Genomic DNA, 55,007 nt, shown 5'->3' with positions numbered 1-55,007 from the left:
TCTATGACAACAGCTTCCCTGCAGGTTTTTCTAAGGTAAAGGGGACAGCAATAGTCGTCATGGTGACAGCAGCAGGTGACCACATCCATGCTGAGTGCCCTCCCTTGTGACAAGGAATGCCAGAAGGTAAGCAGCCAAGTGATGAAATAGGCAGGGTAGGAGGACGGGACGTATGCCGTAACAGACAGGAAGGGACACAAGGGGCGATGGACTTGGGCAGCAGTTTCTGTTGGGGAAGTCACTCAGAGAAACTGAGCCTTTAGCTGGATGTTAATGAATGACCAGGTTCATAAGGAGGTAGGGATGGATGGATGGATGGACGGATGGACAAATGGAGACCTAGCTTTTCACTTCAGGACCTTGCTTATTTTTGACAGCTTTGGAGGAAACATATGCCCCTTCCTGGGGCTTGGAGCAAATCTTCAACCCACCCTGGGAACTGTGAAGGCCTATGCCCTGGTCAATGAGAATAAGGTAAGATAAGATGTGGTCTTGTCCAGGGTCCAGGGACCCACCCACTTTGCTCAGGATTTCTTTCCAAGTATCCTTCTAGAGACTGTCTCTCTACTGGCCTGGCTCCCCAGGTGCCTGGGTGTCAGGCGCCTTACCTGGCACCCAGAACAGCAGAGCCCAGAACATCAAAAGCTGTGGGGTGGGGCATCTCAGCTGACTTTGCCTACGCCTGCTGGTGCCTGGGTATATAGGGTGAGAAATGGACAGTGAGCCAGTCCCCACCCTGAGATTATAGGATACGTACGGAGAGTAATCTGAAGTGGACTACAGCCCTGTGTAACTCACATGGTGTGTACCCTGCTCCCCTTCCTCTTCAGATATCTGAGGGTGCCTCCTGATCCGTAGTGTAAGTTCTGGAAGGTAGCGGTGTGGCAGTCCCCGATGGCTGACTAGGACGAGGGAGCTCTTGTGTCCCAAGGTAGGAGAGACAAGACTAGAGGGTCCCTTAGCTGAACAGATTTAGTTCCAGGAATGGCAGGTAAGGCTCATGAGCAAACTGGCTTTGGCTTTTTTTCTTTTTAAAGACTATGTAGCCCTGGCTGACCTAGAACTTGCTATGTAGATCAGGCTGGCCTTGAACTCAAGAGATCTGTATGTCTCTGTCTACCAAGCATGGGAACTAAGGGTGTGGCCACCATGCCCTGCCTGGAGGAGCTACACACTTCCTACCCTGTCTACTTCCTAGGTTGGGGCAGAGAGGGCATCAGTACCAGCCCTCCACCTGCTGTTTGCTGAAGGCAGAACATTCAGAGGCTAGGGCCACCTCCCCACTTCTCTCCCCAAAACTCACCTGTCACCTGTCAATCTCCGCCCTCCTCTGTGCTAAGACTCAGCACACTTTCCACTGTCACTGAGCTGCTGACTGTCTGACGGCCTCTGCCCCATGGTCAGAGGGTGGTGCCCTGGGATCCGAGGCCACACGGGATCAGCCTGTAACCAGCACAAAATGCTGATGTCTTTGTTGAGCGCCTTGTTCAAACAGTGGGCCCCAAGGGGTGGAGCTGGGGTTACCTCACCTGAAGAGAAGTTTCCAAGGGAAGGAGGCCAGTGTATTATTTCATCCCATAGGTCCAAAGACCAGAGTACAAGTTGTGAGGATCCAGTTTCCTCAGCCTGGGGACGACAACGGGAGTGCTTGGCACTGGCCCTCACTCCCCACTGGCCCAGTTTGCTGAATTGTAAACAGGGTGTGCAGACTTGGGGACAAGCTGGGGACAGGCACAGGGTTTGGTTTGCTGCAGGAGACACTCTCTGTTCCTTGTGGAGATAGTAAGAGCTGAGTAAGGCGGGGGGCGGGGGGGTACCTCGGGGAGAGAAGCTAAGGAGGAAGACTGTACACTACAGAACACAGTTGTAAACCAGGGCACCTCCACCCACCTCCCAGGCAGTGGCAAGGCCTGGGGAAGCTGTGAGAGTCAGGGGTGCTCTGTGTGTATATGGCACAGCATGAAAGGGGCTGCACTGGATTGGAGACCCAGTTCATGCTGGCTGAGGCACACTGAGAAGAGCTAACTAGGCCTGAGTGGGGTTTTCCCAAGCCTCACCCTCTGGGGCCTCGGCTCCCTACCCTAGCCACTAGATGCCTGGACATCTGGAAAATCTCACAATCAGCCAGATAGTAGAAAAAATACCTTTTTATTAATTATTAGGAATAAATCATCCATTTAATGCAGGTGTGTATTGGGGTGAGCTAAGCGTTTCCGCGTGGACAAAGGGAAACGTGCAGGACAATGGTCAGAGGGCACATCCCCTGCCCAGACCGTAAACAGCAAACACGGACAGAAAGTCACAAAAATGCCCCCCTCACATCTCCTCCCATCTTGTCCTTCCACAAGAGTCTAAACATGGTGCCTAGAGGTGCCAGGGCATCTGGAAGTGCTGGGCTGGGAGTGGGGTGCAGTGTGTGGCTTCAAAGTTGTGTAGATGCTTCCGGGCCTGAGGAGAGAAGGCAGAGCGTGGGGGCAGGTACCCCCCTGAACCCACCACCCTGTAGGACCCCAGGCCTGAGGCCTGCATGGGCCCTCCATTCAGGACCCTCCTCCACCCACTCCTGGGCTCACCAGAAACAGCGCCAGCTGCCTCCGTCCATCTGCGCTCATGTCCTCCCCTGCGGAGAAAAGGCCTCAAATCCATCCTCGGGATCTGCCCTTCCCACTCTCCACACCCCACCATGCCGAGGCCCTCCTTACCCACACTCCAGGGGAAATCGGGCCCGTGCTCTGCCTGGTAGGAGCGAAGTACAGACACACACCAGTCCTCCTCCACCTCCCATCGACTATAAACCGAAGCTGGTCAGGGCGGAACAGCAGTGTCTGTCAACAGGCCTCCTCACCACCACCTCTGCCCGCCCGCCCGCCTGCCCGCCGACCTCAGAGGCCTCCTCACCTTCCTCTAGCTGGGAGGAGGCCTCCAGCCACTGCCTCACGGCCCTGAGTCCCTCCTCTGCCATCACTCGAGGGTACCTTGGGAGCAGCATGGGGACAGACAGAACAGACCCACTTCACTCCTCAGCCCTCACCTCACTCCTCCCCGGTGCTGAGCAGCACTGAGTTGTCCACCCCCAGCTCTCACCGGAACTGCAGGAGCTTCAGCAGGAGGTCATTGCCTCTGTTGGACATGATGTCCTCAGGAACCCTGGGGGCAACAAGAGTTACCCTGCTTAGGGGAGCTGGGGAACATGAGTCTGGGGACCTAGGGACATGGTGGGCATAGGCGGGGTGGAGAAGGAGCCCAGGCACTCACGTGGTGGTGATGATCTCATCCTTGGTTCTCCGGATCAGCAGCACAGGGCCCTGGAACCTTCAGAACAGAGCAGCAGGAAAAGGAGAGCTCAGAGACAGCCAGGCCACCACTGAGGCAGGAGTAACAGATTGAAGAAGGGCGCAGGCTCAGACTGGCCCTGGGGGAGCCCCCTGCTGAGCCAGGCTTAACCGGGAAGGGTTGGACCAGCTAAGGTGGTGGCAGAGTGACTTGGGACATGGGTCGGTGGCCACTCCTACCTCTCCCCTTAGCCCATCTGAACCCCCAGGCGGCTGTGGCCCACCCTCACCTGCACAGCTGCCCTTAGCCCATCTGAACCCCCGGGCGGCTGTGGCCCGCCCTCACCTGCCACAGCTGCCCTTAGCCCATCTGAACCCCCGGGCGGCTGTGGCCCACCCTCACCTGCACAGCTGCTCTGAGTTGTTGAGATTGAGGTGCTGTCTCACGGTCCTGGTCACCAGGACCCCTGGAGTGGGACAAGTGAGGGTGGCAGAGATGAAGACCCCACCTAACACAAAGGCTGGCCCCTGTCCCCTGGGCTGGCCACCTCTTCCCTGGAAGGACAGACATGGGCACTGCACTCACTCCAGCTGTCTGGCATGACCTTCAAGGCCAAGGGCACCAAGTCATCAAAGGAGGCGTCCAGGATGACAGCACTGATGTCTGGGTAGGACATGGCTGCCCACGTGGCTGGTAGAACAGGAAGGGACGAGGGACACTCAGGAGTGCAGACGGTGCCTTTCACTTAGGTCCCTCTTACCCACTCAGCCTCCTTCTGTGGAAGCCTCCCCCCAACTGCCTGTGCCCACATCTCCAAGGCAGGGACAAGAGCCCGTGCAAGGGGACTAGCAGGGGCGGCAGGTACCAGTGAAACCTCCGATGGACCAGGCATAGATGACAATATCCTGGGGCTGGAAGCCCAGGCGGTGGATGGCAAACTGAACTACCACATCCATGGCATTGGCCTCGTTTTGTGGGAACGGTACCCCCTGCAGGAAGACGGGCAGATGCAGGACGGGGTCAGCCAGAGGACAGCTCACCTGTCAGGCAGCCACCCTGTAACACAGAGATTTGTGACGCACTGTGTCCCTCTGCCTGTCATGGGAAGAGGGCTGCAGCCCCCACAGGGCTCCCCAGAACCCAGGTCACGGGCATGTGGAAGGCCCTGCACAAAGACACCAGTTCCCTTCTTCCCATGACTGACCAGAGAAGACACCGACTCTGGAAAAGGACGGGTCTCCAGAGGGTCTCACCGTGCTCCCAGCAAAGCCTGGATGATTCCAGCCCAGGACGGAGTAGCCAGCTGTAACACAGGGGGGTGGAGAGCTGTGTGACTGGGGGTGCAGCAGGGGGAGCTGGGACTGGAGGGCAAGTATGATAAAGCCACAGGCAGTCCAGGGGAGGGATGTATGGTTAGCAGAGCCGGAATGGACTTTTCCTCAGACCTTACCCTGGTGAACTGGAGGTCAGGCAGGGTGGGGTGTGGGGTGTGGGGGGTCACAGCAGTGCGGGAGTGGACATAGTCAGGTCCAAAGGGTAGAGATAAGAGGTGTGAGTCATGGGCCTACCTTCCAGGGGTGTGGAGACACAGCCCACCTCATAGAATCCCGCATTTCCCTCACAGCAGATCACCTGGGGAGGAGACAGGAGGGCTGGGAGGGTGTTGGGGACAGTGGTCTACACAACAGAGGCAAAGTGACTGCAGGTGCTATGACAGCCCCGCAGAAGACCTTGGAGGCTGAGCTCAAGTCACCTGCAGGGACCCCTTCCCCTGGGACGCCACCAGGGAGACCTCCAACAGGATGGGAGGAGGGGGCCTGGAGACAGCTGGGATGGGACCCATGCCCTTGGGCCTATGACCCTCCTAGGTGCACAGACACCTATTCTTCTCGCTGCACTCCATGTGCCCAAGCTGAAGCTCGGAGACGGTGACAGATGGCAGGGCCAGCACTAGAAACCACCCCCTAGAGTGACGCGCAGCGCTTCCCTGGGCCACCCTAAGGACAGACCACTGGGGTCTGGCTACCCAGTTCAGGTCCCGGCACGGCTGCCCTCTAGCTGTAAGAGTGCTGGCGGCTGGCTGCTCTGCAGACAACTCATCGTCCACAGGACAGACAGTCCCGCCTCACAGACGGTAAGGACTAAATGTGTCTGGCACGTGGCAAATGTTATCTTTGTTTTCTTGAGACGAGGTCTACGTAGGTAATTCAGGCTGGCCTGGAACTCAAAATCCTGCCTCCACCTCCTGAGACCCAGGCCTGCACCACCATCCCATCTACTGTTGTTGGGGGCAGGGTCTTGTGTATCCCAGTCAGGCCTTGAATTAGGTGGGCAGCAGATTGCCTTAAACTGCAGATCCTCCGCCTCCTCCGCAGTGCTGGGATGAGTGTCGCCTTGCCAGGCTTTATGACGTGTGCTTCCTGCACACTAGGCCGGCTCTCTACATCTCTGGCTCACACAGCCAATCCTTTCCTTTTACCCTTTCTGGCGCTGGTGACTGAACTCAGGTATGTGTGGGGGGTGCACATACTGCAGCGCTTCGTCCCCAGCCTGCTGCCTGTGGCGGTACTGCACAGGCCAGGCTGGCAGGCAGCTCCCCCAAGGAGTCTCCATCTTCCCTCCCACAGGAGTGCTGGGATTACAGCATCTTACACGCCAGGCTTTACACACATTGTGCAAGTCAGAACTCACATCCTCACACTTATATGGCAAAACCTCACCCACTGAACCATCAGCCCAGCCCTGGCCTTGAACTCCTGGCCCCTTACAGACATGCACCCTGATTCTCAGTCTATGTGGGGCTGGGGATGAAACCTAGGATCTCATGTATGCTAAGCAAGTGCTCTACCAACTGAGAGACAGCCCCATCACCGTGGACTCCACATGCTTCCCTCTCAGAGCTTTCCCGTGAAGAGGTCCTTGGGTGCAGCTGGAAGACGGCATTATTTTATTCTTGCTTTTTTTTCCTTCGAGACAGGGTTTCTCTGTGTAACAGCCTCAGCTATCTTAGAGCTCACTCTGTAGCCCGGGCTGGTCTTGAACTCACAGAGATCTGCCTGCCTCTGTCTCCTGAGTGCTGAGATTAAAGGCGTCCAACACTACCACCCAGCTGCTTTTTTTGTTTTGTTTTGTTTTGTTTATGTGCATTGGTGTTTTACCTACATGTATGCCTATGTGAGAGTACAGGGTCACCTGGAACTGGAATTATAGCAGTTGTGAATGCCGGGTCCTCTGGCAGAACAGTCAGTACTCTTAACCACTGAGCCATCTCTCCAGTCCTGGATGGCATTATTCTTAATCACGGTCCCTCAGCAAGGGCTCTGTAGCACTGGGGACCGCAGAGTCTCTACTGTCCCCTACCACCCGCTTTGGCTCCCTGCCCCTTCTCACCAGCTTCTGCCCCTGGGGCTCAGCTGTCCCCCGCCGGTCCACAAACATGGTGTCAATCTCGTTACCATCACAGGCCAGTAGTTTTGCCCGGCGCCCATCACACTGAGCAAGGGAGATGCAGGGACCAGGTCATGAGGGCAGGAGGCCACACCCCCAGGAGGACAGGGCAAGCAGCAGGGAGGAGCCTCACCTCTTCCACCAGTCGGGCCTGGCCCTGCAGCAGCATGGGCATGAGGGCCTTCTGGAGCAGGTACACAGAGCCTGGGTACAGCATCCGGCGCCCCAGGGTGTGTGCCACCAGGTAGCTGTGGGGACATGGGTTAGGGAACCCCAGCCCCGGCAGGGCCCAGGGACTGATCTCAGCACTTGTGGTCCGATTCCAGGGCATGTTAACCTTTTCCTCTGTCAACCCCTGGTGAAACCGTGAGAGCCCGGTTTTCTCCAACCTGTTCTATAAGATGTCCATTTAGGGTTTTAGGAACGGGGACCATAGCTTAGCGGCAGAGTGCTTGCCTAGCACGTGTGAGCCCTGGGTTTGAGCCCCAGCACTATGAAAACAAACCAAAAATACTTTCTGTTGTGTCCCAGGACAATACAGGTACATAGATCCCTCTAGACTTACAAAGGGTTAGGTCCCCAGAAAGCCATCACAAGTTGAAAATAACCCACTTGACCCCATAACCCACTAAACATGATGGTGAAGATGCCACAGCCCTGAGGAGCACTCCTGGCTGACGAGGGCTGTGGCTCATAGCCCTCCCCGGTCCCACAGAACATGCTGCCTATCGCTAGGCCAGAGAAAAAATCCAAAACTCAGAAGTTAAACTATAGCAAATTAGGGACTCCTTGGATATAATTCTGCATTTTACAAGAAAATTTCTAAGTACAATAATAAATGCAGTTACTAAATATAATTCTGTTAATGCATTAAAAAAACATTTATTAAAAGTTCTCAAGGGCCAGCAGGATGGCTCACTTGGTAAAGGGATTTGCTTCCAGGCCTGACAACCTGAGTCCATTCCACCCTCGGGTCCCATACGGTAGGAGGCACCACCAGGCAAATGCCAAGGCCTGAGGCCACACACATGTACATAAGTACGTGAATTTAAGAGTTTAAGTCTTCAAAGAGGACCAGGTGATTACTGGTCAGTGGTGGAACATTTGCCTAGCATGCCCAAGCCCTGGGTCCTAACCTCAGCACCATTCAAAAACAACAAAAAAATGATGGTTTGTAACTCACTACAGTGATTTCCAGACTGACTAATAGAGCCAGGCATGGCAACACACACCTGCACTCCCAGCACTTGGGAGGATCAGGAACCCAAGGCCAGCCTTAGCTACACCACCAATTTGAGACCAGCCTGGGCTGCATGAGGCCATATCTCAAAAAATAAAATTAAGACTCATAAATAGGTCAAGATCTGTATCCTGAAAGACACCAAACTGGATCACATTCCTGTCAGGGCAAAGACCTGGCTGTTATGTTCCCAGTGACAATACCCACCACATAGGAGCTCCACAAATATTTACTGAGTGTGTGGACTCATGCAGACAGGTAAGATGTGGTGGGTACTGTGCAGAACAGCCACACAGCCACTTCCAGCTAAGCCTCAAACAGGATGTGTCCTGAGCATATCACTGCGCCACCTGGCCAACATCCCTCAGAAATTTTCCTCAAGTCAGGTTTCTCTTTGGACCAGTGCAGGAGCCGACAGCCAAAGTGAAGTCCACCCTTTCCTTGGTGTCTAGAGCCTGATGCTCTCTCCCGCGCCCTGCTGCAATGTAAGACTGAGCACACTCAGGGCAGGCGGGTCTCTGTGAGTCCTGCCCATGACCAGTGCCCACCACTGAGATCTCTGGCTTTACTCTACCCTCGGGTAGGCAGGGAAGGTGGCTACCATTCCCAGTGTTACCAGTTCATCTCAACAATTCCAGTGAGGCAGGCTATTCAGATGGAGAAACTGAGGCACAGCGGGGGCCAAGGTGGGGAATGAAGGAGCAGATGGGCCAGGACAACTGCACAGCATCACACTAGAACCTGTGCCCGAAACAACAAGGGTCCTCTCTTCTCTTCACTGCAATGCCTGCTGGTCCCTCCAGCTGCCAAGAGCTTTGTATCCGCAGACCCACTGGCATTCTGGGTCTCCGTGTGCTCCCCTGAAGCCTGGACCTCACAGAGCCTTTCCCCACGAGACACACAGCGCACACAGCCCTGGGCCCTAGAGATGGCAGCTACTCTATAACCAAGTTCACGGTCAGAGGCCTTGGCCTACATCCCCTCTCCCCAGCAGACCTCCCCCCATTTCCAACCTGGTGATCTGACAAGGCAGCTTCTTGACCCTGTTGAGGAATGTGTCTGCTGTTCCCCGGTGCAGAGGCTCTGGGCGGAGCAGGGCCACACCCCTGCGGGAAGGGCCACCTCGGGACCCCTTCCTGAGGAAGAGAAGAAAAGAAAGGGAACAGGGTGAGGAGCAGCAGGCTAGACTGAAGACACCTGGAAGATGCACTATTCCTGGAAGCAGGCCCCAGGACCTCAGAGGGATGAGGCGGGGTAGGGGGGGGTGGGGGGGGGGGGTGCGCCAGGCAGTGCCAACCAAGGGAAAAGCCAGGTAACGGTGCCTCACCGGCTGCTGGGTTCCTCCCAGTGGAAGTCGACTGGCCAGCTTCTGAAGTCGAAGTTATAGTTGGCCAGCTGCCTCTGTGGTGGGTACAGAAAGGACAGAAGGAACAGAGAACTGAGGACTGGGGAGGCCCAGCTATCTACCCTCAACACTGTCATCATGCAGGGGCCTGCCCCCATACTACAGGGAGACCAGTGGGGGTCTGTGCTCTCTCACTTCTGGATGGAAAGATCTAATACGACCACAGTATCGGGACAAGGCAGCTGCCTCCCCCGACCAGCTCATCTGTCCATCTCTAAAACTCTTAACTCTGCCTTCCTGAAAACCTAAAGCTGGGTAGGGTGCTTGCTTAGCACGCATGATGTCCTGTTAAGAAGCCAGGAATGGTGGCCTATGCCTACAGTCCAGCACTCAGAAGCTGAGGAAGGGGTGAAGCTGGTGGCCAGCCTAGAATACAAAGTGAGTTCAGAGCTAGCCTGGCATGTGGAGTGAGATCGTATTTCAAGGATAGGTCATGGTAGCATATGCTGTGACCTCACCCAGAAGGCAAGAGGATCACCGGAAATACCAGCTCAGCCTGGGCTACACAGCATGACCCTGTCTTTTTTTTTTTTTTTTTAATTTATTTATGCCGGGCGCCAGATCTCATTACAGGTGGTTGTGAGCCACCATGTGGTTGCTGGGAATTGAACTTAGGACCTCTGGAAGAGCAGTCGGTGCTCTTAACCTCTGAGCCATCTCTCCAGCCCATGACCCTATCTTAAAAAGAACAAAAACACACACAGAGAAGTATCTAAGGCTGATCCACCCCCAGGGGGATGCTTCTGTGCAAAGACGGGGTGAGGGCTGCTGGCCGATGGCCTGATGGTCCCATGACCGAGAGGACAGTCGTACCCACAGTGAGCTATGCACCAGGCTCTTCTCCTCTCTTGGGCCCCGTGCGCACAGCCACCTCCATGCCCACGTCGTGGCACCCAGAGGCCAGTGCTAAACCATCTGTGCCTATGTCTTCTTCCTGCTGCACTGGGCCACATGCTGTGGGCAGTGGGGCTGCATCTTCGTAATCCACAATCCTCCCCCACACCCAGAGATCCAGGGTCTCTATTTTGAGGATTATTTTCTATTTTTCGCTACAGAAATGTTTTTGACATTTTCAAAAATAACTGGACTAAGCAAGAGCAACAGGAAAAAAATGTACAAAAATGTGGACGACAAAACCAGCAGGAGGGCAGAGCGCATGGCGGCGGCCTGGCTCACACCCAGGCCCGCACTCAGCCACCTCCGCACGCCCGCACCGGGCACTTAGCCTCTTTTTGCCTCTCCTTCCTCAGATGTGAAACTGAGGGTCATTACTTCCTCTCCTGTGGCAGCGAGATGGCTGGAAAGGGGGTGCTCAGCATGGCCTCATGCCCTGTGGAGCGTGATGACCCAGCCTATAAACGGTGGTGTGACTTGACCATCAGCGAAGCGACGGTGGTCATGGCTGTTTGATCCCTTCATACTAGGAATCACTGCACTCCAGTAACAGCAGGCCTGGCACACGGTGCCCTGCTGGCAACACTCTGCTGCTGGGCACAGGAGTAGACGCACCTGCCCAATTGGTTCTATCCCCAAACAAAGCCAGCGTGGTGTTCAAGGCACACAACAAAGTAAACACGGAACTGAGCCTCTGAGACAGAAGGCTCTTCTTCCCGAGACACTGCGGATGCTTCTGTTTAGACAGTTCTTGAGCATGGAAATGGAGGAGTGGAATGTTTTAGCAGAATAACCATTAGACACTTAGAAAGCGTATGGCAGTGTGCAGCAGAGACCCAGCAGAAGCCAGTGCCACGAGCTGGGTTGAGGGAAGCAGGACACACTGTCACCCTTCAGAGGACCCCTCACCTTGTTTTCTGCAGACTGGTTCCGATGTGTGGCTTCCAAGATAGTGATGAACTGTCGGTACTGGGGGTTGGTCCAGCGGCCAATGCCTGGAGAGAGGATAGAAAATTATAGGTAAACTGGGAAACCAGATACCAAGGAATTAAAAGAAGAACTGGAAATGGACAAGAAGGCCCTGGAAGAAAAGGAGAAGAAATTTAGGACTTCTCATATTGGGAAACAGAACTTCCTCCACACAGCCACTGGCTGCAGGATCCTTCTCCTGAGAGTCTTCGGGTTTTATTATTTTAATTAGCATTATTATTATTATCATTATCTTATATTGTGTGTATGTGTATATGTGTTTGAGTGTGGGCGTATAAGTGCCACAGCAGGAATATGGAAAGCCCAGGACAACTTCAGGAGTCAGCTCTCTACCTCCACTGCGGGCTCTGGAGACTGAACTCAAGTCACCAGGTCACCAGGTCTGCACAGTGAGCACTTTTACCAGCCCTTTTGGTTCTTTGTTTGTCTGGGTCTTTTCTTTTTCTGAGACATGATCTCACGTTGTAGCTGTCCTGGAACTCACTATGTCATAAAGGCTGGCCTGAGAGACCCACCTGCTCTCAGTCTCCTGGGCCCTGAGATCCCAGGCTTGCATCACACGTCACACCTGACCCTTCGGTTTCTTTCTTTTGTTTTGTTTTTGAAACAGGGCTGTGCTCTGTGCCCCAGGCTGGCCTCAATTCATCATACAGGCTAGGATGGCCCAGGGCTCTCAGCAATCTTCCTGCTTCAGCCTCCCAGGGGCTGGGGGCCTGGCAGTTTCTTTCTCTGCCTTGCAGAACGCTCACCCTACCAATGTGAGGAGTCCCCCTGTAACAGTGGCTTCCCGCCTGTCCTCTTCAGTGTTTCCTGAGCTTGCCCTCTGCATGCTCCTAAATCCCGGCCCTGCTCCCCGCTGCTCCCCACCTTCATTCACTCCCTGCATCTGCCCCACTGACTCTCGCTGCCTCCTGGCCCATCTTGTCCCACTCTGCTAGCTTCCTTACTCTCTGCGGTGATGCCTCTCTTCACTCCCCCCCAGGAGGAGGCACGAGCTCTAGTTTCCCCTCCCTGACCCAGCAGGTGCTGTGTGCCAGGGACATGCTACCTACAGAGACAGGCAGGCAGGCAGGCAGACACAGCTCCTGGCCCCGAAGGCTGGCACTGTGCCGGAGGTGGGTGGGACTGGGAAAGGCCAGCAGCCAGCCAACAGGAGATGGAAGAGGGCCAGTGGCACCATGAAAACAAACTGGACTCCGCAGTATCGACCCGATACCGAGGGAGGGAATTGAGCTGAATTAGCTCCTGTGGAGTGGTACTTAGCTACACTAGGCAGATGCAGCAGGGTGGCCGTGGTGGGGTCCATCTGTAATGCTGGGCTAGCCACGGACAACACACAGTTCTGTGTTCTTGTTGTCGTTTGTGTGTTGAGACAGGGTTTTCTGAGCAGCCCTGGCTGTCCTAGAACTCACTCTGTAGACCAGGCTGGCCTCAACTCAAGAGATCCACCTGCCTCTGCTTTCTGAGTGCTGGGATTAAAGCATACACCACCACCACCACCACCTGGAAAAATACAGTTAAAAATACACATAAGAGGCTATAGAGACGGCTTGGTGGTTAAAAGCACTTGTTGCCCTTCCAAAGGACACAGGTTCAGTTCCCAGCACCTACATCAGGTGGCTCACAGATGCCTGTAACTCCAGTTCCAGGCTATCTGAAGTCTGCTGGCCTCCAAGAGAATCTGAACACGTGATACACAAAGACAAATTCAGGCACACATGCTCACAATAATAAAAAGTGAATAGGGGCTGGGGATTTAGCTCAGTGGTAGAGCGCTTGCCTAGCAAGCACAAGACCCTGGGTTCGGTCCTCTGCTCCGGCGGCGGGGGCGGGGGTGGGGGGTGGGGGTGGGGGGGGGGGGGGGGGTCGGTAAAAAGTGAATAAAAATCTTTTTTTTTTTTTTAATGCAAAGTATTGAGCTAGAAAGATGGCTCAGTGATTAAAAGCACATACTGCTCTGGGCGCCTTTAATCCCAGCACTCGGGAGGCAGAGGCAGGCGGATCTCTGTGAGTTCGAGGACAACCTGGTCTACAGAGAGAGATCCAGGATAGCTAGCACTGTTACACAGGGAAACTCTGTCTTGAAAAACCAAAGGAGTTGGGGCTGGAGAGATGGCTCAGAGGTTAAGAGCACCGACTGCTCTTCCAGAGGTCCTGAGTTCAATTCTCAGCACCCACGTGGTGGCTCACAAGCATCTGTAATGAGATCTGGTGACCTCTTCTGCATACGTAATAAATAAATAAATATTTTTTAAAAAGGGGGGGTGGAAAAGAAAGGAAGGAAGAGGAAAAAAAAAGCACATACTGCTTACTGCTCTCCCTGAGGACCCAAGTTTGGCTCCCAGCACCCACATCAGGTGGCTTACAACTAAGTGCCTGTGACTCCAGCTCCAGGGTCCCTTGACTCCTCTAGCCCCTTCTGGCACCCGCACTCATGCATACAGACACCACATACATTAGTGATATTTTTTAGAGCAAAGTAAGCATGTAGCTATCACCCAGGTCAAGAAAGAGAACACTGGGCTCATGAGATGGCTCAGTGGTTAAAAGCACTTGCGTCCCTTGCAAAAGCCCAGAGTTCAGTTCCCAGCACCCACATCAAGTGGCTCATAACCAACTGGGATTCTAGCTCCAAGGGATCTAGCGACCTCATCTGGCATTCACAGGCATCCACACACACATGCTTAACCCCCACCCCACCAACACTCCTCCCCACACACAGGCAAAATTTAAAAAATGGGTATAAAATCAAAATGGAGCCATCTCCCACCAGGGGTCTCCCCAGTCTGTACTGCCCCCAGCAGACTTTGGAGAGAACCACACCCTATGTCTTTTGGGTCTCATCAACACATACGCTTACACACTTATTCACTTACTGAGAGTCTCACCATGTAGCCCAGGCTGGCCTGGGATTCATCAACTTCCTACCTCACTCTTACCCAAGCACTGGGCTTAGAGGACAGATGCTCAAGCTTCTTCTGAACCTTTTATAAGTGAAAACTTAGTATCATCCGTCTAACAACGTATCTGTGGCCCGCACTGTGTCTATGTGTGGCTACACCACCAGATGACTTCGTGCACCTTCAAGTCTGCGGCCCTGGTGCTTTCTCCAGCTAAGAATTATTCAACTGGTATAAGCTGTATTCTTGTTCATACATTGCTTATGCACATGTGGGATGTATGATATAAGCCACCTGAAGAAAAGCTCAAAACCTTAGACCATTCTCTGTTATTCCCTGAAGGGCCCAGCCCCAACCTATGTTTGCAAAAAGTACTTAATATTTACCTAGTGACAGATCCAAAGCAGGCTCCTCTCCACCTACCTCTGAGGCAAGCCACGCCTGCCAGCAGTAGCAGCAATGTCCCAGCATAGTGAGAAAACGGCACCACTTTGGACAAACTCAAGTAACCTGGGAGGAAGAGAGACAATATGAGAAGCTCTCACGGGGCCACTCAGCAATTCTTCCCAGTTTGCCCACAACCTCTATCCCAGACCCTCTCTTTGGGTTAGCCATTTTCTTAGAGCAGTGGTTCTCAACCTATGGGTTGTGAACCCTTTGACAAACCTCTGTCTCCAAAAATATTTACATCACGATTAGTTATGAAGTAGCAACAAAAATAATTTTATGATTGTGGGTCGCCACCACATGAAGAACTGTATTAAAGGGTCTCAGCATTAGGAAGGTTGAGAACCACTGTCTTGGGGGAAAAGACTCCTGGTTTAAGAGGGAAGTCAGGCCATCCTCAGAGGACCCTTCCTCTTTGGGGAGTTGATTCATCTGCCAGTGAACTGCCCATTTCCTCCCCCCACTTTTGAAAGAACACTGACCTTTCCTGTACAAGTAGAAGCAGGCGAAGGGAGAGGAGTAATAAGAGATGGACCAGAAGACTGAGGCCTGCAGCAGAGACGGAGACAGGCGATCAATACGCCTGTGCGCACACTGTCCTGCCTTTCCGGGCTCTGAGGGGGGCCTGGGGTCCACACACTAAGCAACTGCTCTGTTCATGACATCATGCACACAGTAGGGACGTAAACATCTGTTGCCAGGTAGTGTGTCAGAGCACAATGGAGGCTGACATAATTCCGTCACACTAAACACCACCCTGTCTACTCAAGTTAATCAAGCCTTCATAGTCGGCCCCACTCAAGAGAGCCCTAGACGTCACCATAGGAACTCTGCCAGAGAGAACAGCTGTCTCTGCAGCCAGAGAGGTTAGTTGCCAGGGAGGACAGGTCACCAGGGACTGCAGGCTTGGAGACCTGCAGATGATCCCAAGGGTAAACATGTTCTCCTCAGGGATCAAACTGCTCCAGAAAAAGCTTATGGTACATAAAGGGGGAGCTTCTGTATGCTGGTGTGTATGTGTTCACAAGTTCTTCTGCACAGAGCTCAGAGGACCCCCCACCTCCTGGGGTGCTGCCTTCTCCCAGGCTGCAGAGGAGTAGCGACCCGAGAGCAGCTGGGTCTGACAAGAATCACTGAATCGCAGATGTAGGGCAGGCTTACCAGTGCCAGGATCCTGTCAGCATGCTTCTCCAGGGCATGGGGCTGATAATATGTATCCTGCCAAAACAGATGGCCTGTTAAGGACCCTGCCAGCTGACAGGCCCTCCCTTCCTTCCAGAAGCCCCAATGTGTGCCACCTTGTTCTGCCTCCCTGGCCATTTCTCTTGGAATACTCCTGTCCTCTACTGACACTGAGCCTGACTTCTCACCTCTGACCATGAAAAACAATCGCAGGGTGCTGGACTTGGAAGCAAAAGGGAAAGCAGCATTTGGGAGACCGACTCGTTTTTCCAAAACCCCGATATCAATTCGATTGTGTGTGTATGTGGGAGAGGGGTAAGGGTAGAAACCAAAGACTCCCTGACAATCCTAAGAGGGAAGAAATAGCATCTGACAGAAGTCGATTCTGGAAGAATGTGGCTAGGTAGGTGTGGGCACTTTGCAAGGCTCCTAGACATAATTTGCAACCAATAAAAAGGGAAGAGAACGTTTGGAGGGCGGACCACCACCACCTGCAGCTGTCGTGAACGCAACGACCCTGGTCTTCAGGCTAGGTTTGTGGGTTCGAGCTGCACAGGTGGATACATGACATGTAGAAGTCATTTTGAAAATGAAAAGTCAGATTAAAGAGAAAGCCAACAGAGCCTAGGGGAGGAAGAAATTGGGAGTATATGGGCAAAAGCCGTCAGTGCGCGCAGGCGACTGCAGACTCAACTGGGACCAGCCATGAACCCGACAGGCGGGGTCGGAGGACGCGGAGGGGGAAGCAAGTGGTGAGAGTAAGCAAGGGTTGCTCCAAAGCGGCGAGGAGGGGCGACGGCCGGCCCAGCGTGACTGCCAGCGGGGAAGCGCGCACAGGCGGACTGCGCGACCCGCCTGACAAGCGGCCTCCCCCGTTCCGACAGTGGACGCGTCCGGGCCGCGGAGGACCCGCGCGGGTTGGACCGCACCACGTTCTCAGGCGGGGGGACTCGACTCACCCAGGAGCTGGAGGAGGGGGCGGGGACGGCAGTGGGAGCCTCAGAGACGCTGGACGCGGCCCGATCCGTCTCCCTCTCCCGGTAGATCTTGTAGAGCCGGGGGCCGAGGACGCAGCTTAGCAGCTTCGCCATGGCCCGGGCTCGGGCCGCTGTGCCTCGGCCTCAGGTCCCCGCCCGCCCACCCTCGGCCTCCGAGGCGCTGCGCGTGTGACGTCAGCACGTACCGGCTCTGCCTCGTGGCCGGTCCGGCTGGACGTTCGCTCCGCGAGAAGAGGGTTCCTCCGCGCAGTTGGACCTAAGGTGCTGCGACGTGTATGAGGATTAGCCAGAGGCATTCTGAGTTTAAAAACGTACGCCTTTAATCCCAGCACTCGGGAGGCAGAGCCAGGCGGACCTCTGTGAGTTCGAGGACAGCCTGGTCTACAGCGCGAGTTCCAGGAAAGGCGCAAAGCTACACAGAGAAACCCTGTCTCGGAAAAAAAAACAAACAAACAAAAAACAAAAACAACAACAACAAAAAAACATCCTGGCATGATTAAATCTTTTTCTCCTCACCTAACTCTTAATGTCAGCATGCTCTAGAGTCTAGCGACTGGAGATGTAGCTCAATGGTAGAGTACTTGCCTACCATGCTGAAAGCTGGGATTACACACACACACACACACACACACACACACACACACAGAGACAGAGACAGAGACAGAGACAGAGAGAGACAGAGACAGAGAGAGAGAGCACGAGCCAGACACAGGGATTATCTGTTAGAAGAAATACCAGGATTATTATGAAAAATTTATAATAACTTGAAAAGTTATTTAAAGAGGTAATCCCCCAGGTGTAAAGGCACACTTCTTTTATCCCAGCACTCGAGAGGCAGAGACAGATGGTTCTCTGAGTTCCAGGCCACCGTGGTCTACATAGTGAGTTCCAGGCCAGTCAGGGGTACATAGAGAGACCCTGTCTCAAAGTGCTAGGATTAAATGCGTGTTTCATCACCACACCAGCTCTTTTTCAAATTAAAAAAAAAAAAATTTGTACGTGTGTGTCCACATGTACACACAGTCTGCACGTCCTAGAGTTTTGGATTAATGGCATTGGCAAAAGAGATTTCAAGACAGCCTGGTATTGACTCTGCCATGTGGTTGTTAGTGGTCACTCTTGTGCAGATGGATGTATAATGAAAAGGAGCAAGCCAGTAAGCAGCACCCCTCCTTGGCCTCTACATCAGCTCCTGCCTCCAGGTTCCTGCCCTGCTTGGGTTCCTGTCCTGACTCCTTTGATGATGAGCAGTGATGTGGAAGTATGAGCCAAATAAACCCTTTCCTCCCCAACTTGCTTTGGTCATGGTGTTTCTTCACAGAAATAGAAACCCTAAGACACTTTGTCAGGGCTCCCCTGCCCTACCCTCACCCCCACTTTGTTTTGTTTGTTCTTGAGACAGGGTCTCGCTATGTAGATCTGGCTGGCCTGTACCAAGCTGGCTTCTAACTCACAGAGACCTGCCGGCCTCTGCCTCTTGAGTGTTGGGATTAAAGGTGAATACCACCATACCTGGCTTAGTTAGGGTTTCTATTGCTTTGATGAACACGATGACCAGAAGTAGCTTGAGGAAAGGGTTTATTTCATCTTCTATTTCCACATCCCTTCTACTTCCATCACTGAAGGAAGAAATTCAAGAAGCAAGCCGGGTGGAGGCAAACACACTTAATCCCAGCACTCGGGAGGCAGAGGCAGGTGGAGCTCTGAGTTCGAGGCTAGCCTGGTCTACAGAGCAAGTTCTAGGACAGCCAGGGCTACACAGAGAAACCCTGTCTCGAAAAAAAATAATCATTCTTCCCTCAGGGCCCTAGGGTGTATAGTCGACATTAAAAACTAGCCAGTGAAGTGGAGGAGTAGCAGGCAGGGATGAGAGAAAAAGAGGGAGGTGAAACTGTGTTTGGGATGTAAAATAAAGATAAATAAATAGCAAAAAACTAGTCGGCACATTGTATGTGAAAGTCAGAGGACAGTTCTGGGGACAGTTCTCTCTGTCCCCCGTGTGGATCCTGAGGACTGAGCTCAGGTTGTTTGGCTCCTTGGCGAAGGCCTTTATCCATTGAACCACCTCACCAGCCCAAAAGAAAATAACTTAATGGCTGGCAATATCCCCAGTGACAAGGAACTTGCCCTATGTTTGAAATAAGCAACTAGCTGTTCATAATGATGCATGCCTGTCCCCTCTTCTCACCTTGGGAGGTAGAAGTAGGGGGTCCAGAGTTCAAGGTCATCCCTAACTCCAAAGTGGTTTTGAAGCCAACCTGGATGACTTGAAACCGGGGCTAAAATCAAAACAAACAAACAAAGTAACTAACATGTAAACAATCAGATGTGTATAAAAGGTCTGCTTATGAATCTAGGCACCCATGAATTATCCAGATCCCTGCTGTATTTCTCCTTGAGTAACAGCTAAAGACACTCCTCGGGGGTCCTGGAACAGTCAATGGATGCCAGGTAACCCCAGGAAAGGTCATTTGGATCACTTATGGAGCACTGCCTGGATGTACAGTTTTGTGCTGGGTTCCAAGGAGAGAACAGACAGTCATTTGGCTCATGGGCGATATCTCGGGGATAGACGAGAAGCCACAGAAGGCTTCTAGGCTGAGAAGAGGTAGACATCTGGGATTCCTTACACAGGAGCAGCTAGCGCCAGGACCTGACTCCAAGAACTGAAAGATAAAGGGTCCTTTTCCCCCAGAAGACATGCAACTGAGTTTTATCTCCCCCACATTCTCATTGCCCCAGAGGCCCAGTGGAGTGTGGGTCTTTATCTGTGCTCTGCTTCCTCCCTGGAGACACCAGGTCTTTGGAGCAGGGGACTTGGCAGGCTCTCCCATGGCGGTCACAGTCTCCCTCTTCCTCCTCCTCCTGTGCTTGTGTGGGCACCCCCAGGCTGCTGCAGGTAAGGGGCAGGAGGTGGGGGATTCTGCAGCTATTTGAAGAGTTGGGAGGGACTGCTATTTTGTTTTCCTCTGTAGCACTTCTGAAAATGCGCGTGACCCAAGAAGACAGACTTACCTTGTTTGAATTCTCTTTGCTTTTAGTCCTGGAGAGACCCAGAGGCACCATGAGCCTAGTTATATACAGTTCCCTGTATTTTGAAAAATATAAGTATTAGGTCTGGGGGTGCAGCTCAGAGAGTTCTTGCCTAGCGCTCACAGAGCTCTCGGTTCATCTCCAGCCAAGAGTTTGATCCCTATCACCACATAAATGGGGTGCTATGCCCATCACCCCAGAATTTGAGAGGAGACAGCAAGACCAGGAGATCCAGATGTAATTCTCAGCTACATAGTCGATTTGAGGATACACGATGAGGGTCTTGCTATGTGATTGTGGTGGTGAATCTCCCAGCACACATATCTTTAGGCAGGTCTGTGAGGGCATTTCCAGGGAGTTTTAACTGAGGCAGAAGAGCTACCTAAAATGTCTGTGGCACCGTCAAGTGGGCTGGGGTCCCAGAGTCAATAAAACCAGGGAAAGGACAAAGCCAGTCAGACACAGGCGTTCCCCTCTTGCTGCTCCTAAGTCCATCCAGATGTAAGCATGTTTCTACCACCATAAATTTCCCACTACGATCGACTGTGTTCCTTAAACCATGAGCCAAGATAATCTAAGTGGTGGCGATACACACCTTAATCCCCACACTCGGGAGGCAGAGGCAGGCAGAGCTCTGAGTTCAAGGACAGCCTGGTCTACAGAGTGAGTTCCAGGACAGCCAGGCTGTTACACAGAGAAACCCTGTCTCATACAAACCTAATAATAATAATAATAATAATAATAATAATAATAATAATAATAGGAAGGAGAAGGAGAAGAAGAAGAAGAAGAAGTAAAAATAAATAAATCTTATTCTCTTAAATTCCTTTAGCCAACTATCTTGTCAAATCAGTAAGAAAAGTCCCAGCAGTCCAGGCTGGTGTGTGCCACCACACCCATCTTACAGTTTCCCTTATTTTTTTTTTTATTATCTGTTTGTTTTGAGACAGGGAATTGCTTAATAATTGCCTTGGCTGGCCTGGTACTTCTTATATGTTGCAACCCTTCTTCCTCAGCCTCCCGAGTGCTAGTATTACAGGCATGGGCTATCATACCTGGTTTAGTTCCCTGCAGAAAATAAAAGATGAGTAGATGTTTAAAGAGATAAAGGCCTTCACCAACCATTGCAGCCTATTTCTGTCCTGACTCAGAGCCTCTCATTAGCAAGAAAAAAATGGAAACCCTTTACATTCTTTACTCCACCATCCCCTTCCTCACTCTTCCTGGGACTCAAGTATTCCAGGGTAGCCTTGAACTCCTTAAGCAGCTAAGGATGACATCGAACTTCTGATCTTCCTGTCTCTGGATGGCTGGATCCCAGCCATGCACTAGCATGCTCAGTTAATGGGTTTATGCAGTGCTGGGAACCAGGGTCTGCGTTTCATGAATACTAGGCAAGCATTCTCGAGCTGAGCCCTGAGCCACATTCCCAGTTTGTGAGAGACTTTTGTTTTCTTTCAGTGCTGGGTATGGAACCCAAGACCTCAGGCAAGCACTTAGCCAGCTAAGCTATACCCCCAGCCCGCCTCCCTTTCGTCTTAGCGGTCACTTGAGAAATGTGTTCACCAGCTAAACCAGTGCTTGGAGACCCCAGAAGGAAAGGAAGGCAGGGTCAGAGGTAAAGAGGGGCCTTGCTGAAGGCATGGACAGCTCTAGTGACATCACCATTTCTCCACAGACAGCATCCAGACCGTCTATGTGGTCTCAGGGGAGTCAGTGGAGCTGCCTTGTCCTTCACCACCCTCCCTACGTGGGGGCCAGCTCCTAACCTGGTTCCGCAGCCCCGCAGAAGGCTCCTCCACCATCTTGGTGACACAGATCCAAGTAGACAGGCCAGTCTCAGATCTGGGGAAACCTGAAAATGATTCAAGGTTCAAACCTCTTGGGAACTATTCCTTATTGCTGGAGGGGTCCAGGGATGAAGACGCCGGGCGGTACTGGTGCACTGTGATGGATCAGAACCACAAGTACCAGAACTGGAGGGTGTACGATGTCTCTGTGCTCAAAGGTGAGTTGGGGTGCGGAAGCCTCTCTGGACTCTGGAGACTAGGGAAGACCGCACAAGAAACTGAGTGTCTCCGTCTCTTGCCAGGATCCCAGTTCTCTGTGAAGTCTCCAGATGGCCCCTCTTGCTCTGCTCTCCTGTGCTCTGTGGTCCCCGCCAGGCGTCTGGACTCTGTGACCTGGCTAGAGGGGAGGAATCCCGTGAGAGGACACGCTCAGTACTTTTGGGGAGATGGGGCTGCCCTGCTATTGGTGTGTCCTGGAGAGGGGCTCTCTGAGACCAGGGGCCGCAGGCCAAGGAACATCCGATGCCTTATGCCTCAGAACAAAAGATTCAGCTTCAGTCTGGCAGGTAAAATGAGGGGAGGGGGATAAAGAAAGGGAAAGGTTCTCTCTGACACATCTCTCAAGGTTGGGAAAGGAGGCAAATCAGGGCAGGCTGAGAGTCACTCCCTGTTTTTCCCACTTCATTGACCAAATCTACCATAAAGAAGGGGTGATTATCCAGACAGTGGTGGCGCATGCCTTTAATCCCAGCACTGTCAGTTCGAGGCCAGCCTGGTCTACAGAGTGAGATCCAGGACAGGCACCAAAGCTACACAGGGAAACCCTGTCTCGAATGATGTAACACAAACATTAAAATCCAAGTTTGAACTCAGAAGTCACATAAAAAAAAAAAAAAATGCCATTCATGGTAACGTGTGCTTGTAATCCCAACACTAGGGAGACAGACAGACAGATGGACCCCTGGACTCTCAGGCCAGATAGCCTGGACTGCATTGTGAAAGACCTTGTTTCACAAATAAGGCGGACATCTCCTAAAGAATAACACCTGAGGTTGACCTTTAGCCTCCACACACGTGCACACACATGTGTGCACGCACACACACACATGCACACACACACACACACGCACACATGCACACACACACATGCACACACACACACATGCACACACACACATGCACACACACACACATGCACACACACACATGCACACACACACATGCACACACACACACACATGCACACACACACACACGCACACACACGCACACACACACACACACAAGAAGAAATAGGCTGATCTGAGCAGGGCATGGTGTCACACGCCTCCTAGCACTTGAGAGGTAGAAGGAGTATCAGAAGTTTGAGGACAGCCTTGGCCCTATAGTGAGTTCAAAGCCGGTCTGCATTGCATGTGACCCTGCTTCTTTAAAAAAAAAGAAAAAGGCATAAAAATAAAAGACATAGGCCTGTGCCTTTAATCCTAGCTCTCAGGAGGCAGAGGCTATCAATATCTGAGTTTAAGGCCAGCCTGGTCTACATAGCAAATTTCAGGCCAACCAGCATTATATAGAGGTGGTCCTGCCCCGCCCCTCTCCACACCGCCCCAAAAAGAAAGACAAGAAATAGGCCAGTGTATGAGCCAAGCATGGTGGTACACACCTGCAGTCCCAGGACTCGGGAGGCTGAGGCAGGGGTTCAAGGCCAGTCTAGACTGCATGAGACCCTGTCTCAAAAACAAACGAAAGAAATAGACTAACCTATACTTCTGTGGACTCTTTCCATGGCAGAGAGGAAATGATAGGGGTTTTGGGGACACTGACTTCTGAAGAAGGGGCCCCATATATGGTCATACAATGGCCTATTGACTGGGAAGACAGAAGCAGAAAGTGTATAATTGTTATACAAAATAGAAGGCCATTATACAGAGAATGGATGTTACTAGATGTAGAATAACCCATTTGTAAGTCAGAGAGAGGAGCAAAAGGCTGTTGTTCCAAGAGAGAAAGATCTTGGTGAGGCCTAGAAGAATGAGTGAATGGGTGGATAAGGGGCTGAAGAGATGGAAACTGTAAAGCGTTCTTCTTGTTTTCCTTTTTCCATTTTTCATGTGTGTAAGATGCATGCCTGTGTGCATCTTCGCATATGTGTGGGTACACATACATGTGTGTACTCATGTACATGGGTGTGCAGGCATGCAGAGCCTGAGGTCGATGTCTGGAATCTGTTGCTCTTCCATCTTATTCAATGAAGCAGTGTCTCTCAATCAAACCCAGAGCTGGTTGATAAGGCTAGTCTCACTAGCCAGCTTGCTTCGGAGACCCCACCCCCACCCCACCCCCATCTCTGCCTTCAGAGGCTGGAATTACAGGTGGGCTACCATGCCCACCCAGTATTTACATGGGTTCTGGGGATTCAAACTCCCATCTTCACACTTGTGTGACAAGCATGCTAACCACTGAGCCATCTCTCCAGCCCATCTTTTTGTTTTTTATTTTTATGGTAGTATCTCACCTTGGAGACCCGGTTGGCCTGAAATTCACTACGTAGACCAGGTTGGCCTTGGACTTTCCCGTTTCTTTTGCTTTGAGACAGGCTTTCATGTAGCCCGTGCAGATAGATGACCTCAACCCCTTATCCTTTCATATCCACCTCCCAGGTACAGGCATTACAGGCATGCATCACGGTGCCCAGCTGCAACGCTTTACTTTTTCTTGAAAATGTAAATTTTTGTGAGGGAAGTTAAGGCTAGGATGTGCCCCGGAACCAGCTGTCCCTGTGTGACGGGAACTGGGGCCCGCTCTCTCTGATGTTGGCCCCTGGAGTCCACAAGCAAAGTCACAGGGCAGTGGATGCTGGAGGTAGGGGCCTCCTGAGTATTTTCTGTAGTAAAATCCCACTAGACTGTAGGGGGAGCCACGTCCCACTCAGGGCTGCCTCTCCACTGGCTGCTCAAGGCAGGAGACCAAGTGACACCACAGGAAGATTCTCCTTCCTTCCAGCATCGACAGCCCCTCATTCTTGTCTTTTGCAGTGGCAGCTTCCACAGAACCTTCCCCCACAGTTTGTGCCTCTGTCCCGAGCTGGGATGTGCCCCGGGTACTGATGCTGCTGCTCACGGCAGGCCAAGGAGTCGCCATCATAGCCCTCAGCATCGTGCTCTGGAGACGGAGGGCCCAGAGGTCTCCGGACAAAGGTGAGTCTTTCCCCAGAAATGCCACTGGGTATGAGGCAGAGGGCTGGGCTCTGGCCTGTCTGCTCTAGGGGAGGGATGGCAAGGAACACATCCCTGAATTATCTGGTGACGTCTACACATCCTACGGCTTCTTTTCCCCAGAACCCTCAATTCCTCACTTCAAACCTGAAGTCCAGGTCTATGAGAACATCCACTTGGCCCGCCTTGGGTAAGAGACAATAGAGGCTTAAATCCCAGAGGGCCTGAGCATGGGAAATGGTTGCCTGGAGACTGGGGTTGGATTGCAGATGGGGGACCTTGTTCCTGAGAAAGTGCAATAGCTTTAACATGGCTTTTTGCTTTGTAAACTCTACAGCCCGCCCACCCACAAGACCAGGTGATCTTGGTGACGTCTGCTTCAGAAAGCTTGGCCTGCTGTCCTGTGTCTCTGGCATCTGAAGGATTCCCTGACAACCTTGGAGAGAGGGTGGGGCTGAGGGTGTGACTCTACTTCCTCTTGGCTTCCAACAGCCACTAAGCTGGAGGGGCCAGGCACAGCATAAGGAAGGGAGTAACATCATTCTGTGACATCACCTACAAAAGGTGTGGTCTCCTGTCTTGCAGCAGCTGGTAGAGGAGAGACCCAGAGTAAGATGTATTGTGGGGTTTGGAGTCTGTTGCGGGCAAGAGGAACAGGGAAGCCCAGAGACTTGAGAAGTGGTGGGGAAGCTATGAAGTTAAGTTGAGGGTGGGGGAGGGAGAGGAGGGAGCTATCGTAGGAGAAGTGGTGAAGATGGGGGGGGGGGCAAGGAAGAGAGGGTTTGAGAGACTCAGATGCAAAGTGGGAGATTTGGGGGACCGAGAAAACAGAAGATTTAACAAGCCTCCAACGTAAACCAGACCTCCCTTCCCGGTGTTGTCCTCACAAAGAGACGTTGAGAGGGAGGGAACAAGACCTTTAATCAGGCCCCAGACTTCCTCAGATGGAACAGCGGGGACTCAAGACCAAAGTGGGATGCTGGTCCTCAGCCCTAGCAGGGCGCTCTCCTTATCCCAGGAGCACACACGCTCCTCTGTGGGGCTCCTCTGTGGGTCTCTATCCGGCATGAGCAGCTTATCACTTCTGACTCCCTGGAGCCCTGCCCCCTTGCACCCCGGTTCCGTGCTATCTCTGGGGCAGGGGAAGCATATTCAAGGGCTGGCAGACAGATCCCTAGTGGAGCGAGTACTTCCAGGCTTTCTGGACAGAGGACAGCTCTGGGCCGGTGAAGTGGAAGAGGCCATCCCTGCTTCAAAGCAGTCAGTCCCCAGCCTCCAGGAACGAGGCCACACCCTCTCTGCAGCTCTGCCAGGCGCCCTTTTGGACTCTTGTCCTGAGGTTGGCTCTCAATGGAGAGAGCAGCTGTCCTGGAATCCTAACTTGCAGCCTTCACACTGCGGCAGCGTAGGCTCAGACGTTGGCAGGAAAGAGGATGACAGCCACACAGATGGGAACTGGGTACGGGGTGCCAGTCCGACCCACAAGGCAGCTACAGTTCGTTCTTGTGTGTGTGAGTGTTGTATATGTATGGGTGCAAATGTGTGCACACCAGTGCATGCCTGGAAGACACCAAATGTCCTATTCTTTCCTCTCTCTCTTGCTACTTTGAGGTAGGGTCTCTCACTAAACTTGGAGCAAGGCTGATGGTCAGCAAGCCCCACCGATCTTCCCATCTCTGCCCCTCATTGGCACTGGGGTTACAAGCACTCCTGTGTTGCTATACCTGGCTTTTCATTTTATTTATTTTTTCTTACTTTATGTGTACTGGTGTTTTGCCTGCATGTATGTCTGTGCACCACACTGTGTGCAGTACCTGAAAGGAGTGTGGGATTTCCTGGGACTAGAGTTACAGATGGCTGTGAGCCACCATGTGGTTGCTGGGAATTGAACCCCAGGTCCTCTGCAAAAACAGCAGTGCTCTTAACTGCTGAGCCATCTCTCCAGCCCAAAGGCCAGGTTTTTAAGTGGGCGCTGGCATCCAAATCCAGGTTCTTATGCTCATACATGTGCTGCTACCCAAGGAGACGTCGATTCTGCCCCGTCTAGTTTATTCTTAAAGGGTATCCTCGTGTGTTTCACCACCAGTACACACGACTGAAGCATTAGTGGGCTCAAAGACAGCCCTATTTTTACATTTTATTTATTTGTTTGTTTTGGTGGTGTAGGGGATTGAGCCCAGGGCCTTGTGCATGGTAGGCAAGCACTCTATCATTGAGCTACATCTCCACCCAATAGCCCCATGACTAACTGTACTCTTTATGGTTCCCCAAGGTAGCTTTCCTTCCTTGAGACCCTCAGATACCAAGTTACGTCTTTCCTAGCAGCACTCTGCCCCTCACCAGTCCCAGGCCACTTCTGTCCCTTTACCTGGGGCCCACGGCTCCTTCAGGGTGGCTGACCTGGGACACCTAGAGAAGAGACAGCCGGGAGTTTCTTATGAGGCGAGGTTCTGGACACATGCATGCTGGGATTGGAAACTCCAACTGCAGGAATCAGGTCTTAGCAGGGGAGGGGGTCTGCAGGGGAGGGAGTCTGCAGGGGAGGAGGTCTGCAGAGGAGGGGGTCTGCAGAGGAGGGGGTCTGCAGGGGAGGGGGTCTGCAGAGGCGTTGGTATAAAAACCCTCAAGGGCCAGGGCTTTTTATACAAAGTCACATTCGTGAGCATGTCTCAAAAACATCTGTGCAGATGTTTCCAGGTCCACGATAACGTCGGAGTGCTAGGTTGACCTGGACTCACAGGCTAGAGGAGGACATGGACTCCCCAGGCAAAGAGGGTTACAAGAAGTAACAGGGCGGTGAGGGGAAGGCGTGCGAGTGGCGGCAGGGAGGCGGCAGTGTTGCAGAGGTCCTGCTCACAGCACTGGTGCCGAAGAGCGTAGGGCTGTGACCAGTAGGTGGCACGGCCCAGCAGAGCGCAGTGGGCCCGAGGGAGGCAGCCTTTCCGCTCGATGACCTCTTCCTTCTGGTCTGTGGGACAAAGGAGGAACACTGAGGCTGGGTGGCAGAAAAGAGAGGGTGAGGAGCCACCCCAAGAAGGGCCGTTGGACCAGACCTTACCTGAGGTGCCAACACTGACGCCACACACCTCATCTTCCTGGCACTCTGTGAGAACAGGGTAGCAGGGCTTAGCAAAGCTGCAAGTGTAACAGTGGAGCCGTCCCCTGGTTGGGGAAGTGGTGAGACCTGTTGGGTCAGCGGAGATCATTTCGGGGAGGAGAAGGTAAGAGGTAAAACCAGACCTCTGGGACACAGAGGAGGGAGAAGCAAGTCATAAAACCGAAGCAGACAGGAATACAAAACAGCCAAGGAAGGAGAGAGCGTGCAGGCAAAGAACCAGGGAGAAGAAAGGGATAGGGTGTTCAGGAGAGACGGAGAACAAGCCCGCAGAGTGATGTTAAAAGCCAGACCCAGGCGCAGGAAGGCGAGATGAGAAAGTTAAGCGAGAGACAAAGGACTAGAGACGGTCAGAGACTCCAAGAGATAGTCACTCACATGCTCCCTCCCCCGGGCCTTTGGAGACAGTTTTACACAGCCTAGCCCCTCCCGACTCAGCCTTCCAGGGTCCTAATAACTCCCCATGTCTCTTCGCCTCTGTCAGCTCCCTCTCCATTCTCCACTCCAGCCCCGGCCCCGTGTGGATTCCCCAGTCCGCCCTTACCCAGTGCCCCAGAGAAGAACAGGATGCCGAGAAAGGCGCTGGAGGGGCCCATGGCAGAACCAGCTCGGCAGTCTGGGAGAATGTGATCTGCACCCCGAGTCAGAGCACACCTGGCCAAAGACAGGGAGGAACTCTTAAACAAACAGAGCCAGTGAGATAATCTGGGGTGTGGAAAAGTGAGAGATTCGCCTGCCTGGTGCAGCAGCTCTCCATCCCTGCCCTTGCTTGCCCTGAGGGTCTTCTGTTTTCTCAGTGTTTGCTAACTCAGCCTAGCTGTCTGCCCGTCTAGAGTGGTGTCTGTCGCCTCCTGCTCTCTCCCCCCCAGCTCAAGCTGTTCTCAGTTCTCCTTGTTTTTTGTCTATCCCCTCAGAGCTTGTCCTCCTCCCAAGGTCACACTCTGAACCCTCCCTGCCCCAGATGTTAGAGTCCCGTTTGAATGTGGAATCAACAAAGCCCACCCACCCATTCCCACACCCTACCCCACCCACAAAGCCCAGCTGAGAGGGGCCCTGCCCCACCTAGCTCACAGCCCTTTGATTCACATCCCCCCACACACACACACCAAGCTTCAACATTGCTACCCCATAATTATCCCTCCTGGCTTTACTACGTTGCAGAAAAGAACTAATCAGGAGCCAGACTAGAAGGATGTATGTCTTTCCTCTGAGAAGGAATTGGAAAAGGTAGGACAGGTTCCGGGAAAGGAGAACTGGCAGTGAGGAACATTAGGGATGAAGAGACTGGGTGGGCACAGGGAGTGTATCGCTTGCAGCCTCAGCGGGCTTATCCAACACCTGGGCATCCCTGGGTTCCATTCCGAGTACCAAAAAGAGAAACACTTCACCAGAAGGGTTACAGCGAGGAAGAGGGTGGTGGGCATCTCAGCATCTCCTTATACCCTGAAAATGACTGAAGACCTCAGAGATCTTTTCTTCACATGGATTCTATCAACATTTGCCTTATCAGAAGTTAAAATGGGCTGGTTGACGTAGCTGAGTGGGTAGAGGTGCTGTGTAAGCCGAAGGGCCTGGGTGTGAGGCCTGGAACCACGAGAATGTGGAAAGGGAGAGGCAAGCGCACAAAGTCATCCTCTGACCCCACCAGTGCGTGACGGCCTGCATTCACCTGCACCGAGAGGGACACACGATAATAAATTTTATTAACTTGTTTTTTTGGCTGGCCTGAAACTTGATATGTAAACCAGGTTGGCCTTAAACTCACAGAGGTCCATCTGTCTCTAGGCCTGCACTACCACATCTGGCTATTTTTTAAGACTTTTTATTTATTTATTTTTGTTTTGTTTTTCGATACAGGGTTTCTCTGTAGCTTTGGAGGCTGTCCTGGAACTCACAGAGATCCACCTGCCTCTGCCTCCTGAGTGCTGGGATTACAGGCGTGTGCCACCACTACCCTGCCTAAGACTTTTTATTTTTAACTATGTATACATGTATGTGTCTGTGTATGGATATATGTGTGCAAGCACAGAAGCCCCGGGACCGTGAGGACACGGGGTCCCCTGGAGCTGTGCTGTTCGCCGTGGGTGCTGGGAAAAGAAACTGCAGAAAGAACAGCCGGCACTCTGGTCCACGGATTTCTCATCACTCCATCACTCTCTGGTCCACGGATCTCTCATCACTCAATCACTCTCTCATCCACTGATCGCTCATCACTCATCTCTCCACCCCTAAGTAAAAATCTTTTAAAAAGAGATGAAGAGGGCTGGAGAGACAGCTCAACAGTTTAGAGCACTTGTTGCTCTTGCAGAAGGACTCAAGTTCTGTTCCCAGCACCCACAGGGTGGCTCACAACTGGCTGTAACTCCAGGTCCAGGGATTTGATGCATTCTGGGCTCCATTGGTACCAGGCGTACACGTGGGGCACATAGCTACATGTCAGCAAAACATTCATTCACATAAAATAAATCTTAAAAAGAAAAAAAAGGAATTAAAGTAAGAAGCCACCAGTGATGGCACATGCCTGCAATCCCAGCACACAGGAGGCTGAGACAGGATTGCTGTAAGTTTGAGGCCAGCCTGGACTACATGCTGAGCTCCAGACCAGCCTAGGTTATGTGGAAGACCTCTTCAGCGCACGCGCGTGCGCGCACACACACACACACACACACACACACACACACACACACAGTAAATATATATAATTTTAAACAACAAAATAAATAGGACATTTAAAATTGGTATTGAAGCCAGGCGTGGTGATCCACGCCTGTAATCCCAGCACTTGAGATGCTGAGGCAGGAGAATCAGAAGTTCAAAGCCAGCCCTGCCTCAAACAACAATCAGCTAGCTAAATAAATAATTAGGTATAGTTGGATTCATTTAACAAATAAAAACCAAGTGTATTATATGTTAGGAAGACATAGTTTTGTGAAAAATAATAATTAGCCTCCGGCGGCACAGGGAGAATGGCATTGTTTTACATTTTTGAGAATCTATTTAACGCTGGTTATAATCAGAGGTGTCTGGGTTTTCATAACCTACTTCTGCATTCCATCTGGAATGTGGATGAACAAAATCAAACCCTTAGATACGGAACTGAAAAGGGAAGACCCTTGGGGGGTTTATGAAAGGGCCTTAGGGACCCCCAGGTGTTCTTCGGTTGGAACTGTTGCTGAGCATGGAGGCGTTTGGGGCTTCAGAGGACGCTCAGAGCCATCCATGGGGCCCCTCCCTGTTCCCCATTGGGGCCCTGGAGCAGCTGGGGGAGACTCTTTCCTTGCTTTTTATTGCCCTATAAAGCTCAAGGCAAGGGGGATATAAGGCTGGCAGAGCAGAGCCTGAGAGGGGGTGGGCGGGAGGGAGAGGCGCTACTGGTGTAAGCGGACATGATGAACCCCCGGTTGGTCGGGGTCCTTCTCTGCGCCCTGGTAGGCGCTGCCTTGGGTAAGGAGGAAGCTCATATGCCTTTGGCACAGGCCTGTCCTTCCCTCGGCCAGGGCTCCTCTAAGAGCCGTCCGGTGCCTCTTTTTTCCTGCCAGGACACCGAATGCGGTGCTATGACTGTGATGGGGGCCCCAGCAACTCCTGCAAGCAGACCGTGATCACCTGTGGTGAGGGTGAGCGCTGTGGCTTCCTGGACCGCAAACCCAACCCAGGACAAGCTAAGCAACGTGAGTCCTTTGTCGTTCCTACCCCACCCCCACTTCCCACTGCTTCCAACAAGCCCCCTCTTCAATCCTGCTACCACTCTTCCAACTTCAGTCTGGCTCTGGGCAGATGGTGCCACTGTTAGGGCGGTCTAGCCCTACTGGCTCCTGGCACACGCCTCAGGCTCTCCCCTCACTCTATGAAGAACCTCATCGGCCCTTACTAGGGAAGAAACTGTCTCTAAAACCAGAGTCAAATGTTAAGCCAAACTCCAACTGTCAGGGACTAGGTAAGAGCTGGAGAGAGGTGTGTGAGTGTGTGTGTGTGTGTGTGTGTGTGTGTGTGTGTGTGTGTGTGTTCTCAGAGGCCAGCAGAGTGTATCAGATTCTCTGGAGTTACAGCTGGTTATAGGCGTTACAGGCGGTTGTGAGCCTGATGTGAGAACTCGGTCTTCTGGAAAGGCGACAAGCACTCTTAGCCATTAAGCTATCTCTCAAGTTCTACATTTTTTTACTTATTTTTAGGACAGGGTCTCACATGTCCCAGGGTGGCTGCAAACGTGATATGACTCCTAGGATGACCTTGAACTTCTGATCCTCCTTTCTCCACATGGCACGTGCCGTCATGTCCTGTTTATTTTAGTACTGCAGGTCAAGTCCAGGACTTTTGGGTCCTAGGCAAGCATTCTACTAAGTGAGCTACATTCCCAGCTCTACTTGCTATTTTGGGGTGGGGGGGACATGGTCTCGATTTTATAGCCCAGGGTTACCTTTAAGTCAACGTGTTGATCAGACTGGCCTTGAACTCCTGGCAATCCTCCTGCCTCAGCCTACTGAGTGTTACAGGCATGCACCACTATGCCCAACTTTATCCGTATTAACTTCACAATGATACCTTATTTTGCAGATTGTCCCTTTTGAATTTGGCTGCAATTTTCCCATGTTGAGGCTGAGGCAGGAATGGTCCTAGGTTCTTGGAACACCTTAGCATCACTGCCCTTGGTGGACTTGTTGGCTCCAATGCCTTGGTTTCTGAGAGGTGTTTTTTGAGGGGACAGAGTGTCCCTTTAAGCCCTGGGAACTTGCGTCTTCCACGGCAGGCAAGTCCTGAAGTCAGGAGTTCAACATCCTGTGTCGTTCCTTCTCTCAGCCTCCGTGACCTTGGGTCAGCACCACCCCGCCTGTGTGGCCACCCATCATTGCAATCAAGTGGACATAGAGTCAGTGGGAGGTGTGACTTTCACAACCCAAAAAAACTGCTGCTTCGGAGACCTGTGCAACGGCGCCGTGGTGAGCTCCGTGACCCCTTCCTGTATCTTGGCTGCAGCTGTTGCCACCCTGGCCTGGCTCTTGCCATGACTATAGAGCGAGCGAATAGTGGGATTGAGGGTAGGGAAGGGACCGAGGGAGCTGAACATCCAAGGTGAGAAATAGGCACTCCTTTGTGTGCCATTAAAATGTATGGACTATTCTAGAGCTGACTATTAAATTCTATCCACGTTTGTTTGTTTGTTTGTTTGTTTGTTTGTTTGTTTGTTTGAGACAAGGTTTCTCCGTGTAGCCCTGGCTGTTCTGGAACTTGCTAGCCTCGAACTCACAGAGGTCTGCCTGCCTCTGCCTCTCCAGTGCTGAGATCAAAGCTGTGAGTCTCTCTTCCCAGCATCTATGACTCCTCTGTTGAAAATAAGGGCCAGCTAGGCTTGCAAATCCCTGCCTGTCCAGCAGGGCGGGCCACGCTAGCAGGGTGTGTGTGTGTGTGTGTGTGTGTGTGTGTGTGTGTGTGTGCGCGCGCGCATGCGCAGCACAGGCCTCTGGGGCCATAGCTAGAAAAAAAGACTGCTGGAGGGATACTATGTGGGTTATCTGACCACTTATTCAGTTAACAGTCGGTCAGTAGACCTATCAGCCGTCCTTATCCAATGACACCCCTCAGAACAAGAGAGTCTGTCCTCAGTGGCTCCTGGAACCTGCTGCTAGGGAGACTCTTCCTTCACAGTGGGGGGCACTGAGTAGAAGGGCCCTGGGCTGAGTGGGGTGGGGGGTTACCAGGACTCCGTGATCCTGGCTGTCTGGGTTTGTTTTCCCTTCTGTACTTCATAACTCAGCTCCCAATAGACTGTTTTGAACTGAGAAAAGAAAGCTAGAGTAGCCCAGTTAGAAAGCCACCCAAGAGGTGGACATGAGAGCCAGCTCTCTGTCTGAACACCTTTCCTACCCTTTCTGGGGCACCCTCAAGCGAGGCTGCACCTGCTCCTTGGCAGGGTGTAGTCTAAATTTAGGATAAGGGCTGTTTCTCCAAACACTAGTGCCAGTGTGTCACACTCAGGTATTGGAAAGGAGAAAGGCTTGAAAAACCTGCTCTTCCATTTGGTCAGCCCAGCCTTGAAGGGAAACTCCCTGGAGAACTCTTAGGTAGGAAGAAGGGTGGGGTTGGGAGTGAAATTTCCATGGAGAGAGGCCCTACACCACCACCACCACCTCCTCCATCTCTCACACCTCCTCCTCCTCTTCCTCCTCATTCTCTCTCTCTCTCTCTCTCTCTCTCTTTCCCTCTCTCTCTCTCTCTCTTATCCTTGCTGTCCTGGCTGACTTGGAACTTGCTAGGTAGAAGCCAGACTGGCCTCAAACTCAGATCTGTCTTTGCCTCTTAAGTGCTGGGATGAAAAGGGTACAGAGCCACGCCTGCCTCTCTTTTTGAGACAGGAGCATATTCGGCTCATGCTGGCCTTGAACTTCCTATGTAACCAAGGATGGTCTTGAACACCTGATTCTTCTGCCTCTACTGCCTAGCTGTTGAGATCACAAAGGAAAACCACCACGCCCAGATTTGCATGTATATCCCCTGACAATAAACACACCGTTTATCAGACGCCAACGTTTATTTCTCACGATGGAAAGAGATGAGCAGAGGGTTTAGCGAATCAACCCCATGCAGTGAGGTTAGCGGGTCATTTTGGAGACAAGACAGTGGCCCTTCCAGATCCACATCCCAGGGTCACATCAGTGTGCATCCAAGTAGGGAGCCCTTGCAGTGGCCAGTGAAGGAGGTATTTTGTTCCCCAGGGAAATGGGAAAGGACTTGGCGGAAAATGGAGTGGGAAGTGCCAGCTGAGAGAGGAGGCTAGAAAGACCACTCTAGGCACTGTCCCACGAAACAAGGGGGACAAGAACAGGGAAATGATCTTCAGAAGAAGAGGAGCCAGGGGTGAAGGGAGAACATTCTGGAAAGCTGGAGTTCTAAGGACATGGGGAGAAAGGCTCAGGCTACAGCAAATGGCAAGAACGCAGCCATGGAGTGAATCTCAGTGCAATAACCAAAGGCCAAGGCCAGCCAAGGAGGTGAGAGAGACAAGAGCCAGGGCAGGCGTGGGCCTCGGAGCTGGGCTATTGCAGTTGTCCTTGTCACAGCAGGTAGTGTTGTAGTTCAGGCCCAGCCTGTGGTTGGTTTGGTTGAAAGCCTCCACACAAGGCTCCTCTGGTGTGCCACAGCGCAGGTTAGAGAAGACCCACATCTTCCCTAAAGAGCCAACAGAGAAGCGATCAGGAGCAGGCACTGGCTTGTCTGTGTCCATTGGCTACCCTCCCTTCCCAAGCCGCTTGGCTCCACCCTTCTTGCTTTTCAGTCTAATCTCCCGAGTGTAAGCCACATCCCCGAGTCCAGCACCAGCACCCATTTCATAGGGTCGTCACAAGCATTCACAAACACAATGGAGAGACACAGGTCAGCTCCTGGCACACAATCATCTTTGGCCACATGCTGTCCCCACTGTTAACTCTCTGTCCTAGAGATGGGCTTCAGTCCCAGATAGCATCTCCCACCTGGCCCCTCCCTCCTAGAAAAGGGGATGTTACCAAGGTACACATTTGTTGTCAAGCATTTGTGGCCTGGCTCCAGGCGACAGGACTGGCGGTCCACACAGCCCAGCACAGGGACCTTGTAGCAGGAATGACATCTAGTGTCAGCTGGGGAGATAAGAAGTCAGGCTGAGGTGATGGGATGTCTCAGTCACCTGAGGATGAGTTGAGTTAGGGGAAGGGCGGAGAACTGCCCACTAAGCAGCCAGTGTCTGTGACCTGCTTTGTTCACAGGGACAGAGTAGGTGAATGTACAGTAGGCGTTGTGTGGAGGCATTTGTTCTGTGTGGAAACTACACACCCTAAATTCCTTCCTCCACCTAGCCTGTTTGGGATGAGTCAAGCATTGTACTAACAAAAACTTGGAGCTAGGGATGGCTGGGATATGGAGAAAGCTTGGAGACAGAGAGAGTAGAGGTTAGGAAAGAGGATGAGACTTGAGACAGAAAGAGAGAGAGAGGGAGAGAGAAATTATAAAGTGTAGAAGTTAGCAGTGCCTTCAGAGATGGCATGGAATTGAGGCTGTAAGAAGCCACCTGTGACCAGCTTTAGAAGTTGACTAGACCTCTGCCAAGATCTTGGGAAGAATCAGTCCTGAATAAATCCTTTCTATGACTGTTCTGGCTCTCACTCTGGAAGAAGGGATAATACCTGTGAGGCATATCACTGGATTGTCTTATCACCTTACAAAAATGGAGAGTGGGTGCAGAAGTGGCATGCCAGGATTCCTGTGTTGGCCAACTTCAGGTTTGAGCATGCAAAGTTCCATGAAAGAATGGTTAGCTCAAGGTGGAGGAGCTTAGTGTGCCTCCAGGAAACCCATCTCACATTGGGGTAAGTGCTCTGGCATCTTCTCTCTAGAAGGCTCAGGGAGAGTTTCTGATTCCTGGGAAGGCTGTATGCAGTCAATGGAACCACCCAGAAGGCTTTGCATCCCTGGTGGGGGTATAGGAACAAGCTAAGAAGGGCTATTGCTGAGCACCTCAGTGAGGGGTGGAGTGGGGTCCTGGGGTTTCTGTGAGAGAACTCTGCTCAGTGCCGAAGGTGAGCGAAGGCTGGTATGCTAGATCCTGGAGAACTGCATGTTGGAATGGGGCTGTCCAGAGAGTTAGAGTGTCCAGGAAGGGAGCACACCAGGTCGGAGATAAGAGACCTGGAGCTGTAGCAGGTAAGAAGAGTGGGCCAGGAGAAAATGGGGGCTGGAGAAGATGGCAGTGGAGACCTGGTCCTTAATAATGGACCAAAGAGCCAGGTGTGATACTTGTGTAAATCCCAGCATTTAGGAGATAGAGACAGGATGATCAGGAGTTCAAGGCCAGCTTTGGGTCTGAGACTAATCTACCACAAAGACAGGGTTCAAGCAAGCCAAAAATTAAAAAACAAAACCCTGATATATCAGGGAAGCCCCAGGTTTTGAGATCCAGACCACACCTCTGAGGCAGGAGCAGCAGTCAGTTTTAAAGGGAAAAGCCACAAAGAGTCCCATCCAATCATAATGAAACAGGGGGAGAAGTGGAGAAGTGGCTGGGGACTTTCCATGGTGGAACACTTTCAGCTGTGAGGGAGTTCTGTGGTCTGGCGGCTGGCTCAGGGCCAGCAGCCAGTCAGAAGGGGGTGGGATGTTTGTGGTACAGCCTCATTCTAGACATCTGCGGGAGGGGGCCTGGGGTTACAGTTAAGCCTCAGGAAATTGTGGGTAGCAGCTCAGGGCAGAGTGGAGTTCCTTCTGCTAACTAGGATCTAACACGTGAATTTGCCCCCCCCCCCCCCGCAAAAAAAAAAAAAAAAGGACAAGTAAAGAAATGAAGGGAGGAAAAGGAGGAAAGGAAAGAGAGGGCGGGAGAAAGAAAGAAAGAAAAAATGGAGCAAGGCGCCCCCATCCTCCTCAGACATCTGATCCTAGAGGCATTGGGGAGACTAAGCCAGCTAGGGTTGGAGCTTCTTGGGGTCCTGAGTAGAGGGAAATATAGAGTACTGGGTAGGGTTGGGGTGGGGCCTGGGGATCCCTGGCACTCACCTGAGACCCAGCAGCAGAGCAGGGCAGACAGGGTGAGCAGCAGCAGGTGTTTCATGGCGAGGGTGTTGAAAATGTCCGCAGCCTCAGAAGCTGGCAGTAGATTCTCAGGGAGCCAGGTCTGAGAGTTGAGTGTCCTTTTTGGAATTTATAATCCCAGAGGTCCCTCCCTTCCAGGCTCTGCCCTCTGTGGTACCTCCCTCCCAATTTAGACCTAGCTAACCAGAAAGAAAGGCCAGAGGTGGGGAGGGTCCAGGCAGGCCTGGGTAGGGAAGGGGGACAAGAAGGGAGGATGGGAGAGGACAAGTGTCACCAGTGGCCAGCTCCATTTTGGATCTTGGTTTTAGGACCCCCAACTGAGGGCCCCACTGCTCTGAAGGAGCATCAGAAAAGCCTCTGTGACTTAAACAGCCACAGTGCCAGCTCCTGCTAGGAAGTGAGCAGTGGGTTGTAGCCTGAGTTGATCATCAACTTTGGGTCCCTGGGGGGTAGGGAGACATTGATCAGGGACATGCAGGCAGAAATTGATGAAACAGACTGAATTAATGTAGATTCATTCCCCCACTCTGTCTTCCAACTGATGCTCAGCCACAGGAAAAGGTTTGTGACATCATGGAGGGGTTCTGTCATAGAAGGGGGACTGAGGCTGTGCATCCTGCAGGACCACACCAAATAGCTAAGGATGCGCTCATACCACTGGGCTTGGGCTTGGGCTTGGGAGGAGCATCACGGGCACCCAGAGGTGAGATAGGAACTAAGATAAGAGCAGAGATAATAACCGTGTCATGCACTGAGCATTCCTGTATGTCATCTGTTATTTTAGGCACCCTCGGTGTATTTATTTGGTCCTCACATGCTTTAATCTCCATTTTCCTGATGAAGGAACAGCCAGAAGTGACTTGCTCACATTACCCAGCTACTGTGTGGCAAAATCAGGATTTGAACTCAGGAAGCTGAGCTTCAGAGTTTGTCGTACTTGGGGGTCATGCTAGTTTGCAAAAAAAAAAAAAAAAAAAGTGTAGAGCCTTTGCAAAATATCTTGAGCACAAATTTTAAACAGTTTTAAAAGATTTGAAGACTGCTCGTTAGTTTGTGAGGATTCCTAGAGGGACCCAGGAACCGGCGGCCGCTCTCTGGCTCTTATCTGAGCCCCCAGTCCCTGTAGTATCCCCATCTCTGGCCCTCCGCTTCCCTCTCCGGTCTCAATGCTGATTCACTCCGGCCTCTGCCTACCACATCCCAGCCATGGTCCTGGTTCTGCCGCTGCTGCCTCTGTTGCTCTCAAGGGTCCAGGGGGACCCCGAGGGTAGGCCATCCCTGGGAAGTTGTGATGGGCCAAGGCAGACAGGCTAGGGTCGCCTGTGGAGGGGGCTTTATATAAGATCCAGAATGTAGAAGGGCAGAGTAGAGGAAAGTGCGTGTGTGTGTGTGTGTGTGTGTGTGTGTGTGTGTGTGTGTGAGAGAGAGAGAGAGAGAGAGAGAGAGAGAGAGAGAGAGAGCGCTAGCCTGGCAAAGTGTGTCCCTAACCACCCAACTGCCTTCGCCTTCTTCCTCCACCTCTCCTAGGTTCTCTGAGGGGCAGCCCTGGGGACCGGGTGAACCTTTCCTGCAAAGAGGTCTTAGACCCCGCCCGCTGGGCTTGGGCGCCTAGCTTCCCGGCGTGCAAGGGCCTGTCCAAAGGCCGCCGTAAGATCGTGTGGTTCTCGTCGAGCGGGAGCCCGGTTGTGCTTGAGCTCTTCTCTGGCCGCCTGCGTTCCCTGGACACTAGCATCAAGCATCTAGAGCTGCTGCTGAGCGCCGGCGATTCTGGCACCTTTTTCTGCAAAGGACACCAAGACAACGAGAGCCGCACAGTGCTTCAGGTGTTGGGGGACAAGGCAGACTGCAGGGCTCCGGGATCTACCCACGGTAGGTCGAGGCCCGGATGCAGACGGGCACTTGGTTTGGACACACACACTGGACAAAATGCGGGGCGGGGTCTTGTAGAGCGGGAGAGCTCGTAGGACCCTGGTGGTCGTACCCCTGACCTCGGTATCCCTCCCTGCCCCGCGCATCTCCCCAGGTTCCGAGTATTCCAAGGTCCTGATTCCTCTGCTGGGCATTGGGCTGGTGCTGGGACTGGGTGCCTCGGGCTTGGTCTGGTGGCGGCGCAGGTGAGCACTGGAGGCGGAGCCTGGTTTAATATAGGGTGTAACCAGTCGTGGCGGGGGGGGGCGGAAAGAGGTGGGGCAGAGCCCTAACTTTAGCAAAGAACCAGAAGCATCTGAAGGCTTGGGGGTGGTTTAAAGAAGGCGAGAGGTCAGCCCTTAGGTGCCAGGCTACAGGCTGGAGTAGGAAGCCCAGAGTGGGCGGGCCTGGTTCCGGAGGAGTTGTTTTGCTGGTCGGAGACTGCAGTTTGCATAGTTCTCATTGGCGCCGCCTGTGGGCCGAGAACCAGTGGGACGAGTTGGATGACTCTCCAAGGACTTCCTTACAGGCACCCGCCCCCGCCCCCGCCCCCGCCTGGACCACTCCCCGCATTTGGTGAGATTAACTGCACCCCATTTCCCCTCTCCTACCCGAACAACCCCTAACCCTGATTTCTGGAGTCTGAGTCCTTGCCGGTAGCAGACAAAGTTGGTCATTTTCTCTCCATCCTTCAGCTCTGTCCCTCCCTCCCGCTTAGCTCCAGTCATAAATGCTGAGCCGCAGCAGCTTTTAGAACAGGAGTCCAAGACCTCAGGCCACCTGGACCAAGAGCCGGTAAGGGCCTGGAGAGAGGAAGGAGGCAGGCCAGAATCCCGCAGGAAAGGGGGGCCAAAAAAGAAGCCTCGCTAGGTTGTTGTGGAGCAGCCATGTAATCTCAGCACTCTGGAGGGTTAAGCAGGGGGTTGGAGCTCAGACTTGGCTACATAGTCTCCTCTGACCACCGGGCTAAGGGGTCAGATTGCTGAGACCATCTGCCTTCCCCCTCTACCTCCTTCAGAGCCTGCACTATGCTGATCTGGACCACTCTGTCCTCGGGAGGCACCGCCGGATGTCCACAGTGGTTCCTGGTGATGCCTCCACTGTCTATGAGGTTGTAGTTTAAAGGGAAGCTCTTGCTCTCCAAACCTTCCAATCTGGGGCTTCCCTCCCTATATAACCTCCTCAACTGGAGGGGGAAGGCACCATGGACAGAGGCACTCGTCTAGGCGGCTGGATACCTGGGTTGTCTCTGCAATTATTCGGCTTTTTTCAGCCACTCCCCTCTCTCCTGTAAGTTTTCCTTCACCACTGATGCCCTCTCTAAAGATGACCAAGCTGTCTGTCTTAAGTTTTAACTCCCAAATAGATATCCCCTCTGTTCACTCTCCTTTTCCAAACAAGCATTTTGATCTTAAGGCATACACCGGACCTCATTTTCCTGCTTCACACCCACTCCTATGCTCATTGGCTGTGGCTGCTCATCTACCGTCTAAGGTTGCCAGTGATGTCCTAGTCCACAAGATAACATTCACTGACTTGGCCCTAGATCAACCCTCTTTAAACCCTGATTTACTTTGTTGTGAAATCTCCCTTCTAGACCTGTTTGCCTCTTCCTCCTCCTTGCTCCTCTTCTGGGAAGCTAGCCAATCCTCAGCCCCCTTCCCTCCAACCCAGATCTCAGTCCTAGTACACCCTGTCCAGCTAGCCTTGGGCACTTTACACAAGGCATATCAAACCTGACCCAGTCATCTCCCAAGCTCTTCCCTGGGCCCTCCTCTGCATTCTCATGACCAACCCAAGTTGTCCAAGCCAGAAACTGGGAGTCAGAACACACCAGCTCCTTCTCTCCCACACAGGGACTTATAAAGCGCCCACCCCCATCTTTACTTTAAAGACAGGTTCTCCTATAGCTGAGGCTGGCTTTGAACCCCTGATCGCCTTGCCTCCACCTTCAGTGCTGGGTCACAGAGATTACAGGCATGCACCACCACACAAAGCCTTGTCTTAGTGCCACTGTCCAATCTGTGCCTGTCTCCGCATCCAGAGCTGCCCCCAGAATGTTCTTCATCCTTTGCTTCAGGGGTGACCCACACTCCCGCCCGACCCTCCCGCCCTCCCAAGCGTCCACCACTGGTCCTCTCCCGAGGCTTCAGCTTTGGGTACGGGTGCTGCAGCACTTTGGGAACTCATAGGCTTCTCTGTCATTTCCTGAGTACACATGCCCACCTTAGATTACCCCGTTTTCTCCCTGCAATATTCATTGGTCTGGTGAAATAAATTCCATCTTCTGGATTCCTTTTCTCTCTTCCTTACTTCCTGCCTGGATTCCACTCAAATGTAGCCTTTCCTGGGATATCGATCCTCATCCCAAATGCTTGCCCACTCCTGAACAAAATTTGATGCTGTAGAAACCCCTTGATTTTTTTCTCATAGAAACAGACTCCTGAAAACCATCCCATTCTAACCTGTCTGCCAATTTACAAGGAAATGTCAGGAACTACGAGTTTCCTGACATCAGGGGACTAACCTTTTGACTCACTGTTAAGCCTCAATACATGAATAAGTGTCTTGGAAAACATTGCTCTTCTTTATCAAATAAAGGTGGACAGGTAATCCACCAGTGTCTGAATCATCTGACATTTAGGTGAATTCAGAAAGTGATCCACCCATGCATGCAATCCCTTTTCTGCCCTGGATATACTTCCCACAACAGTCTCTTGTTCCTCTTTGTGCCTGAGCCCTATGACAGAGCCGGGAGTGAGCCAGGGAGCACACAAAGAGGAGGGTTTTTAAATTAAAGAGTCCTGCCGGGGCGGTGGTGGCGCACACCTTTAATCCCTGTACTGGGAGGCAGAGCCAGGTGGATCTCTGTGAGTTCGAGGCCAGCCTGGGCTACAGAGTGAGTTCCAGGAAAGGCTCCAAAGCTACACAGAGAAACCCTGTCTCGAAAAAACCATAAAATGAATTAATTAATTAAGAGTCCTCCTCCTAGCATTGAACCTAACTTCAGGTTTCAGCCCCAACCCATCCCTTTGTCCCAATGAGACATCAGCCACAACCCTACCTAAAAGGCCAATTTTATTTTATTGGTTTTGACAGAGGACTCACCCAATGGCTCCTATCCTTTGTTCCACACTAACTCCTCTTTTGTCCTGGAGCATCTCCCCACTACTACCTACTTCCCATCCTCTATTACCTGATTCTACCCCCTATACGGCTCTATTCCTGACCAGCTGGAGCCCCAAGCCCAGGCCCTCAGCAGTGGGGGCGTGTGCTGAGCACCAGGCAAAGGGAGCTGAGGCCAGCGCCAGCCTTCTCCAGTTCTGAGCAGGATACGGGTACCAGGGTGACGTCTGAGAGCTTCTGCAGAGCCTGTGGGGAGGATACCAGAGTCATGGTCCCCTCCAGCCAGTTCCTAGTGGCCCCACCCAGACTTCTGGAGAAAGGCTCCGTCCTTTCTCCCACCGAGAAAGACAGACTTCTTTCTCTGGTTGGTGGAGTTTGCCCCTCCCTCACCTCCTGGCTGTTGGGCAGGTCCCCAGCTCCACGGTGCAGGAGGAAAGGAGTGGTACCAGGCAACCCAGGACGCAGAAAAAGACAGTCAGCAGCTGCGTCATCTGGGAGGGTCAGCGAGGCGTAGGGGTGATCTGTCAACACTGCCATTGCCTGGAGAGAGAAAGAGGGAGGGCGTCGAGTTCTGAGTCCACAGCTGAGTCGGCCTGACCTACCTCAGAGTAAAGGCTTGGGACAAGGGTTACATGTGTGAGATAATGACACAGTTGGTCTCAAGGTCTCAGGCACTTTAGCCGCCGTTTACTTCTGCAAGCCCTCCCCAACTCCTGTTTCTTCTGTACCCCTTGTTTACTAGGGTGTCCTTCTGTGTTAGAAAGGAACGTATTAGTAAGGGCCAGGGCTGAGGGCGATTCCCAGAGCTAGCCAGATTCCCGGCCGCCCCTGCCTGAGCCCCGCCCTCGCTGGCCCCGCCTTCTCCACCAGTGCTGCCCCGCCTCACCCTGACAGCCTTTTGGGCAGCCTCGCTGCTTCCAGCCACCACGGTGCGGGGTCCCCCCATGCCGCAGAGGCCGCGCAGGTGCGAGGCTCCCGAGACCGGCACCGTGGAGACGGCGAAGTCCTGGAGAGAGCAAAGGGATTCGGGGGTACGTAAGGAGCCCCGATCAAGCCCTCCGGCACACTGGCGGCGCCCCCTCCCCAGGCTACTCAGGTTCCTCACCCGGAACGTGTCTGCCACGATCTCAGCTCCTCGGTGATTGGTCCACTTGGAGAGGCCTACGAAAAACTCCCGGCCTGAACCCCGGGAGGGCACGGAGGTTTGAAGACCAGAGTGAGTTTGGAATCAAGACCTGAGGTCGCCCTAGTCTGCCAAACTCCGCTTCCCTGTGCCAAGCGCCCCTTCCCCAGGAGTGCTGACCATCCGTGGCCTCACCCGTGAAGAGGACGTCGGTGCCATCCAGCGTCGCGTTCTCGTCCCCCATCTCCACAATCCGGAGGCCCAAGTCCTGGAGGGCTTTGCGGACTCCATCAACCTGGGAGAAGAGAGAGCGGGCTGAGACATCCTCACTCCCTATTTCCTGCCAACCCCAGACATCCAGCCTCCTCCCCACGTCCGCCACCCCCACCCCGCGCAACCCTGTCTTCCAACACACCCGCACGCTGCCACTCACCTCGGGCCTACGCGCTGGGCTCCAGGGCCGCGTGATTAGGGCCGTGTCTCCTTGGATCACGGCGGTGTCACCCAGCAGCGGTCCCAGCGGCAGTGATTCCTCGGGAGGCAGTTCCAGCAGCTGCAGCCCTAGTCGCTGCCTCAGTTTACCTCCTAGGACTCCATGCTCCCTTTGAGCTTTAGCCAGGTCCAGAGATGGAAGACCAGCCCCCGCGCCCTCCCCGGATGCCAGGCTCTCGGGGACACCCCGGATCAGGGCATGGGAACAGCGACCCAGCCCCTCCCCCGGCGTCCCCATCCCATCCACACAGATGCTCCTTCCAGCCAAGCTGATTTCTGTTTTCTCTTTACTTCACTTGTCTGAGAGAAGAGACAGAAGGGGGGGGGGGGCAGAGAAAGACATGCGGAGGAGAGAAGGGGAGTGTTAAAAGCTCCTGGGTCTTCCTCCGGCCCTCTCCAGGCGCCCCTCCCACTCTGCCCCACCCCCTCCAGACCTGCCTTCCCTGTGGACCCCAATCAGCCTCCTTTCAGCAGGGATCTGCTTTAAGAGGCGCCCAAAGAAAGAGACTTGGATCCTTAATCTCCCAAACACCTGTTGCCCCTGCTCGGGGGCTCCGCTAGGTCCCTGCCCCGCGCCCCTCCTGGCAGCCGCTAGGATGCGCTCACTCCCCAAAAATGCGGCGGCCCCGCCCCCTTAACCCTCAGCTGCTCGCAGCAGGGGGGACCCGAAGTCCAGCCAGGGACCCTCAGAGGCTATGGGACAGCAAAAGAAAGCTGGGTAGTGAATCGGGGCCTGGGATGTGGCAGTCCTGAACGCTCGAAGGAGAGAGGAGGAGGAGAGGGGCAAACCGGAGAAATTAGAGGCTAAGGAGTTAAGCATCCTCCCTCTCCACCCTGGCTGGTCACGCTGCCCTTCGAGCGACCCAGTATAAACCAGACTTAGTCCCGGAGGACTGGGAGAGGTCTTAAACGAAATCCGGAAGGCGGGGAAATGGGGGGGCGTGGAACCACTCCTGGCTTCAGAACTCGGTACCCCTGTCCATCTCCCACCAAAGTCTACCCCGCCCAGCTCCTCGTCCAAGTGCAGGTTATTTGCACACTCCGTCCGGTGCACGTACCGCCCCAGCACCCCCAGACTCCAGCCTCTCCACACCGTTGGGAGACAGCCCCCTCTCCAGACTCACCAGCGGCCACCTCCACTCACGCAGCGTTGTGATTTCGGCCTTGGCCCCACCCCCGGAGGAGAGAGTTGATGGAGATGGGCGGCTGAGTCTTCGAGCTGGGGAGACTAGGAGCTTGGGCTTTTGAGGGGTTCCCTGGGTAGGCGAGCTCACATTCGGCGATGGGGCGGGGGCGCGATGGTCTGGCGGCTCCGGGGCATTGTCTAAGCGGGACGGGGCGGGACCTCCCGAGGCCACGCCCATTCCGCCCTGCTAGGCCGCGCCCATTCCTCCAGGACCGGGAGCCCCCCGCCCCCCCCAGCTCCGGCACCGCCCCGAGAGCGCTCGCTGCCCAGGCCCACTCAGATCCGGCTGGCCCTGGCTGCGGGGCTGCAAACAAGACGTGGACTACCAAACAGCCTTCTAATGGACGGATGCAAAACACGGCAGCCCCCGTACTAACACTCCCCTCCTTAATTCCCGGCAGATGCCCTGAGCTTAACCAGGATCATGGACCCTCCCCTCATTTCGTGCCCACTACTCTTTAAGCCCTCCTTGTGTAAAAAACAACACTAGATTTTCATTCTGTATTTTATTACCGAAATACGTTGTCCTACCCACCCCACCCCACAATAAAAATCTTGTCACCTGTCCTTTACCCCATTTCTCCTTCAGCCCTACACAAGTGCCCCGGATTTCCCGACCCGTGGCTATTCTGGAGTGTGTCCATTAGGTAGCCTCCCAGAGCGATGGAGAGCATAGAGTGGGTGAAAGAGACTTCAAGGCGTGTTCATTTCAGGGCCTTGGCCACTTGCTCATAGGCCAGCTCTATCTCCTCGTCATCTGGACAGGTGGAGGCGAATTCTTCCCGAGCGTAAGCATTGGTCAAGTACCGATGCACTCCACGGAATGCCTCTGGGATAGTGAAGCCTCTGTACTTTTTACACACCACCTGGAGGTAAGAGAGGTAGGCATGTTAGCCCCAGGGAAGTCGGCCTTGCCTTGGTCTGCAGCTGTTGGTTGGACTTTCTCTCCCTCCAGGGTCTTCCAGATCATCTGGCTTTGCTTTTTTTTGTTGCTGTTGTTTTGAGGCAGGGTCTCTCTATGTAACTCAGGCTGGCTTGATCTCCAGAACCTTCTGCCTCAGCCTGAGAGCTGAGATTACAGGCACACACCCCTGTGCCTAGAGTCCTTAAAAATTTTATTTTTATTTTATGTTTTGCCTCCTAGTATGACAGTGCACCATGTGTGCAGTGTCTATAAAGGCCAGAGGAGGGCGTCAGATCCTCTGGAATACATTATAGAAGGTTGCTAGCTGCCATGTGGGTGCTGGGAACTGAACCTGGGTCCTCAGGAAGAGCAGCCAGTGCTCTTAACCATTGGGTCATCATTCTAAGCCCACTAGAGGCCTCTTACTGATTCCTTCCTTATCTCTTCTTTCTTTCTTTCTTTCTTTCTTTCTTTTTTTTTTTCCCCGAGACAGGGTTTCTCTGTGTAGCATTGGCTGTCCTGAAACTCACTCTGTAGACCAGGCTGCCGTCAAACTCACAGGGATCCGTCTGCCTCCTGAGTGCTGAGATTAAAGGCGTGTGCCACCACCACCTGGCTCCTTAATGATTCTCATCTAACCTGCCATTTGAAATCTCTAATATGGTTTGCTCAATTTTTCATTTTCTGAAACCCCATTATTAATAGCCAGCTCCTTTCCAGATCAACCATTCCATGGTTCAACTTTTCTTCTCTTGATTAAAAAGAAGAGAAACCAGACATGGTGGCACACGCCTTCAATCCCAGCACTGGGAGGCAGAGGCAGGACGATCCGTGAGTTCAAGGCCAGCCTGGTCCACAGAGCGAGTTCCAGGACAGCCAGGGCTACAGAGAAAGATCCTGTCTCAAGAAACCGAAAGAAAGAAAGAAAGGAAGGAAGGAAGGAAGGAAGGAAGGAAGGAAGGAAGGAAGAAAGAAAGGAAGAAAGAAAGAAAAAAAGAAAGTGAGAGAAAGATGGGCTGAAGAAATGGCTCTGTGGTGAAGAACACCCATTACTCCTATACAGGTCCAAAGCTTGATTTCTAGCACCCACATTGGGTAGCTCCAGGTTCAGGGGCTCTGACTCCCTGCACCTGAATCCATGAGTAATTAAATATACACATAGAGAGAGACAGGGGCAAATAGGCTAGATATGTGTTTAGCCCTGGGTTCTAATTCCAGCAGACACACACACACACACACACACACACACACACACACACACACAGAAAGGGGGGGGGACATAATTAGCAAAGTGTAATGTTATTTTTGTAGTGAATTTTGTCTCTTTTTCTATTTGATTTTCAGGTAATGTATCAGTGCCTTGATATGAATGTTTTATCTTCAATTCAATTTCAACCTTCTGTGGGTAAGAACTAATCAAACATCACTGGGTTCTTCTCTTTCTTTTTATTTTTTTAAGAAGGGAGCAGACTTGTTATTTGAAACAGGCCTCCAGCTCACACCTCAGCCTGGAGAATGCTGAGGCTCACAGGATGAGCCACTTCGTCCGTCCGTCCGTCCGTCCGTCTCTTTGTCTGCAGAGAGCCTCTCATTCAGTCTGTGGGGGAGTGCTAACCGCCTGTTTTACTGAGTTACACTGTAGCTTTAAGGCTATGACAAAAACATAGGAAACAGCAACTTGTGTCTTCCTTGAGAGGAAATGGGAGGCCTGGGTTATATAGTGAGTTACTGTGTAGACTTGGGAGAATCCCGCTTTGTTTAAACTTGGGATTTGGCAGTGACACAGATGCAGGAAAAGCCTTCTTGGAAGTAACCCTGGATGCAAACAGGCAGACACAGACACAGACACAGACACAGACACAGACACAGACACAGACACAGACAGACAGACAGACACACACAGACACACACACACACACACACACACACACACACACAGAGAGAAAAAAATCTGGAACACCACTCTTGCTCAGGCACTGTGTAACCATGGCTTACATCACTGACGGGATTCTCTTACTTGGGCAAAAACTGCTAAGGGATGGGCTGGCATCCCTGGGCAGAGTCCTCCATTGGTAACAGTCTACAGAAACTGCTCTAAGAAAGAAGTCACCTTGGGGTGCTGAGATTGCGCCACTGGGTAAAGACACCAAGTCAGGTGACTGAAGTTCAGTCTTTGGGATCCACAGATGGAGGAAGAGATCCAGTACCCTCAAATTGTCCTGTGACTTCCGTACCCCATTTGTGCCCCACCCACTTACAATAAATAAAAGGTAATTTGAGAAGTTTTCACCTGAAAGCTTCCGCCCACAGTGGCCACCCACCTGCACGATGTGAAGCTTTGGCAGCAGGTTGCAATCAGCCAGGGTGAGCTCATTGCCATCCAGAAACTTCCTCTGAGAGACACCCTCATCTTCAGCGCTGGTTTCATCCACTTCCTCTGGGAGGGGGGATGTCAAGTAATTGTCTAGAACCTTCAGGGCTTTCAGGAGCCCCTTCTCTAGATCTGTTCGAGAGAAGAAGCTGGTTAGAACCTTAAACATTGGGGAAGATGGTCTGCCCAGGAAGGGGCATCGAGTTGTGAGGATGCAGATCAGAGGTAAAGCACCTCTAAGCACGTGTGAGACCCTGAATTTGATAAAAAACCAAAAAACAAAACAAAACAAAAACCAACAGCGCCATGTATGCTATTGTTAAATTGTGTGTGATATGTGTACAGATGTCTGCATATGTGTGGAGGTCAGAGGTCAACATCCAGTGTTTTCCTCAATGACTCCATCTTTTTTTCTTTCTGTATTAAAGATTAATGTATGAGCCTGTAGCAGTCTATGTATACCTTGTGCATGCAGGAGCCTAAGGGGGCCAGAAAAGGCTCAGATTCCCAGGAACTGGAGTTACAGATAGCTGTGAGCTGTCATGTGGACGCTGGGTACCAAACCCTGGTTCTCTGCAAGAACAGTCAGTGATCTTGGAACCCTCTTTGCAGTCCCCACTTGACACAAGGTCTCTCCCTTGACTTAGAGCTCACCAATTAGACTAGACTAGCTGGACAGCCTCTGTCCAAGCCTCCTTCTACCTCCCCAGCACAGGGATTATAGCAGCTGCCCATTCTGCCTGGATTTTGAAATGGGTGCTACACATCCAAACTCAGGTACTCACACTGTATGGCAAACACTCTATTGACTGAGCCATCTTCCCAGTCTCTGGCTTGCAATTAATCTCCCCAAGTGCTAGAAATTGAGCCTAGGGTTGCACACACTAGTCAAGCTCTGCACACCTCAGCCTTCTAGTCTAATCCACCTGCAGAGAAAGCCTCAGTTACTTCCTGTAAGCCTAGGAAATGGGTATTATCCCCACTTACAGATCTGGAAGCAGATTTAGAAAGGTGCAGAGACCGTCTCAGAATCGATCCCTAACTCCACCAAAAAGCCAAACAATTATGTAAAAAAATAGTAAAAGACCTGTCTGTGAGCCTGGTAATGAATGCTACAGTACACGTAGTGGTGTGTGGGGCACATATGAGTGTGCACTTTTAAGAATGAACTCAAGCTGGGTAGTGGTGGCAAACGCCTTTAATCCCAGCACTCGGGAGGCAGAGGCAGGTGCATCGCTGTGAGTTCAACGCCAGCCAGGACAGCCAGGGATACACAGAGAAGCTCTGTCTCAAAACAACAAAAGAATGAATTATAGAAGGTAGAGAGATGGCTTGGTGGGTACCAACATATGAATGAGCGTGAGAACCTGGCTCCAGATGCCAGAACCCTACATAAACAGCTGGTTGTGGGGCTGGAGGGATGACTCAGTGGTTAAGGGCACTGGCTGTTCTCGTAGAAGACCTGGGGTTTGATTCCTAGCACCAACATCTGTTAACTCCAGCCCCAAGGAATCTGACAATCTCTTCTGGCCTCCTCAGGCACTGCATACATGTGGTGCACAGATATACATTCATGTAAACACTCACATACATAAAAATAAAATCTCAATAAAACAGAACACACACACACACACACACACACACACACACACACACACACCGCAAACCCAAAAGTCTTGGCAATGAGACAGCAAGTAGGTAAAGGGATAAAGCCACAGTGGAGGTCCAAAAGAGGTCTGGGAGCATCTGCTCCTTCTCCCTGACAGCCAAACTCCCAGGGGCTCCTGGTGCCTCTCAACCCTAGGGTCTTCTCCTCTAGGACCTAAGCCTCTGCTCTGTGAGACTCACTGTCATTGAGTGCCGGGTTTGAGTTCTTGATGTAGGCAGAAAACTTGGCAAATATGTCCAGTCCTGAGGTGTTGGACTCAGGATTGAGAGCAGCCAGCTTTGGGTACCTGGAAGGCAGAGGGGGAGAAAAGAGTCCTTTCGGGAGGAGGAAGCCTCACTGCTTCCCTCAACTTTTGTCCTCCAAAGCCTCCCAGCTCCTTCTCCTCTTCCCAAGTGCTCCGTACTTGGGAGGGCACAGCACGGCTTCCAGGAACTCCTCGATCTTGTTGGTGTCTGTGTGTACTTCCGTGCCATACAGCAGGAATGGGAGCTGTCCACCTGGGCAAAGTTTCTGAACGGTCTCTGTCCGTCTGGAGAGGGAGCCAGGCATGAAGAGAGGAAAGGGGATCAGAGCAGAAACAGGGACACGGAGATGGAGGAGAAATGGATTTGTCCCAGACGAGAGAGAACAGCTTTAAGGCAGAAGGGCTCATGTGGGTGAGCATGAGCATCTATCTACTCAAGGGATGTTTAAAAGAACAGAAGTGGGCCCACCTCTTGGTGTCCACAGTGGTAACGTTGAAGGTGACTCCCTTGAGCCAGAGCACCATGAACAGCCTCTGGGAGAAGGGGCAGTTCCCAATCTTGGCTCCATCACTGCCAGCCTGAAAAGCAACCCCATCCCAGCATTAGGCCTGGTATGCCCCATCCTTACCAGGCGACTCTCTGAACCTCCTGCTAGTTCTGACATACAATGCTACACTCTCTAAGCTACTCCCATAGCTGAGCTATTTTCTGTAGATGTAATAAGAAACACAGAACGGTTACATCTACAATTTTCCCCTTTGGGTGCGGGGTGGGGTGGGGGTGGGGGTGTGTCAAACCTAGGACAGATCAATGGGTAAATTTTCAGCAAAGGTAGCCTCCTGCCATGCTAGCAATTGGCAGGTGGGAGGGGACAGAGACTAAGAAGAGCTGGGGGGCGGAGGGGAGTGGAAACCAGGGTCCCCATTCACCAAACCTCTATCCAAGCTGTTTCTGGAAGCTGGGCATGCACTCAAGTGGACCTAAACCTCGCCTGAGAGATATGGAGGGCCTGACAAAGGGGGCAACTTTCTAATTGGATGCAGGTGACCTCATCCCCCAAGGGACAACTCCCCCCAGACTGAGGGTGATTCATCTCTGTGTCTTCAGGCCTCAGCAGCTTCCTTCCTGGCAAGGAAGTGGGGGCAGGGACCTACACACAGAGTTCTAGGCAGCTGGCTGGGGCCACCTTTCCAGTTCCCTAAACCGTCACTCTAGCTGCTGGTCTTCCTAGTTCACGTGCCCTGGTTCTCCAAGGTCCCTCACAGGACACAAGCCCAGAATCTCTACAGCATCACCTCACCCAGGAGTAAAAGTAGCCCCTGGAGGCGAGTGTGAGGTGGGGACCACACCTAAGGGGCGGACCCAGGCTCCACTTGACTTCCCTGGGCCAAGAGAGTGGGGATGGCTGCCAGGGGAACCCCAGAAAAAGGAGAAACAGAGAGGACACACACTGTCACACAGACAAGACACACACCAACACATAAACAAGACACACACCGTCACACAGACAGGACACACCAGCACACCGCCAAGATGATCAAAATGGGGAGAGTCAGGGAACGGGAGGCCCAAGAAGCGGAAGGTGGGGGCAGGGGGAGGATGGGGAGGGGTGGTGCTGGAGGGGAGCGGCCTGAGTAGCAGAGGAGGGCTGCAGCCTGCGGTTTCTATACTCAAAAGCCCAGACCCGTCTCTCCTTGACCACACCCACAGAGAGGACAGAGAGAATGCTGTGTGTGTGCGTGGGGGCTTTTCCTTCCATACCCACCAGCCCGCATTTTCACCTAGCCCGGGGTCCCTGTCCCCTCTCTTCGTTGGTAACTATTACTAAACTTTAATCTCCTTCCTGCCTTCTAGTCTGTGGCTTCCCTCAGCCCAAAGTGCTGCTTCCTGAGGGCTCTTTCCTTCTACCGTGGGACACAGTCTTCCTTCAATCCTGCCACTCATACCCCGCGCCCCCGTGTGTGTGTGTGTGTGTGTGTGTGTGTGTGTGTGTGTGTGTGTGCGCGCGCCCCCCCCTCTCTCTCTGTGAGCCTCTTTCTCTTTCTTTCTCTTTCTCTCTCTCTCTCTGTGAGCCTCTTTCTCTTTCTTTCTCTCTCTCTCTCTGTCTCTCTCTCTCTCTCTCTGTCTCTCTCTGTCTCTCTCTGTCTCTCTCTCTCTTTCTGTCTCTCTCTCTTTCTCTCTCTCTCCCTCTTTCTTTCTCTCTCTCTCTGTCTCCCTCTCTCTGTCTCCCTCTCTCTTTCTCTTTCTTTCTCTCTCTCTCTCTTTCTTTCTCTGTCTCTCTGTCTCTCTCTGTCTGTCTCTGTCTGTCTCTCTCTCTCTCTCTCTCTCTCTGTCTCTCTCTCTCTCTCTCTCTCTCTCTCTCTCTCTCTCTCTCTCTCTCTCTCTCTCTCTCTCTCTCTCTCTCTCAGGGACACCAGTCTCAGCCCATTCTCCTCTGACCTTCTCACACCCGCCACTGTCCCTTTCCCCAGTCCTTAGGTCGTCTGGACCCCGCACCACACCCACTCACTCTCTCACTCCTGAAAACCCCCTTTTCTCCACCTTCTCTCCGTCAGGTTGCGGGAAACCTCTTCTACAAACTTTTCAGGGCGAGTCCAGATCTCTCATTACCGTCTCACAAGTTACCTCCCCCAGCTCCCCCAGCAAGATAGCAGCGGGTGCGGTCCCCGAGGACAGGGTTGGGGAGTGGGGGCCGGAGCTGGGGAAAGGGGACCACTGGCTTGCAGACGTGGCCAAAGAAAGAGGTGTTCCTACCTTCACGAACAGTTCGACCTGAGGTTGTTCTTCAGCCATGGTTGCGTCGGGGACCAGGAAGCAGCCTTCGCTGGGGCACTGGGAGGGGCCGGGGCCAGGGAAGGCGGGTCTCCCGGTCCGGGATTCTCTCCTCCAGACTCAGACTGTCCCTGCGGCGCAGCCCAAGTCCGATCAGACCCTCCGCTCGCTCCCACGCGGCTTCCCCACCGCCGGTGCACCCACACCCAGCTTCTGCACCTCGGTCCCTCCCGTTTAGCTCAGGGAGCAGCTGACTCACCGGCCGGCCCCGCCCTGAACCTGGGGAGGGGACAGGAGAGGGAGGGGAGGGCCGTGGGGGTGGGTGGGGGACCGAGGCCATAGGCCTCCTGCACCTCGGGGATAAGGGAGGGTCTGAGGAGGGAGGCCGGGGGCTCCCTTGATTCTCTGACCTCTCCTGAACACAGCACCTTTTCCGTGCCTCAGTTTCTCGCTTCATTACGGAGGAGGGTGGCCCACTCTTCCAAAGGGAAGCCTGACACTAGTGAACTGCCCACGAAGATGCAGAATGGGGTTTGAGGATGCAGGGTTCTGCGTCCTTTCCAGTCTTCTGGTTTGCTAGGAGACGTGCGTGTGTGTGTGTGTGTGTGTGTGTGTGTGTGTGTGTGTGTGTGTGTGTGTGTGTGTGTGTGTGTGTGTGTGTGTGTGTGTGTGTGTGTGTGTCTGTGTCTGTGTGCGTGTGTGTGCGTGTGTGTGTGTGTGTGTGTGTGTGTGATGTGGGGGATATGGAAGGAGACACTGAGGTTGGCAATATGGATTGGTGAAAGGCACGGCTTGGGAGAGGCCTGGTGTGAGGGAGACAGGAAGCTGAGCCCAGGCTGCGGCAGGGGCGGTCCTCTGGAAGCCTGTCAATGCTTAGACTTCCCCATCTCGGGCCCCTTACCCTCCTCTCACTGGTAAAGGTTGCCTTGGAGACAGGGTTATCCTGGCACCGGAAAACACTGGGCTCTTCCTGGGGTGGGTGGGGTGTCGGCTGGTTCTCATGAGAAGAAAGCAAAGGTCAGACAGACCAGTGTGAGAGGAGTCCCTGAGGATACCTAAGTAAATAGGAAGACCAGAAACAGTAGCTTTCCCTGGGAGGCTTGATTTTGGAGTTGCAACCTAACTTTACCACCTATTTAAAAAATATCTAAAATATGTCTGCCTCCACATTCTGAGTTTCTCCACTGTCCAGCCATCCTTTTTCTTTTCTACTCATTGTCTGTCCAAAAAAGAACTCCATTTGGAGGAAAACATGCTGGACTTGGAAAGACCTAGAAGCAAAACTGGGTTGGAAACAGACTGTGAGGGCTGGGGTAAGTGGTGCACATGTAGCTGAAAACCAGCAGTTAGTGGTTGGTGCTTACTTCCTCTTCCCAGGGTTTTCTCCTTTCCGGGGGAAGGCTTCTCTCTCCTCCCCAGAGAGGCAGAGTATACTTAATGTTTGGGCCTTTGAATCACACCATCCCCGAAGGACATAGACTGGTTCTGTGAATGAGTGTGCGTTCCCATCGTGTTGACCCTCAGAATCTGCACAGGGACCCTTTCCTACTGGTGGGAAAGGTGATTTCACAGACACCTTATTTTCCAGACTGTCCCCCTTTCCCACCGGCCGGTGACCACCAGAGAATTTGCCCAACAGGGATCTCCGTGAGAGAAGGTTTAGTCCATCTCACACAGGTCTGACAGCTCGCCCGCTTGTCTTTAGAGCCGCAGCTGCCCTCCTCATC

General features: G+C 52.8%; 8 protein-coding genes and 1 long non-coding RNA gene across 14 annotated transcripts; 3 read left to right on the top strand and 6 right to left on the bottom strand.

Annotated features, from left to right (window-relative positions):
• Nucleotides 1–2,129: 2,129 nt before the first annotated feature.
• On the bottom strand, nucleotides 2,130–16,956 carry Abhd16a (abhydrolase domain containing 16A, phospholipase). Its single transcript, XM_036167736.1, has 20 exons — nucleotides 16,738–16,956; nucleotides 15,758–15,814; nucleotides 15,079–15,145; nucleotides 14,573–14,659; nucleotides 11,169–11,254; nucleotides 9,288–9,361; nucleotides 8,974–9,096; nucleotides 6,854–6,968; nucleotides 6,664–6,765; nucleotides 4,842–4,905; nucleotides 4,527–4,576; nucleotides 4,139–4,262; nucleotides 3,859–3,963; nucleotides 3,676–3,739; nucleotides 3,256–3,312; nucleotides 3,085–3,147; nucleotides 2,899–2,975; nucleotides 2,703–2,801; nucleotides 2,574–2,620; nucleotides 2,130–2,448 (listed from the first exon to the last, which is right to left on the bottom strand). Exons 1-20 carry the CDS (start codon nucleotides 16,867–16,869, stop codon nucleotides 2,365–2,367), a joined length of 1,677 nt encoding a protein of 558 aa, XP_036023629.1. The 5' UTR covers nucleotides 16,870–16,956; the 3' UTR covers nucleotides 2,130–2,364.
• A 1,980-nt stretch (nucleotides 16,957–18,936) lies between these two features.
• LOC118569644 lies at nucleotides 18,937–23,292 on the bottom strand. The gene is made up of 5 exons (XR_004943085.1): nucleotides 23,263–23,292; nucleotides 21,781–21,996; nucleotides 21,579–21,664; nucleotides 19,792–19,864; nucleotides 18,937–19,055 (listed from the first exon to the last, which is right to left on the bottom strand). It is a non-coding gene; the product is annotated as an uncharacterized LOC118569644 (long non-coding RNA).
• On the top strand, nucleotides 19,609–25,206 carry LOC118569641 (lymphocyte antigen 6 complex locus protein G6f-like). The gene is made up of 6 exons (XM_036167737.1): nucleotides 19,609–19,675; nucleotides 21,488–21,817; nucleotides 21,902–22,165; nucleotides 24,641–24,796; nucleotides 24,938–25,004; nucleotides 25,152–25,206. Exons 1-6 carry the CDS (start codon nucleotides 19,609–19,611, stop codon nucleotides 25,174–25,176), a joined length of 909 nt encoding a protein of 302 aa, XP_036023630.1. The 3' UTR covers nucleotides 25,177–25,206.
• A 122-nt stretch (nucleotides 25,207–25,328) lies between these two features.
• Ly6g6d (lymphocyte antigen 6 family member G6D) lies at nucleotides 25,329–32,998 on the top strand. 2 transcript variants are annotated; one of them, XM_036167739.1, is made up of 3 exons: nucleotides 25,329–25,378; nucleotides 31,469–31,600; nucleotides 32,727–32,998. In XM_036167739.1, the coding sequence occupies exons 2-3, from the start codon at nucleotides 31,477–31,479 to the stop codon at nucleotides 32,933–32,935; spliced, it is 333 nt and encodes a 110-aa protein (XP_036023632.1). In that variant the 5' UTR covers nucleotides 25,329–25,378; nucleotides 31,469–31,476; the 3' UTR covers nucleotides 32,936–32,998. The 2 variants fall into 2 exon arrangements, with proteins under 2 accessions (XP_036023632.1, XP_036023631.1); XM_036167738.1 differs by lacking the exon at nucleotides 25,329–25,378 and adding an exon at nucleotides 27,436–28,035.
• Nucleotides 27,454–28,556, bottom strand: LOC118569643 (lymphocyte antigen 6G6e-like). Its single transcript, XM_036167740.1, has 3 exons — nucleotides 28,474–28,556; nucleotides 27,873–27,998; nucleotides 27,454–27,782 (listed from the first exon to the last, which is right to left on the bottom strand). Exons 1-3 carry the CDS (start codon nucleotides 28,523–28,525, stop codon nucleotides 27,556–27,558), a joined length of 405 nt encoding a protein of 134 aa, XP_036023633.1. The 5' UTR covers nucleotides 28,526–28,556; the 3' UTR covers nucleotides 27,454–27,555.
• A 1,880-nt stretch (nucleotides 32,999–34,878) lies between the features above and the next one.
• Nucleotides 34,879–37,503, bottom strand: Ly6g6c (lymphocyte antigen 6 family member G6C). The gene is made up of 3 exons (XM_036167269.1): nucleotides 37,449–37,503; nucleotides 35,429–35,539; nucleotides 34,879–35,093 (listed from the first exon to the last, which is right to left on the bottom strand). The coding sequence occupies exons 1-3, from the start codon at nucleotides 37,501–37,503 to the stop codon at nucleotides 34,879–34,881; spliced, it is 381 nt and encodes a 126-aa protein (XP_036023162.1).
• Nucleotides 37,504–38,690: 1,187 nt separating this feature from the next.
• On the top strand, nucleotides 38,691–41,654 carry Mpig6b (megakaryocyte and platelet inhibitory receptor G6b). Of its 4 annotated transcripts, XM_036168354.1 has the most exons (7): nucleotides 38,691–38,751; nucleotides 39,012–39,353; nucleotides 39,508–39,598; nucleotides 39,770–39,775; nucleotides 39,922–39,968; nucleotides 40,111–40,187; nucleotides 40,411–41,654. In XM_036168354.1, exons 1-7 carry the CDS (start codon nucleotides 38,691–38,693, stop codon nucleotides 40,513–40,515), a joined length of 729 nt encoding a protein of 242 aa, XP_036024247.1. In that variant the 3' UTR covers nucleotides 40,516–41,654. The 4 variants fall into 4 exon arrangements, with proteins under 4 accessions (XP_036024247.1, XP_036024248.1, XP_036024251.1 ...); XM_036168355.1 differs by lacking the exons at nucleotides 39,770–39,775; nucleotides 39,922–39,968 and having other exon boundaries at nucleotides 40,088–40,187; XM_036168358.1 differs by lacking the exons at nucleotides 39,508–39,598; nucleotides 39,770–39,775; nucleotides 39,922–39,968.
• A 797-nt stretch (nucleotides 41,655–42,451) lies between these two features.
• On the bottom strand, nucleotides 42,452–45,492 carry Ddah2 (dimethylarginine dimethylaminohydrolase 2). Of its 2 annotated transcripts, none has more exons than XM_036167902.1 (7): nucleotides 45,258–45,492; nucleotides 44,075–44,433; nucleotides 43,837–43,936; nucleotides 43,624–43,697; nucleotides 43,405–43,524; nucleotides 42,909–43,058; nucleotides 42,452–42,764 (listed from the first exon to the last, which is right to left on the bottom strand). In XM_036167902.1, the coding sequence occupies exons 2-7, from the start codon at nucleotides 44,369–44,371 to the stop codon at nucleotides 42,648–42,650; spliced, it is 858 nt and encodes a 285-aa protein (XP_036023795.1). In that variant the 5' UTR covers nucleotides 44,372–44,433; nucleotides 45,258–45,492; the 3' UTR covers nucleotides 42,452–42,647. The 2 variants fall into 2 exon arrangements, with proteins under 2 accessions (XP_036023795.1, XP_036023796.1); XM_036167903.1 differs by lacking the exon at nucleotides 45,258–45,492 and adding an exon at nucleotides 44,568–44,716.
• Nucleotides 45,493–45,830: 338 nt separating this feature from the next.
• On the bottom strand, nucleotides 45,831–53,867 carry Clic1 (chloride intracellular channel 1). Its single transcript, XM_036168080.1, has 7 exons — nucleotides 53,709–53,867; nucleotides 53,263–53,411; nucleotides 50,977–51,086; nucleotides 50,667–50,792; nucleotides 50,443–50,549; nucleotides 48,545–48,726; nucleotides 45,831–46,185 (listed from the first exon to the last, which is right to left on the bottom strand). Exons 2-7 carry the CDS (start codon nucleotides 53,299–53,301, stop codon nucleotides 46,024–46,026), a joined length of 726 nt encoding a protein of 241 aa, XP_036023973.1. The 5' UTR covers nucleotides 53,302–53,411; nucleotides 53,709–53,867; the 3' UTR covers nucleotides 45,831–46,023.
• Nucleotides 53,868–55,007: the final 1,140 nt, after the last annotated feature.

This window comes from Onychomys torridus, chromosome 18, assembly GCF_903995425.1.
Source record: "Onychomys torridus chromosome 18, mOncTor1.1, whole genome shotgun sequence".
In the NCBI taxonomy this organism is placed as follows: domain Eukaryota; kingdom Metazoa; phylum Chordata; class Mammalia; order Rodentia; family Cricetidae; genus Onychomys; species Onychomys torridus.
Note: the sequence above shows the minus strand (reverse complement) of the source record. Positions and strands in the feature narration are given on the sequence as shown.

What these genes read in the sequence shown, in the direction of transcription:
- Abhd16a (XM_036167736.1), bottom strand. Translation starts at nt 16,869, where the DNA reads ATGGCGAAGCTGCTAAGCTGCGTCCTCGGCCCCCGGCTCTACAAGATC. An exon ending in GATGAGATCATCACCACCAC is followed by an intron (nt 3,148 to 3,255) that starts GTGAGTGCCTGG and finishes TGTTGCCCCCAG; the next exon opens with GGTTCCTGAGGACATCATGT. An exon ending in GGCAGCTGGCGCTGTTTCTG is followed by an intron (nt 2,449 to 2,573) that starts GTGAGCCCAGGA and finishes TTCTCTCCTCAG; the next exon opens with GCCCGGAAGCATCTACACAA.
- LOC118569641 (XM_036167737.1), top strand. Translation starts at nt 19,609, where the DNA reads ATGGCGGTCACAGTCTCCCTCTTCCTCCTCCTCCTGTGCTTGTGTGGG. An exon ending in ATTCAGCTTCAGTCTGGCAG is followed by an intron (nt 22,166 to 24,640) that starts GTAAAATGAGGG and finishes TTGCAGTGGCAG; the next exon opens with CTTCCACAGAACCTTCCCCC. An exon ending in ATCCACTTGGCCCGCCTTGG is followed by an intron (nt 25,005 to 25,151) that starts GTAAGAGACAAT and finishes TAAACTCTACAG; the next exon opens with CCCGCCCACCCACAAGACCA.
- LOC118569643 (XM_036167740.1), bottom strand. Translation starts at nt 28,525, where the DNA reads ATGGGCCCCTCCAGCGCCTTTCTCGGCATCCTGTTCTTCTCTGGGGCA. An exon ending in GTTCTTCTCTGGGGCACTGG is followed by an intron (nt 27,999 to 28,473) that starts GTAAGGGCGGAC and finishes CTGACCCAACAG; the next exon opens with GTCTCACCACTTCCCCAACC. An exon ending in CGTCAGTGTTGGCACCTCAG is followed by an intron (nt 27,783 to 27,872) that starts GTAAGGTCTGGT and finishes TTTGTCCCACAG; the next exon opens with ACCAGAAGGAAGAGGTCATC.
- Ly6g6d (XM_036167739.1), top strand. Translation starts at nt 31,477, where the DNA reads ATGCGGTGCTATGACTGTGATGGGGGCCCCAGCAACTCCTGCAAGCAG. An exon ending in CCCAGGACAAGCTAAGCAAC is followed by an intron (nt 31,601 to 32,726) that starts GTGAGTCCTTTG and finishes TCCTTCTCTCAG; the next exon opens with CCTCCGTGACCTTGGGTCAG.
- Ly6g6c (XM_036167269.1), bottom strand. Translation starts at nt 37,503, where the DNA reads ATGAAACACCTGCTGCTGCTCACCCTGTCTGCCCTGCTCTGCTGCTGG. An exon ending in GCTCTGCTGCTGGGTCTCAG is followed by an intron (nt 35,540 to 37,448) that starts GTGAGTGCCAGG and finishes TTATCTCCCCAG; the next exon opens with CTGACACTAGATGTCATTCC. An exon ending in GACAACAAATGTGTACCTTG is followed by an intron (nt 35,094 to 35,428) that starts GTAACATCCCCT and finishes TTGGCTCTTTAG; the next exon opens with GGAAGATGTGGGTCTTCTCT.
- Mpig6b (XM_036168354.1), top strand. Translation starts at nt 38,691, where the DNA reads ATGGTCCTGGTTCTGCCGCTGCTGCCTCTGTTGCTCTCAAGGGTCCAG. An exon ending in GGCTCCGGGATCTACCCACG is followed by an intron (nt 39,354 to 39,507) that starts GTAGGTCGAGGC and finishes GCATCTCCCCAG; the next exon opens with GTTCCGAGTATTCCAAGGTC. An exon ending in GCCACCTGGACCAAGAGCCG is followed by an intron (nt 40,188 to 40,410) that starts GTAAGGGCCTGG and finishes TACCTCCTTCAG; the next exon opens with AGCCTGCACTATGCTGATCT.
- Ddah2 (XM_036167902.1), bottom strand. Translation starts at nt 44,371, where the DNA reads ATGGGGACGCCGGGGGAGGGGCTGGGTCGCTGTTCCCATGCCCTGATC. An exon ending in GCCCAGCGCGTAGGCCCGAG is followed by an intron (nt 43,937 to 44,074) that starts GTGAGTGGCAGC and finishes CTCTTCTCCCAG; the next exon opens with GTTGATGGAGTCCGCAAAGC. An exon ending in CTGCCCAAAAGGCTGTCAGG is followed by an intron (nt 43,059 to 43,404) that starts GTGAGGCGGGGC and finishes TTCTCTCTCCAG; the next exon opens with GCAATGGCAGTGTTGACAGA.
- Clic1 (XM_036168080.1), bottom strand. Translation starts at nt 53,301, where the DNA reads ATGGCTGAAGAACAACCTCAGGTCGAACTGTTCGTGAAG. An exon ending in ACCACTGTGGACACCAAGAG is followed by an intron (nt 50,793 to 50,976) that starts GTGGGCCCACTT and finishes CTCCCTCTCCAG; the next exon opens with ACGGACAGAGACCGTTCAGA. An exon ending in CAAAGCTTCACATCGTGCAG is followed by an intron (nt 46,186 to 48,544) that starts GTGGGTGGCCAC and finishes TCTTACCTCCAG; the next exon opens with GTGGTGTGTAAAAAGTACAG.